The following is a 61,467-nucleotide window of genomic DNA, read 5'->3' as shown; positions in this document are numbered from 1 at the left end:
TCAAACTCAAACTTCTTAAAAAAAAAAAAAAGCCATCTACATCTCCTTATTCACTTTTCAACTCTTTGCAACCTGGCTTCTGACCTTGTCAGTGCAATGAAATTGCCCTCCCCCAAGTTTCCGGTGATGTCTTAGTTGCCAAATCTGACGTCCTTTCCTCAAATGCTTGTTCTCTTTGACCTCTGGACTCCACTTGATAGGCTAACCACTCTCTTCTAGCGCAATCTCTCTTCTTGAGGTTTTTATGAAACTTCTCTCCTCGTTCTCCTATCTGATTACTTTTGAAGTCTCCTTTATTGATTCAAGATCCAAATCCCACCCTCTCCAGTAACTGTACATGCACCTCAAAGTTCTGTCTTTGGCCCTTTTCTCTGTCTCATTTGGTGACCTCATCAATTTCCATGGATTTTTTTTCTCTATGCAAGTAACTCCCAGATAATCCCTGTCTTTCTCCTGAACTCTAGTTGAATATCATGAGACTTTTTCTTCACAGAAGTCAAGTCATTACTAGTTCAAGTCATCACCTTTCACCTGGACTACTGCAAGTCTTACAATCTGTCTCCCTGCCTCCAGCCTCTCCCCTATCTAATCCATCCTCCACACAGCTTCCAAAGTCATTTTTCTAATGGTCTGACCATGTCACTCTTCCTCAACAAACTCCAGGAGTTTCCTGTTGTTTCCTAGGATAAAATGTAAATTATTTGACTTTTAAAGTCCTTCACAACCTAATGCCAAATCTTTTCAGCCTTGCACATTGTTCTCCATACACTCAGCTGTACAGCCACACTGGCCTTGCTGTTTCTTTGTATGGCTTCACACTAGCTGTACCTACCCCACACCCAGAATTCACTTCCTCCTTACCTTCACTTCTTAGAACCTCTTTCTCCCAAGATTCATGCAAATCTTGAACTTGAAGCCTTTTCTTATCCTTCCAGCTGCTGATATTCTCTGACAAAATTACCTGGTATTTATTTTGTAGGCAGCAAAGTGGTATAGTAGATAAAGGCAATGGAGTTGCAGTTAGACCAGAGTTTAAATCCTGCCTCAGACACTTATTAGCTATGGTCCTGACCAGTCATTTAACCTCAGCCTCAGTTTACTCATCTGTAAAATAGAGATACTAGCACCTACATCCCAGGATCAAATGAGGTAACATATAAAGCAAAAGCACTACATAAATGCCAGCTATGACTATACATTCGTAATATTCACATTGCCTCCCTCAATCGAAGGTAAGCTTTTGGGAAGCAGACTGTTTCATTCATTACCCAGTGCCTACCTCCATACCTGAGATAGTAGGTGCTTTAATAAAATACCTGTTATTGACCACAATGCACATGACAGAAAAATGAAAACTTAAACATATTCACACACTCATCATCTGCTGATCTCCCTAGTTTCAACTATATGAAATAAGATGTCCCCTTCTGCCCATAGGACACCAGGTACCGTCAGTCTCCCCACTCCCCTATCCTGACTCCTCTTGTGTTGTCTCCCTCTTTAGATTATAAAATCTTTGAAGGCAGGAACTTTGTTGTTCAGTCACGTCTACCTCTTCATGATCCTATTTAGGGTTTTCTTGGCAAAGATGCTGGAGTTTTTTGCCTTTTACTTCTCCAGCTCATTTGACAGATGAGGAAACTGAGGCAGATAGGGTTAAATGAATTGCCCAAGAACATAGTGTCTTGAGGTCGCATTTGAACTCATGTGTTCCTCACTCCAGGCCTGAGGCTCTATCCAGTATACCATCTAGCTGACCAGAGCAGGGACTACTTATTTTATTTCCAGTGCTTAGTACACTTCCTAGCACATAGTAGGTGCTTTAATAAATGTTTACTGAATAGGATTTTGGAGCTCATGAAGCACTACAGAAATAGGCTATGATTACTACTACTATGTGGAAAAGGAACATGAAGCTTGCAGTATCTTTCCCCTACATACATCCTGCACTTTATAACCCATCATTCTATACTGCTCACATTCTAGCATTTGTGAAAGTCATCTCCCCAAGTGAGTTTAGTAGTTTAGGGCAGAACTGTTTTTTCCCAAGAGAAGTATTAATAGAGGAGAGAAGTATTAATACCTGAGGACTTCACTGTGTCAGGCTCAACATTTAGCTAAATAGCTAAATAGTTCAAGACAAGTCACACTAGGCCCTTCTTTCTCAACAACTCACAAGTGAAAACTCGGCTTCCTCATGTTTGGATCTTGATGATTTATGAACCAGACAAGACAGACAGCAAGAGTTTACCTTCCTTTATTTGTACTTGTACGGAACCAGGTTCTGACTCCCAGTGAAAGGTAAAATGAAAGAAAGTAAAGCAAGCCTTAGGATGGTTCTGTCAGCTTCATGCCTCTACTGGGTTCCTCCTTGCGAACAATCAGATATTCAACTCAAGCTCAAAGAACATCCACTGACATTGAGGTACAAACACAATGTGCCATGGTGCACTTGAGGCATTTCTGTCTCTGTTATTTCTCCCAAAGACACCTCTAACTCTTTCTAAAGAAATAAGAGGCCCAAATGAGCTGAACACTTAGTGGTGGTACAGTGAGGTATAGTGAAAGAGTATGTATGGGCTTTACAAAACACTGAACTTCACCACTGCTTTTGCAGAATTCCATGGGCCCAGATTAGTCAGTGCATCACCAGAAACATCGTACTCTAGAACACAAAATATCGTTTTCTAGAACATAAATTCTAGGAACTTCTTCTTCATTAAAAAAGATAATCCACAGCACAGAACCAGACAGCTCGGAGCCTTTATACAGAAGTGCCTTCTGCTTGGTTCTTGGCATTGTGCTTTGGCGAAAGGAATCTTTTTTCCAAATCTATCATGGGTTCCTCAGTGCTGAGGTTGCCCTGCTTCTGTCGCTCTGCAAAGATCATTGCCCGGAGCAAAGGCGGGTAAGGCACATATCGGACAGTTTCCTCTGACTTAGGGGTGAAGTTCTTAAAGGCTTCTTCCTCATGCTTGGGCACCAGCCTCCAATCATGGTACATGACCTGGTCAATCTCCTTTTCTTGGCTCTCTGTTTTACCTGGGGAAAAATTGAAGCAAATGGGTGCTTACTGCTGGCACAGTCCTGCCACATGAAGTCTATGGGGCTCTCTCTTGTCCTATGAACAAATACAAACACCAATGAGAAAACAGCCTCAGAAATCTGGCCCCCGCCCCCCATTTTCCTTACCTCGAAAGGTCAGGATCCCCCAGGCCTTTCCATGATCCAAATTCTAGAAAGCAAAGACAAGAAGAGGGGGAGGTCAATCCAGTGACATAAAGGCTCTCTTCAAACCTTTTCCACCGCTTGAGGGGAGAGGGAAAAGGGGTGGTCTCATAATTAAGAGAAAGAGAATCATAGAATCTCAGAAGGATGAGACCTCGGATAACACCTAACCTGATACATAAATGAACAGGAATTCCCTGTGGGTCTACCACGTGGTTATCCAGTCTGTGCTTTCAGACCTTCCCTTCCTCCGGAGGCTGCCCATCCCAGTCTGGGGCGGCTCATTGTAGGAAGGTGTTATCTCACAAGGAGCCAAAGCCCGTTTCTCTGCCACTTCTACCCCCAGACCTTGATAAGGAAAACCTACAAGTAAATCGGATACAAACTGGAAGGGAAAGGTAACGGGTAAAACTGGAACTCTTCCTGGCTAGGCACAACAGAGAACGGAGCCCCCTCCTTGCCCCAAATACGCCGGGCGCGTAGACCTCGGCTTTGCGGAGGGGACGCGGAGGCCAGCGTGCTCCCGGGGGCCCAGCCCTGGGCCGGGGCACCCACGCACCGGGGCCGTGTAGTCGGCGCGGACGCGGCTCAGGCGCCAGAAGCAGGGCTCGTCGTGCCGCCACAGCCAGGACTTGCGCGTGACCAGGCGGCCCAGGCCGAAGAGCGGCAGGCGGCTGAGCAGCGGCAGCAGGCGGCTCTCGTGCCGCACGTCCGCCCAGGCCTTCTGCGGGAGGCGGCGGCCGCCGCGCGGCCTCGTCATCGTCTCGTAGTCCAGGGCGAAGCGCTCCGAGTCCCGCGGCCGCGCCTTCAGCTCCCGGTAGGCGCGCACCTTGCGGGCCATCTCCGCGATCAGCCGCGGCCGCACCTTCTGCCGCGCCATCACGCCTGCCCCGACCTCCCGCCTCCGCACCGAGCTGAGGCCGCTCCGAGAAAGCCGGGGCCGCGGCACCGCCCACCACGGCCTGCGCCGGAAGGACCCGGTGTCCCCGGCATGGGGGGCCGGGCGGCGCGCGCCGGAAGCCGAAGAACTCGGGAGGGCGCTTGGGGGAGAGAGGTGGCCTGGGGGACGGCGGAGCCGGGACCGTCACGGCTCGGGGCCGCTGCTTTCAAGCAGGGAAAGGCAGGAGAGGGGAAGATTCGATGGCTGCTGGAGCGGACGAGACGCGGAAAGGGTGCGGGGAGGGGCCGAAGGTGCCCGGGAGGAGGGGCAGGGAGGGACAGTAGTGAGAGACGGACCACGGATCGAGAAGCGAGCTGGAGGGGAGGGCGGGACCAAAGGCGGAAGTCAAGGAGCGGGGCCGCCGAGAGGCGGGGCGCGCCGGGAGGCGGGGGAGGGAAGATTGAAAGCTCTGGCCCCGGGAGGGAAAAGGGAACAGCCTTCGGCCTGCGGTGGGGGGGTCCAAAACTATGGACCCTCGGCGGGCCCGTGGCTGCTCCGGGTGCGAGTCCGGCCTCGGGAAGGGGCGGGGAGAAAGGCGTTGGAGGGGCCGGGCCCTGCTACCGCACAAACCGAGGCCCCCGTGAGGCGGTCGGACCACGTGCCTGCGCCCTGGTGGGCGGGCCCTCCGGAGCTGTCCACTGGTCAGCACGAGGCAGGCTTTAGGGAACGCCCGGGAGCTTTGAGGTTTGGAGAGCTGGGAAGGGCAGTAACGTCCACTGTCTGGAATGGTGGGCTGGAGTCCAAGAGGAGGGTCTTTTTTAATCTTGGGCAGTTGTGAACGTTAGATTGAAATACAAGGCACTAGAGAAAGGAAGACCAATTAGGAGCCTATTTACTGTGATAATCTAGCCCAGAAGTAACCAAGGACTCACCTCGGTTGGGGGCCAGGCAAGTGACAAGAAAGGACCGATGCAAGAGATGTCGTGGAAATAGAACAAGAGGACGACAGAATGAATGGGGTGGGAGTGAGAAGAGAGGACACAATGGTGGATGCTTCTGAAGCGGACTGAAAGGACAGCACCCTCAATCAAAATAGGAGTTTGGAAGAGGGGTGGGTTTAGAGGAAAACCATGATGAGTTCTGTTGTGTACATGATGAATTTGAAATGTCTTTAAGACATTCAAGTAGAAATTCAGGTTGATGCAGAACTGGAGCTCCAGAGACAGAATTAGGTTGGACATGCAAATCTGGGAGTCCTCTGCATAGAGGTCATTAAACTCACGGAAACCAAGTATAAGCCAAAGCCTACAAGGGGACAGAAAATGGATAATAACCCAGCAAAGGAGATTGAAAAGGAATATCTTGAGAGCAGAGCAGCATCACCAAAACCCAGATAGGAGAAGGGTATATACGATGCTACTACAGTAGGCAGTAGTGTCAAATGCTGCAGAAAGGTCAAGAAGGATGAAGACCAATAAAGGACATTGGGTTTGGCAAGTAAAAGATGTTAAGGAGCAGCAGCTTCACTTGAATGGTGAAGTCGGAAGACTGAGTGAAAGAAAAATAATGGAAGCAAAAAGCATACGCATCTATACAGCTTTTAAAATTTGACTCCAAAAGTCAAGGGGGTGGAATGACAATTTGAAGAATTAACTAAGGTTTTTTAAAAGGATGGGAGAGACCTGGGCATTTTCATAGGTAGCAGTTGAGGATCCTGGATAGGGAGAATGATGAAAGAGGGCATAGCCATCTGCCCAGGAAAACAGAGGTGATGGAGATCAGTCTTCATCCATGTAGAACTAATGTTTTTAAACCTATACTATAAAGGAGCAAAGAAAGGAGAGACTTTGAAATGTAGAGTAGCGGAAAGACAAGAGCTCATGACAGAGAGCTCTGCTTTCTCGGAGTCTAGGACCAAGTCCTCTACAAATAAGAATAGGAGAGGGATGATGTGGAAGGCTTGAGGAAAGATGAGGTTTAGAACACTACCTTAGAGAATTTGACAGACCATTAGGGAAGACAATCTGGTGTCCTTGTCACTGTCCTACCCTGCCATTCTAAAGGTCATTTGCATTTCTGTAGCTCTATTTTAGGTCAGCATTCTTCTGGCTTATATTGTGGGGTCTAAAACATTCAGATTCTATACTGACTGCAATCCTTAAACCTTCAAATAGGAAGGAACAGGAGGCAAGAAGGGTCTCTTTTTCACATTAATAACCTTTAATTCAAAGTAAAAATTTCAAGGCGGGGCAGAGCCAAGGTGGCAGAGTAGAAAGATACACACACACTAGGTCTTCCCCACAGGCCATAAAATACCTGTAAAGAAAGACTCTCAACAAATTCTAGAGCAGCAGAAGCCACAGAACAACTGAGTGGAGGAGATTTCCAGCCCAGGGTGACCTGAAAGGCCAGTGGGAAACGTCTGTCCCACCAGACATGGAGCGGAGCCTGGCCCAGCCTTGGCGGAGCAGCACAGCGCAGGGAGGAGGACATGATCGGGTCTCAGGGGCTGAATGGCCAGGTGAAGTAGCAGTGGTTCCCAGATCCCTCAACTCACAGGCACCAAAGTCAGTGAGAGGGTTTTTTCAGCCAGCTGAGAAGAGAGAAGGGCGTTCCCATAGCTCCAGCCTCAGGTGGCAGCAGCAGTTCCCACAGCGGCCCGAATCCATTGTTGGATCGTAAAACCCCTGGGGGCACTGAGCAGCTGATTCTTACCTCAGCCCTGTGTATCTGCCCTGCCCCCACCTAATACTCCTGGGGGATTTGAGCAGCTGATCTTTATCTCACACTGAATGGCAGCCCTGCCCCTGAAGTTTACCTGAATCTCAGCCCCCCAGTGCTGGCTTGGTAGAACTGGAGGACAGATGGCTGTGGAGAGGAAACTCTACTACTCAGATTCTGGGCACAAAAATTTCTGGTTGCTTCCAGACCAGTGTACACGCTTGATTGTGCCACCTTGGAGGAACTGAGATCTTACAGATACCCAGAGTATACCCTACTCTTAACAAAGGACGCAAAAGTCAAGTAACTGGTTGGGAAAATGCCCAAAAAAGGGGGAAAAAAATAAGACTATAAGTTACTTTCTTGGTGAACAGATATCTTTTCCCATCCTTTTGGATGAGGAAGAACAATGCTTACCATCAGGGAAAGACATAAAAGTCAAGGCTTCTGTATCCCAAACATCCAAAATAAATATTCAATGGTCTCAGGCCATGGAAGAGCTCAAAAAGGATTTTGAAAATCAAGAAGTGGAGGAAAAATTGGGAAGAAAAATGAGAGAGATGCAAGAAAATCATGAAAAGCAGTCAACACCTTGCTAAAGGAGACCCAAAAAAATCCTGAAGAAAATGATACCTTTAAAAATAGACTAACTCAACTGGCAAAAGAGGTTCAAAAAGCCAATGAGGAAAAGAAGGCTTTAAAAAGCAGAATTAGACAAATGGAAAAGGAGTTTCAAAAGCTCACTGAATACTTCTTTCAAAATTAGAATGGAACAGATGGAGGCTAATGACTTTATGAAAAACCAAGAAATCACAAAACAAAACCAAAAGAATGAAAAAATGGAAGATAATGTGAAATATCTCATTGGAAAAACAACTGGCCTGGAAAAATAGATGCAGAAGAGACAATTTAAAAATCATGGGACTACCTGAAAGCCATGATCAAAAAAAGAGCCTAGACATCATCTTTCATGAAATTATCAAGGAGAACTGCCCTGATATTCTAGAACCAGAGGGCAAAAATAAATATTGAAAGAATCCACCAATCACTTCCTGAAAGACTCGAAAAGAGAAACTCCTAGGAATATTGTGGCCAAATTTCAGAGTTCCCAGGTCAAGGAGAAAATATTGCAGGCAGCTAGAAAGAAACAATTCAAATATTGTGGAAATACAATCAGGATAACACATGAACTGGCAGCTTCTACATTAAGGGATTGAAGGGCTTGGAATAGGATATTCCAGAAGTCAAAGGAACTGGGATTAAAACCAAGAATCATCTACCCAGCAAAACTTCAAGGGAATAAATGGTCTTTCAATGATATAGAGGATTTTCAAGCATTCATGATGAAAAGTCCAGAACTGAATAGAAAATTTTACTTTCAAACACAAAAATCAAGAGAAGCATGAAAAGGTAAACAGCAAAGAGAAATCATAAGGGACTTACTAAAGTTGAACTGTTTACATTCCTACATGGAAAGACAATATTTGTAACTCTTGAAACTTTTTTCAGTATCTGGGTAGTTGGTGGGATTACATACACACATGTACACACACACAGAGCACAGGGTGAACTGAATAGGATGGGATCATATCTTTAAAAAATGAAATTAAGCAGTGAAAGAGAACTATATTGGGAGAAGACAGGGAGAAATGGAATAGGGCAAATTATCTCTCATAAAAGAGGCAAGAAAAGGACTTCAATGGAGGGAAAAAGTGGGGAGGTGAGAGAAAACGACGCTTACTCATCACATTTGACTCAAGGAAGGAATAAAATGCACACTCATTTTGGTATGAAAACCTATCTTACGATACACTAAAGTGGGGGAGAAGGGGATAAGCAGGATAAGGGGGATGATGGGAGAGCAACTGGAGGAGGGAGCAATTAGAAGTCAACACTCTTTGGAAGGGACAAGGTCAAAAGAGAGAGCAGAAGAAATGGGGGGGCAGGATAGGATGGAGGGAAATATAGTTGTCTTACACAACTATTATGGAAATCATTTGCAAAACTATATGGCTTATACTGAATTGCTTGCCTTCCCAATGGGGATGGGTGGGGAGGAAGGAAGGAGGAGAAGTTGGAACTCAAAAGTTTCAGGAACAGCTGCTGAGTATTGTTCTTGCATACAACTAGGAAAAAAGAAATACAGGTAATGGAGTATAGAAATTTATCTTGCCCTACAGGACAAAAGAGAAGATAGGGATAAGGGAAGGGAGGGATGTTAGAAGGGAGGGCAGATTGGTGATAGGGGTAATTACAATGCTTGGTGTTTTGTGGTGGAGAAGGGGGAGAGATGGGGAGAAAATTTGGAACTCAAAATTTTGTGGAAATGAATGAAAACAAATTTTTTTTTAAATGTCCAAAAAGAAAAAAAAAAGTAAAAATTTCCACAGAATGGTCAAAATTTATGTACCAGAACTGGGATTGATGGCTGGAAAACGCTGTCATAGATAAAAGCCCTTCCCCATCCCTTGCTTCTTCCATTAAGCCATTTGTCAGCAACACCAGTAGTATTGAGTGGGAGTAGGGTAGGGCAGAATGACTGCCCAAATTTTACCGAAAAATCCAGATTTGGATTGTCAAAAGGCTGCACTTAAAAGATTTAGAAAGCCAGATTCCCCACTTCTGGATTAGCTGGTGTCTTGTTTCTTCCACAGCTATAAACTGGGGGTTTTTAACCCTCCCCTGCTCAGGAATCTCCTTTTCAGTGAATAGCTCCCACAAAAGCCATTCATTTGGGCACCTAATTCTCCCAGGGGTGAAAACAAGACTGGTGTCTCTTTTCTATTAGAAAAAATGAAGTCACAGGTGAGCCTGGAGAAAAGGTAGGGGGGATGGGCCTGGAATACAATTTCAGCAGTAAAGGCAGCCTCTGGAGAGTAGATGTTAAACTGGAAAGGGCCCTGAAGAATTGAACAGGGATTGTTGGCAGCATATTCCACTTCAGGAGCTTGGAGGTGAAGGGGAGAGGACAGTGGTTAAGCTGTCTGGGCTGGAGGCTTCCATACAGCATCTGTCACTTCAGGGACCACATTCTGTATGAGGCCACAAATGACTACACTAAGGTTTATCAGTAAGAAATGTCAAGTTCATTGACAGACATTGACTTTATTGAAGGCAAATAGTTTGAAGAAAAAATTAAGACTTGACAAACAAGACCCCAATTTTCTCATTGTTCTTCCTCACTTTAGGTCCTACCACAACATGCTAGCTCAAGTTGCTTTAGGTTGCAGTCATCCCGTTGCTCGCTGTTCCTTGGATTGTACCTGAGATTACTGCTGGTCAGACTCACTGCCACCTGCCTGTCATCGGACTTGACAATTATCAGTGGTTGTTTTTGCCTCTCCCGTTCCATAGGTCAAGGGGATGCAATAATTTAGCAGTCTTCGTGGGATGAGATTCCCAGACTATCCACTGGCCACAAAGGATCCTACACCAAGAGTAGTGGCAGTTTTCTCAGAAGGGTGGATGGGGGGGACGAAGAATGGATGGCCCAGAAAGACAAATAATTTTTGCCCAGGTTTTCCTGGTCTGGTGTCAAGGGAATTCTGCAGAAGTGGCATCCAGCTCAAAGGTGGCTGTGACCCAACAGGAAGTAAAAGAGGTGAAGACCTGGCTACTAAAGGCTAAAGGCCATGGAGCTCGGTTTCTGGCTCTAAGCAGCCTTGAGAGGGGCTTTTTCCCCTGAGGGATAGCCTTTAGTTCTAGGCAGGGAGGGCACACTTTCTAATAATGGGGACACTGAACATCACCCACAAGGGAACAAATTGTCCTGTTTGCAGTTGCTTCAAGTCTGTGATTCTGTTATTAAGCTGCTTGGTTGTTATGGCCCTACCCCCTTTCTCAGCCTTAAGTTTTGTCCCTCTTATCTTCTCCTCCTCCACAGGCCTTAGTGCTACAGCAACTGCAGAAGAACCGGGCTGTGCTGCTGGTGCACACATGGCAGGAGCTGTGTCAGCATGTGTACCCATTGACAAAGGCTGTTCAGTGCCTCAATGCCAGGGCTGGGTGGCCCCAGGGGAGATCACTGACAAATTAGCAGTTGTAGTAGGGTCCATTTGATCAGAACTTTGGGTATTCTCAGAATTCTAGAAACATCATGTTGTGTTTGTCTGCAGCCAATCTCCGATCTACAAATAAGTAGGGCCAGAGCTGAGTTCTTATCTCCTTTCAGTTAAGACTCTTCCCGTCTGTCTCTCCCCACCGCAACCCCCAGGCAAGAGGGCTAAAAAGCTGGTGTCAGGGTACTGGATAAGGGAAGGGAAGGTGTAGACATTACCAATTTGTATGTAGTCTCTGGGCCCTTTTAGGCACATGCATGTTGTACCATAGAGCAGGAACACCCGTCTCTGCTTAGTGACACTGTGGTGGAGAAAGAGGATAGGCTTCAGGTCCCACAGGGTCGACTCCTAACATCAACTAATCCTGACCTTTTGCTAGATTTGAGCATGTAACTATGGGACTGAAGGGGTGAGCTACAGATCCCTTTTAAGCTTACTCTTTGGGGTCTGAAGCTAGCTAGACCCATTGGAAGAGACCTTGGAAATGAAAGGGGAGAACTTTATATAGTTCTGGACCCTGGGGGGAGGGAGGAGCTGTGAAAGAGATAGCAGCCAACAACCTCAGAGACCTGGGCTAGCATGCCACATTCCTAGTGATAAACTAACAAGTGGCAAGACCTATACAGGTAAAAGAAACAAAAACCTCCTCCTCTTCCAGCTTTTAGGGAGCGTTAACACAGCCACTGGCTTTTTCTCAATACTGTAACTGGTAGGTATTAATGTGGATATAAAGGAGCCAGTCAGGAGAACAAAGCCATGGGAAGCAAGGTGAAGGGTGTTCTGTGCACAAACTGTGGATGGCAAACATAAAAGGGGCACCCAAGCAAAGGAATTTAATTACAGAACCAAGTGGGAAGTATCAGCAACACTGAACCAAGGAGAGTTAAAGGGCTAGATGACAACTATACCAGATAATAAGAACTGGTGGCCACTCTGCTGTGCTCAAATTTTTTTTTTTAAATGGAGAGTTATCTAAAGATGGGAGAACTCGAATTTTCCAATTTCCAGCCTGGATAGGACACACCTACAATTTAAATAAGCAGGGAATTCGAGAATCTGGCAATTCCCTCATCTTGGCAAGGTCTTATACCCCTCGGAAGACCCCTCAGGCACAAGGCCACAATTCTGGTCTTGGCTCTGCCACTAAAAATCACTTCCTTCAAGCTTAAGTTTTATCAGTAACATGTATTGCAGGGTAATGGTGGTACTTTTCAGGGTAAACTGATGCTTGGACCACCCCTCAGCCTTTAAACACTGCACAACCACCCAACTCCTAAACATGGGCCCATTTACTTCTGTAGCATCTGTGATCAATATAAACTATTTTGACTTTATTACAGTGATTTGATACAGTCTCTGATACAGGAGCAGAAGAAAACATGCAAAAGCAGGTTTTTAAAAAAAAAATTCTAGATCCTAGATCTGAAGCCCCAAGGAATGGAGGGGAACACAGACACATACCTCAATATTAACCAGGCCTTTCTCCTCACCCCTCTCAGCTGAACATTTGAGAACAGCTGAGGCTAGGCTGCAGCATTCTCCTCCCCTCCCAAGGCAGGAGTGATCACACACTGTCCCCAGAGAGAGCCAGTAGCACTGCAGTCTCCACCACCCTAAAGAGGGCCTGGAGGTACCCTTGGGTGGGCTCAAGGAGCCTTAGCCTGATGCTCTTGGGTTCAGGGCAGTCTTCCAATCCAGGTGAGGAGCAGGTGCCATGACCTAAACTAGTTCCTGATTGAGAGGAATATCTTGGCAAATTCAAACCAGTGGCACTGGCCCCGAGGATAGAGATGGCAACCTCCCCTCCCAACCTTCCCTCTTGTCCCAAGAGTGTGTGGAGGAAAGGTAAAAGAAAGAGAAGCCACCCCAAGCCCAACAAGGCAGTTTTCATTGGAAAATAAGTTAAGTCCGTCGACACCTCTTCCTTTGACATGGCTTGGCCTCTGGGCTGCCTGAGCATGCTGCCACCTTGGGTGATGGCGATGGCAGGGGGTTACAGTTCATGCTCAGGACCCAGCCGAGTTTGTTGTGCAACACCTGCTTGAGGCCAGGTGGCAGAGGCAATCCTTCCAGTGTGTCCCCAGAGTCAGGCAGCAGTTGGCGCAGGCGGTAGCAACACAGATACTGCAGGGAGGTGAGACTGGCACAGGAACGGATCACCTTCATGCTGCTCTTGGCAGCAGTGGAGCAAACCATAGGGTAGAATTTCTTGTTCTGCAATTTGGTGGCGGCAACTCCTGGCAGGAGACATGATGTGAATGGAGGTGTCAGGGGAGTCTGACCTCTGGCCTCTATGTGAGTGGTACAAACTCAAGAGTACCCAGGCCTAATCTACACAGCCCGTGGTGAAAGAGACCAGGACCCAAGCTCCTAAAAGGAGTGGAGATAGAAGACCAGACAGTAACTCAGGAAGACCCTCCCTTTTCTTTTCCCTGGGATGGTCTTTTTCACTACCAAAGCTGAGTACAGATCCAAAACTGTAGATTCTTCTGATTACTAGAGTTAGCCAGGCCCTTTCTAAGGGCTCCAAAGTCAACAGCTTATTCTTGATAGGTGCCTTCAGGCCATCCACACATAGCTCGCTAGCTATACTCCCATTAAAGACATTCGATTTTGTAGCTCGGGCCTTCAGCTCCCACCCTTACCTATGCATTTCCTGTTTTTGAAGAATGTCAGTGTCCCATGCCAAGTGTCTAGGTGAACTCCGATGATGGAGCCCTGGCCAAACCGTGATGAGAAGCTCATCTTGTCACCCTTGTGATGGAGAAGTCCTGAAACAGCAGCCCCAAAGCAGGGAAAACTAGATTTGGTGGATCTTGTAGTTCAGTGTAAGATAGGCTCCACTTCTAATATAATCCCCTTTTTCTAGCCCTGCCCTGTTGACTGCTAGAGGGATGCAGCATAATCTCGCCTACAATCTTATCCCTTTCTCCCCATACTTACCCCAGTCTACCTACCCTGAGATTTTAGTCATCTACAGACATAAAATCTCCAACCCCAACCAGTCTCCCCTCCCTGAGCCTTAGCAACAAGCACCTTTTTCTTTATATTCTCATCATTCCTCCTATGCTCACCTGTGTAAGAGAGGCCCCAGCTGTCTTCATCCTTGCCCAGCAAGCTGCAGAACGTGTGGCGGTACTTGTCCAGATTTACATCTGACGTCCCAATGCCAACCATCTACCAAAAACAGTGGGAGAAGGGAAGGAGAACAGCAGTTAGCCATGAGAAGTGGTCTGTGGCTACACTACCCCTAGGGCCCCCCTAAATATACCATATCAGTGCCGTAGACTGGAGAAGTCATCTTAATCTCCCAAAAGTGCTGCCCTTCACATAGTTCCTTGTTCCCTCGTATGGCTGCTGTGCCACAGCTATATTCCATGTGAAAATTGACTTTGCGGTTGTCACAACTTAGCAGGGTGGCTGTTGATTTGTTCAGATCATCCCAAACCCAATCAAAATCTGTGTTGAAGGAAGAAGAGGCTGTAATTTGGGACAGGCAGGAGGGAGCCAACCCCACGACACGGCCAACTCCAAATCTAACACTTCTCTGTCACTGCCACAATCAGCTGATGAGCCTGATGCTAACAGGGAAAGGAGGAGAAAGGCCCAGTAAAACAGGAAAAAGCAGGCTTATGCTCAGTGCAGAGAATGAGAACCACTCCTGGGGCCCAACCCAGGATCCCCACCCTCATCCCCAAGAGCTTTGCTTGCCCTAGTCCAGCTACACCATATCTTAGTCCAGTAAAGAATTGTGTCCTGTTACGCTAGTGATGTGTTCTCTCAGCTCCCTTTCATTTGAAACAAAACAAAACCAAAAACTCCCCAGGCCTATGGACAAACTAGATGACCACAAACTAAAAGAGGCAGTTGGTATAACCTGCATGTGATAAAGCTAACTGTCCCCATCCCTATCCTGCCCTGGAGCATCTTCCCAGGGTTGTCCAATACCAGGGAAAAAGACAGGTGGAGGGGCCTTTACAAAACCAGCTAATTCCCAAATGATCCCCCCTGGCCTGAAAACCAAGTGCCTGAGCTCAGGAGCCTGCTGACTCTGGAGCCCTTGGAAACAACCAACAGCCAAGACAATTATGGGTGACAGCTAATGAGTTTCAGTCGCTGCCCATCCCCTCAGGAAGCGTGGGGGCCCCTTACAGTCGTCTTCCTCGCCACACCGGCAGTCCCTGCTTCGATGACTGGCATGAAGGCTGGCACAGTACGGAGTTTCACTTTGGCTCTCACAGTCACAGTAGGATTCCCCAGTCACAGGCACAGCACTTGGGATGGATGGTGGCAGGGAAGGGAACTCTGCCTCTGAGTCTGAGTCACTGTGCTGTCAAACAAAAAACCAGGGCTAGATTAGCCTGTCCAAAATCCAGGCAGTGATGGCACAAGCGGGGGTAAAGTGTGAGAAAAGGAGCACAAAAGATAACAACGCCATTGTGAGGATCCCTCCCCACTCTTCTAACTAGATAAGAGGTCTTTGCAGTAGAGGAGGCAGCTTTGGAAGTATGCTATTGGAGCAAAGAACACCATACTTTCTCTCCTTGTGGAGAAGACTCTTGGGGCACTTGGACAGGACAGCCCCACACAGGTACACACACCACATGCTGCTTCAATGTCCCCTCTTTGTGTAAAATATACATTTGAGTACCTACATTTTGTGACATATATTCCAGAAAAGCCCATCTCCTAAGGGCTTATCTGACTCATCATAAATACTAATAAACAAGCTCTGTGACCTTACACTTTCATACAGTCTCTAGGCTGCTGGATCAACCTCCAAACTCAGCAACTTCCAGCTTTCATTCCATTCACTGCCTTCACTTTATAGTTCCGAATTGATTGTAAATGACTAGAGTGAGCTCAAAGTAGATAAGCACCAGTTTAATAAAGGAACTGCCCTGTGACTGAAGGTCCTCAAAGTGAGAACTCTGCTCTAGGGCTTTGTCACAGTCCACAGACAGTTCCTGAATATTCAGAAACACGGTAATTATAACTGAGGTGCTATAGGGAATTTCAGGCAATATTTATTGAGTAATCATTACACACAGCGCAAGCCATCTGCCTATTCTGGAAACTGCTGAGGGCTCCACTTGTCACAAGTGTATTATTATCAGTGACTGCAGAATCAGAGGTGTCTGATGACCAAAATTCCATGGCTGCAAATCCTAGGAGTCAATCCCATGACTCATCAAAACTTGAGAAATATTACCTACTTATCATTCAGTGACAAGGCCAGTACAAATGAGAAGTTCTCTTGAGTGGGCAAAGCCAGGGGACTATACAGTTCCAGCAACACCACCAACTTCCTCCCTACCAGTCATTTTCAAGAGCAACATGGTAGCCCAATCAAAGTCCCTACATTAGAGATCAGGATAAAGTTCTCTGAGCAAGGAAAGTTACAGGGAAAAAGATAAGTCTTGTAAAAATAAAGACATAAGTAAAACATTTTAATACAGGGTGCAAGGTAAATTAATTTATAACTAGGCAGCTGGCTGAGGGGCTGGAGGGAAGTCACAATGACCCAACAGACTTGAAATCAGAGATATTCCATGAAAAGAGCTGCACACGACAGAGCTCTATAATCCCTTCAAACTCCAGGTCTTATAACCTTACCACTGAACTAAAGGCTATGAGAAAGAACATGGGGGTGTGCTGAGGAGGAAGACGTGAGTGCCAACTGAGCCACAAGCCACAAATGGTGAACGCCGGGAACACAGAACATGGAGAGCCACAACAGTGGAGTGAAAGTATCAATACTCAAGTCTGGAAATGATCTAGATCAACCACAAGGTCTGATAATCAGTGTTCCTGAGAAGGTCTCACAAGTCCTCATCCAGACATTTACTGGAGTACGTACTACATGTTAGACATCTTCTACAATACCTTCTCACTGAAACCTATCCCAGCAGAACACTAGCTCTGTCACATCCCGCCTAGCTGAAAAGGTTTTAGGTACAACTCTCCTTTGCAGACCAACCTAGTTAAGTGTGGATTAGGGGTACAAAATGATAAATGCTAATAAATGATACCGCCATAGCACAGACGGTACTACGGTCTACATCAGGGAAGATTAGAAATTCTGAAATACTCAAAGTCTGGGAAAGTAGAGGCCACAGGGGAGCAACAGCTCCTGTCAGACAGAATTTACTTGTCCCTACCCACCCAGCTACCAGTACTCCCCAACATGTATCCCCTTCCTTTGGAAGTCTCTATTCTCACCTTGCCCCTTGGAATTCTAATGGCCCCATCACCCAGGTGCCTTATGGGACTTGTCACCTACCCTTGGTGCTTGACCACCTGCCACAGAAATGGGGAGAAGGTTGCAGACTGTGAAGGGCAGCTCTGACAGCTCTTACAACCAGAGAAAGCGAGAAAACTTCAGACAACATGTGGCTCAGGACTTGCTTTGGGAAAGGTTCCAGTTGAGGTTATAATAAAAGAGAGACTGAGAACAGCTAGAAGCACTGGACCAACAGCCCAAATCAATGCCAGAAGATTCAAGAAGGGTGTTGGATATCAATGCTGGAAATAAAGAGGTCAAGATGCTGCCTCGCCCATCACAGTAGAAAACTTCTAGTAAGCACCAAGTTATCTAGTCCCTACGAAAGAAGGGACAATCTAAGATTCAGCGAATATATTTGTCTCAGGATTGACCTAGAGCCAGAAGAGATCTCCAAGAATGTCAAGTTCATCCCAACCTGAGGAAAGAAGCTGCTCATCAAGAGGTAAATTTAATGCGAAATTCAACCTTTACCCCAAATGTGTTTCAGAAAAATGGGTTCAGACGTTTTACTCAAACGTCTCCCAATAGTTTCCTTCCCAGTAATTACATATTTACATAGCACTGCAGTGCTTCTAAACCTCCTTCATACTGATCCTATCAGATAGCAGTGCAAGTATCTTCCCTGAAAAGGATCGTCCCCACCTTAGAGAGGAAGAAACTGAAGCTCAGAAAGATTTCATGTAACTTGTGCATAGACTGGTCACATGGCTAGTGAATGAGGAGCCAAGATTATTCTGTCTCCTGATACTGACAAACTGGAGTGTGTCTGTGTCCAGCTCTATTATTGTAAAAGAATGAGCACCACGGTTGGGATGTTGTGTTTCTTAAAATTTTTTTATATCACATTTCCAAACATGCCCTGACACTCCCCACTAAGAACCTAAACATTTTTTGTCATTCCTTCTGACAAAACGTTTGAGACAAGAATGAGTCCATCAAATACAATCAACCCATCAACTGTATCTGACAGCATGTAATATTACACACCCAAAAAGGTCTCAAGATGCTATCATATGAAGCCTGGTCAGAGGAACTAGGAATGCCTGGCCAGGAGAAAAGATTTAGAGAAACGATGGCTGATGGCTGTATTCTGAAAGGCTGGTATGTGAAAGAGGGATCTGGCTCATTCTTTCTGAGCCCTGAGGGCAGAATTAACAGCAAAAGGTTTAAGCTGCAAGTCAATAAGCGTTTATAAAATGCCTATTATTCTGTACCAGGAATGGAGATACAAGAATAGGAGCTCATATTCTGATAGGACAGACCTGAATTCAAAGACATTTACAAGCTGTGGGATCCTGGGTAAGACATTTAACTTGCGTGCCTCAGTTTCCTCAACTGTAAAATAGAAATAATAATAGTACCTAACCTCCCAGGTCTGTGGTTGGGATCAACTAAGATAAGAGTTGTGAGGTGCTTCAGATATCTCATTTCTTATTTACCTAGCTGCACTCATTTTGGAATTCTTTGATTACACTACCACATCAACACCCAGGTACAAGTGGGACCAAAATGAGCCTCAAAGACATACAGACCTACGCCTTTCCCTGAAGTCAGAGGTCCACTATCTTTCCATGGATTTCTGTTCTTGACTATTGTCTAGAACAAGAGAGCAAAGTTCTCAATCCCTTCTTTGCAGAGATGGGGGCTGGGCTGTATGTATGGGACACTACATAAGCTATCAAGACTCAACCTAATATGTTGGTTAGTTTTGCTGAATTGTGGTTTGGGTTTTTGTTTTTTAAATTTGCTATGGAGGATGGCTCACTGAAATGGAAATTAGAGAAACTTAACTTCCCTCACTGGAGAGAAGTTAGAGATATTTAAAAGACCCTGTAAGCTAGGAGCTTCAGAACCAACATGGAGCATTCTCAAGGAAGGCCGCCATGTTTAAGTGGAACTCTTGTCCAGGAGTTTCTAGTATTATTATTTCTAATAATTTGGAGCCTGGAGAGAGGCATTTTCCCAGCCACCCAGCCCAATTCTAATGCCCTAGTAAAATCATGTGCTAGTCTACAACATATCAAGATCTCCACAAGGGCGAAGTGCCAAGGAGAACGGCTAGATCCTGATCGGAACATATCCAGACTAGGCTCTTGGAGATTCTCCAAGACAGGAGGCAAGGAAGGGGTGTGTTTTGCATCAGCTCCTGCAGGCATGGTACAAAAAGGATGCAGACCATTAGATGACAGGTTAAAACAGCATGCTGAGCGTATGTGCTAACAACTGCAACAAACACCATAAATTTCTAAGCCACACTGTCAACAAACATAACCCACGCTCCCCTGATGCAACACTGGATAATGAGCCCCAGTTCCTATGATGAAACATATTGGAGTGAATTCTCAAGGCCACTGGCCAATGGAAGGTGGAGGTGGTACAGGAATGTAGGTCAGGCCACACGATGGACAAAACAAAGACATAAGAACAACATACAGTGACTACAACATAAAATAAAGGTCCCTACAGGGAAGTCAGACACAAGGCAAATGGAAAACTAATGAAAACCCCAAAGAACAGGTAATTAAATATTCTCCCTTTTTTCTGTATAACCAGATGTGGTCGATGTTATTAAATATTTTGGCTTAAGTGCTACTCTTTGTCACTAGAGAGGATTCAGTCTGGTGTGAGGGTGTTTTATTACCCCATTATCCCCAGAAACTGTAACAATGCATCAACATGAAAAGTTTTCTTAAAGAATTGGAAGGAAACTGAACCTGAGGAATAAAACCTGTTCAGATTCACTGTTGCTATGATTCAGAAGTAGCGAGTTATGGGAAGGCTTCAGACTAGGGTGGTCTTGCCCCACCCTCTACCCCCCCACAGCACAAAAGAACATTCATTCCCATTCTAACCAGTCTCTTTATGGCACCTCAAAGTTGTGTAAGCTTTTGACAAGGGCCTCCAGTACCAGTCATTTTAGACTTGATGTTTCCCCTAAACCTTAGTGGTTATCTTCCTCAGAGACCAATCAGCTTCCCTACCCCATAATTCCAATGCCATCTGTTCTGTCCACATTATCCCAGGTGAAGAATGCAACTTCCATTCTTTGCTTTAGTTACATTTTACATATCACAAAAAGTTTTCCTTCTCTAGAAGTCAAACCTGAAAACTGGGCACAGAACTCTGGCCATGTTCTCACCAGTAACGTGATGAGAGCAAGGATAATGGCCTGCTGACCTAATACAACACTCAGAATGTAGGTGGTCCATCCTGCCACCAGCCTGCAGCCCTGTAAACTCATGTTCAACTAAGAATATTAATAAACTTCATTCAACAATGCTACAAAACAGAATGTAATTCAAGAATGCTCTTGAATATAAACCTACCTCATTAGCTCAACAATATATTCCTTTCCTCCCATCATTTCAGAATCTCATGGACTCACTTCTCTCTGCCCTCAGACACATCCTGAGTATATCTATTAGGCCTATGGGGGGTGGGGGATCCCTAGACCACCAGGGTTCCCTCCCATTTCTCATTCATTTTCCCAACAAAAGAAGAGAAAAATAGTACTTGTATTTCCTTTCTGAACCAGCATCCTAAGCTGTTTAATTGACCAGAAGAGTCAGGTGTAGCTTGCTCTTTTCATACTTTAGAGCTAAGAAAGTTTTACATTTTTTAAAATAGAAAACACTTTACTTAGGCCAGCTTTTGCCAACTCCTGATGTAGATAATTAACATCTGAAGCATAAGAGAACCTGGTCCTGTGCTCTCTCTTACCCACCACCCCATGTAGAGAGCTAAGCCTGAAGATGATTTCCTTAGATACTTCCTTCTGAACACGCTCCAGCCAGAGCTAAAAATACTCTAATAACTCTTCCTGTGAAGGAAGCAGAGACCCACCTGTCCATCGGAATCATAGCCCCAGTTGGTAGTGCCAGACGCCAAAGCCACTGCTCGGGCATCTGCCTCCCGGCGCGCCCCGCTCAGAACAAAATGCCAGGCCCGGCTGCTGCGGGTGCGTCGGGCCATGGCGGAGAAGATCTGAAATAAAAGGGAAACAAACAGAGGGTAAGACGAAGCCTGTGATGTGGGAAGCTCCCTCAGACCACAATCTCCAGCAATTAAAACTTCCCCATGTCTGTCCCAGGAGTTCCTCAACAGGACAGTAGTTCATAGCAGATGACCCAATGGCCAGAGTGACCCAAAGGCATGGTTTCAATAAAACCCTGTAGTTCCTGGGTCTAGGCAATATGTTTTTCAAAGCACAGGGCTATCTTCTTTGACATCTAACTACTTTGCGATCCTCAAGAAACTACCAAGGGTCACAACCAAGCCAAAACCCCTGCTCCCTGCCTTTGTCAGTACTCACTCATTCTAGGGACCAATACAGGCAGCAGCTGCAGACTCTTCCTATGTAGCATGAGCACCACACCCTTAGGCATGCCTTCAGCACACAAGATCACCAGTGATTTATTTTCCCACTCCCATCCTACCCAATGAGCCTGTCAGACACGGCTATGTCCCAACACCCTATAATTCTCCATGTCATGCATCATCAAGAATGTAATTAAAAACCACTGAATTTGGAGTCAGAAGAACTAGGTTTAAATCCCGGCCTCTGTCACTTACTACCTGTGTGACAGAAAGCTCAGGTCATTTCCTTTCTCTTAGCCTCACTGTCCTCATAGATGATTTTAATGTCCCTTCTACTTCTAAAACTCATGATTTTCATGTTTCTAATCATAGGTAGCTCTAGGGCCCTTGAAACTTTGGGAGCCACCTTCAGTTGTACTCCAGCACATAGCCAGCACATGCAGCTAATATGCTCTAATCTGAATGCTGACCACCTGTTTCCCACCTCCTCAGTACTGTAAAATGGGGATAACAATTCCTGTCGTACACCAAGGTGTTGGGAATGTTACCCATGGAGGAAGCTAACTGGACTTGAACCCCACAATCAAAACTTATTTATCATGTGAACATGGGCAAATCATCAGCTTCTCTGAGATTGTTTCCTCATTTGTAAAATGGGGTGGTTATGAAGCTGAAATGAGATGATACACAGCTTCAAGGTGCTATAGAACTATCAGGTATTATTATAGTTCTTGAGACATCCCTTAGAGATTTTATGTGCAACTATGTTTTAATCCTTATTACGATATTAACATACTTTCTACCCTCCATTAGGGCAAGGACTACATTTTATCATCTTTGCATCTCACCCAATATCTAGCACAGTACAACACAAGGCAGGCACTTTTAGAGGGCCTGGTCTTAACTCTAGGCTCTGATAATTTTTTACTTGTGACCTAAGGCAAAGACTTGAGAATTTGTTCGCCTCTAGCAGGAGTGACTGAAGGGCAGAGAACAGAAACTGAAAATGGCCTCCCAACTGCTGGCTAAAGTGCAGCTGTTTTCACCTACTACTTTCAGGGTTGCCTGGAACCAACATGATAATGAAAATAATATTTCCCATCTACAGCAAAACAGCTCTTCTCTACACACTCCTCAGATCAACCATAGACAACCCCACCCACCCACCCAAGTTCCCACTCTGAACTGAAAAGTCCAACCAAGAGCTTACTTAAACCTCACTGCCACAGATTCAGTGGGATGGTTTCTAGAAGCTATAGTAGAAGCCTGACCCATAAGCAACTGGCCTCTATGAATACAGCCCCTATCTAGCAACAGCCTCCTTGATAAACTCAATTTCCTACAACCTGGTCAGCAAGCACTGACATGGCTCCTAAAGCAAGGACAATAAAAGGCAGTGCCATTTTCTTTCCCAGTCCCAGGCTAGAGTAAAGCTGTCACATACATAAACAGGGAAGTATTCTGGCCACAGCCTTGTAAATTACAAATTCAAACAGAGGTTATGTCAGCTGTTATGCTAATTGTTGAACCAGATGCAACAAAGAGTCATGAGTGTATCATCACAGAGTCTTGAAACATCAGGTAATGCAAGGAATTTCTGCCCTGACCTTCCACCATCCTGACACAGTACTTGTTCAGATCCAGAGGGTGGACCACATGGGCAGGTGAGTTTTGTATGCTACTGTTTCGAAACTGCCAAGGATGACATAATACCCAAACTTGCATTCACCCTCCCCTCAGCCTGTCCATTCCAACACCACTGCATCTCAAGGTGTAATAGCTTTAAAGGTCACTAATCCTTAAAAGTGAGAAAGGCAGTATAAAAGAAAGCATGAAGAGAGAAGTTCCATTACTTGTCTAGGTTACACATCCAAAAATAGGGAGAAAAAGAATCCTAACTTCAACCCCACTGGGCAGCTTCCTAAAAAACAAAGCATGTTGGGAGAAACCATATGCTATGGAGACAGGGGCAATCATAAGCACAAACACTTCTAAACAGCCAGAACCAACACAAAGACAGAATCAGAGTATCGGAGTTGGGAGGGCTATGGAGATCAACACAAATCAAAGATAGTACTGTAAAGGAAGACTGGGATGAGGGAAGTGAAGGTACTTCCTACTTCATTTATGTTATGTTAGAAAAAGAATCAGGTGAGACCTGTGTTCAAATCCTGGCTTTAATCACTAACTAAACTTCATGACCATGAGCAATCTATTTTGCCATGGCATAGTGTCACCTGGAAAGGAGACCAGATTTAGAGTTAGAGGGCATAGGTTTCAAAATACTAGGTTTGTCAATTACTAGAAGTGATTTTAGACAAGCTACTCAACCTTCACAGCTCCCAGGGCTCCCTATTACCTCCAGGTTCAAATATAAAATTCTCTGGATACATCTGTCAGTCAACTAGCATTTATAAAGCACCTACTGTGTTCCAGACACTGCGCTAAGTAATCTTCATAACCAGGCCTCTTCCTGCCTTTCTAGTTTCTTTTTTATACCTGACTCACTTCTTACATACACTATGATTCAGTGAAATTCTCTCCTTCCTCATCTGTTTCCAGGTTTCAAATCCCAACTAAAATCTCATCTTCTGCAAGAAGCCTTTCCCAATCCCCCTTCAATATCAGAGCTTTCCCTCTAAGATCATCTCCAACTTAGCCTATACATCCCAGGTTTGTACAGATGTTTGCATATGCTAGACCAAGAATTCCTGGAAGGTGTAAGGACTGACTGGGGAGGGGCAGGAAGAGAGGTAGGAGGGGTCAACCTTTTTCAGAGTGTAACACAATGCTTGCAGAGTAGGCACTTGAAGGCTTGTTAACAGAACTGCTCCATCAAGAGAAAAATCTAAAATGAAACTGACATAAGATAAACTGTGATCTAATTAAATTCATCATAGGGTATGCAAGCTTTTAATGGCTGACAAGGAAATTGGCCAGAAATATTCAGCATGACTAGTGCCAATTCTTTACACAGAAAGATCCCTAAAATGCACAGCAATTCATCTGGTTCAGCTATATTAAAATATTATTTAAGACCATATAAACAACTTCTATTATTTTTTATCAATTCTCTTGCTAGGCAGTCTTTTGACTTTAAATTGATCTCAAGGCCTAATCACTAACAGGTTTGTGAAGCCTTACTGGGTAATAAAAGCAGCCAGCAATTACATAGTGCTTTAAGGTAAAAGCGCTTTATAAAAGTTCTTTGATCCTCTCAACAATGCTGGGAGGTAGGTCCTATTGTTATTCCCATTTTACAGATGAAGAAACAGGTGGATAGTTTAAGAGACTTGCCCAAAGTCACACAGCTTCTAAGTCTGAGGCAGTGGGAGCGGATCCAACCATTCTGGAGAGCAATTTGGAACTATGCCCAAAGAGCTACAAAAATGTGCATACCTTTGACCCCCGCAACAGCGCTCCTGGAACTCTATCCCAAAGAGATCATAGAAATGGGAAAGGGTCCCACATGTACAAAAATATTTATAGCAGCTCTCTTTGTGGTGGCCAAGAACTGGAAATCAAGGGGATGGATGCCCATCAATTGGGAAATGGCTGAACAAGTCATGGTATATGAATGTAATGGAATACTATTATGCTATGAGAAATGATGAACAGAAAGACTTCAGAGAGGCCTGGAAAAACTTATATGAACTGATGCTGAGTGGAAGAAGCAGAACCAAGAGAACTTTGTACACAGCATCAACCACAGCGTGCAAGGAATTTTTCTGATAGACTTAGTACTTCATTGAAATGCATGGACTTAAAAAATTTCCAATGGACTCGAGGCAAAACACCTTCCACATGCAGAGAAAGATCTATGGAATTGGATCACGGACAGAAACAGACCATTTTCTTTTGTATTTTGTTTTATAGTTTCCCCCATTCATTTTAATTCTTCTATGCAACATGCATTTAACAGGAATGTATGTACTGAACGTATACGAACGAATACAAGATTGTACGTTGTCTCAAGGGAGGAAGATGCGGGAGGGAGTGGAAAAAAATGTAAGACATATGGAAATGATTGTAGAACACTGAAAACAAATAAAATAATTAAATTTTAAAAAAAGTCTGAGGCAGTATTTAAACTTCAATCTGACTCCAGGTTCAGCACTCTTTAAACAGTGCCCCCAGCTGCCTTAAGGTAAGATTTGTTGGTTAGTTGTCCTTCCTTCTCCAAGAGGTTCTCCCCCCAAAAAAGAGGCCCATCACCGTGTTGGAGTCAAGAAACGTACATGGTGTGTCTAACTGTGGCTGATCAGACCAACAGTAGCTTAGAAGGTTCTACCAGAGATCAGATACAAAAAATCCATATGAACGTAAGATTTACATGAATGAAGGTAAAGCAAACAAAGTAGAGCCAGAAAAATCAACGTTCAGCTTGACCTCAATAATGTGAGCCCCCAAACAATACTAAAACATATCTATACTTTTTTTTCCTGGACTGGCTTTCCCTCCCATCTCAACCAGGACAACACACAGGTCACTCACCATGGAAACTTCTTACTTGCTCTGTTCTGACCTGGGCTAGTTTGCCTACCCCCCATTTTGGGGGGAAGAGAAGGTTGTAGGTGCTCACTACATGGTGCCAGACTTAACGTGGACATCTGACCACCAACTGCCCACGAAGAAAATTCCACCTCAGGGGTTTATGTTAGCTGTTTGACCCCTGGGGCAAGTCACTTAACCTCTTAGCCTGCATGCTTGGGGTCTGAGTCACCAGCCAAGGAACTCTCAGCAGGGCGCTTTGACTCTCAGACTGATGGACTGAACTATATTAAGTGAGATGACCAATTCTGGTCCCAGAGAACAGATGGTAAAAACATACTTCCTATGGGTAGTAGTGGAAAACGCTGAATAACTTGTGCAAATTAAAATACAAGTTTCCTGTAACTTGTTTTGCTCTGCTCCAAGGGAGGATTGCAATAGAAAATGAAAAAAAAAAACAACCACAAAACACTTTTCTACAAAAGGACAATAAATTGTCATACTCCATCAGTTCTCCTAACGATCTGGTCACTGAACACAGATGGCTCTGGAGGAGAAAGTGAGGCTAGTGACCGTCCTCACTCAAATCGAAGTCAACTGCACGTCATGTCATCATTTCCCTGATGTCATGCTCCTCTTGGAAAACTCAGGACAAACACAAATCCCTCACAGCCTGCTTACCATCGGTTAACCAATAAAAATTATGTTCATGATCATGCAACACTGATATCATCTTTAACTTCAAAGAAAACACCTCAGACTTTCTGTCCACTATAGTGTTTTAAGCTTTACAAAGTGCATTCTTCAACTTTGTGAGGGAGGTAGTGTAAATATAGCCCCATTTTACAAATAAAGCAAGGCTGAGAAGTAAAGTAGGCACGTGGCCAGACTTCAAATTCCTGGCATTCTTAATACTACCATTTATATAATGGCTTTTTGCATATATTATTGCACTTGATCCTAACAAGAGGGGTGGAGAAGGATCTTTATTATCACCCTAACTTTTGAGGATGAAACCGAGGTTGAACGAGATTACGTGACTACTCAGGATAGTTAATCAGATAACAAATGCTGGAAGAACTCGAACTCAAATTTTGAACTCTACCGACTCCCAAGTCTAGCACCTTCCCACCAACCTTACCTCGAATCACAGATAGCAACCTTAAGCAAAGTCAAGGAGACAAATTCAAAGCAACAAGTGACAAGAACACTGAGAATTCACCCTCCTGAAAGAAGGTAAGCTAAGTAACATCAAGTGATCTAACAATTCTCCCAGATGTCAACGACGCTTAGGACAGAAAAAGGAAGGACTCTCCAGACTGTAAAACTAGACGACGCCAGAACTCCCCACCTCTACACCTGGCACAGCTTTCAGACCTTCCTTCCAAGCAGACCTGATTCGGTTGTCCCTTCGCTCAGGGTCTCTCCTCCCGGGTGACCTTCAGAAGCTGGGGCCACCCTTCTCCATCTCTACTTCACTTTTTCCTTCCCTTCCACTTCCATGCCTGTTCCCACTGTTGGCAGATGCTTCTAAATGCCCTCTACTCTACTCCCTCTGTAGAATTCCTACCCACCTTTGAAGCACAACTGCAACACCCCCTTTACCAAGCCCGCCGGAGTTCTCCAGATCCCCCGCTGGCACCCCCAGGACCTCCGGGATGCACCGACCACACACCAGGGATGCGTGTCTAGGAGCCACCTCCTCACCCCCGGACTTAACCTCCCTTAACCTTTGGTCTCTTCTGGCCACTTTCTGAACCCACGCGGGGGGAGGCTGCGATGGCTCCCGGGACCACACCCACTAACACCACGTCGAGAACCAGCAGAAACCGGCGGTCTCAGCCCCCGGCCGGGGGGCCCCGAAAGTGGGAACAACGGAAGGCAGGGACTCCCGCCCGGTCCCCGCCAGCCCATCCTCACTGGAACAGGGAAGAACGGAACGGGAGGAAGGGCCTGGTTGGCCGCGGCCGTGCAGACCTCCCCCCCCTCCCCCCCGGCCCCGACACGTGCACACGCCGAGGGCAAGCCAGCGGCCCCGCCTCCCCCCGCCCGAGGCCGGGCCAACGCAGCCCGGCCCTGCCCCGCCTGGCCCGGCCCACGGAGCTTCTCCCTTCAAGTTCCCAGGCTTCGGAGCGGACCACGAGGCTCCCCTTCCCCGGCAGGTCGGCTGCCGCTCGGCCGGGACCATTGGGGTCCCTCTACACATCGCATCGGGTCGGACTGGCTTCCCCGCCCCCTCCGCATTCTCCCTTCGCCCTCCCCCCGCCCCGCGGGAGCCCGGCGCTTCCAGGGCCCGGCCTCCGCCCCGCCCCCCCCCCGGGCCCTCCCGCACCAACCACTGGCACCCCCTCCCATTGGGCGGTGCAAGCCGTTCGGTCCGCTCCCGAGAGAAGGCGCCAAAAGCTGAGCGAAGACGAACGAGATCGGGAAAGGGAGGCCTGAAGGGCCGACGGGGCAGGAAGCGCAAAAGGAACCCGCGCGGAGGGGTCACGGAACGGGGGAGGCGCGGGGACCGAGCCTTCGGGGGCCCCACCCCGGGACGCGCCGCTCTCACCTCAGGCGCCGCCACCGCCGCGCTCCGCTCCGCTCCAGCCCCGCGCTCTGACCTACTTTCCCCTCCCGAGCGAGACGTAAACAATCTCCTCCCCGAGTCCCGCCCCCACCACCCCATTGGTCCCTCGCCCGGGAGAAGGAAAGTCAGGCCTGGATCGCCGTCTCGGTTGGATGAGCCACCCTCCGGGAATGGGAGAAGGGAGGGACTCGCGGGGCCAGTGGCTAAACAGTCTGTCAATCCTCAACCCGCGTCCCCATAGGAGGAACAGGGGCAAGTCAGAGCCAAGTCTACCGCGCACACTGGCCCGAAGGCCAGAAATTGAGGGAGTAGCCAATTTTTCGGATTTAGAAGAAAGCCCACCTCCATTTCCCAGGAGTCGCGGGGCCGGGTGGCAGGCACGCCTTCGGAGATTTGATTGGTTAAGAAAAGAGGACACGAGCAAAGAGGCGGGAGAAGGGGAGAGATGTTGCTTCGGATTGGCTGAAACGTCCCTCACTCCAGGCGGAAGAAGGGAAGGGGTGTGTGTACGCAGATGGAGGCGGAAGTTGTGACGTGAGGTGGCGCCCGGCAGAATGGAGGCCGCACAGGGTGAGTGAGTTCAGGAGGAGCTCCTCCGAGAGCCTCTCCCGAGACAGTCGCCGTCCCAAGCCTCTTACCTTGAAAGGTGGAAACCACCTGCGTGGTCCGGAGTCGGGGCGGGTCTGCGGGAGCCAGGTGAACGAGGCGCCCCCAGGAAGTCGGCGGCTCGCTCTGCTCGAGTAGCTGAGCATGCGCGAGGAGTCTCCCTCCCGCGGGAGATGAGGGTTCTCCCCCTCCCCGCCCAGGGGTGGAGTCGGGGCCGCCCCTGAATTGAAGGTCTCGGGGGAGCTGAGGCGGAGGGGGCGGGAGTCTGAACTTAGCGCCGGCGTGACTGGGCCGGGCGAGGGCGGGTGGAGGCGCCCCGGAACCCGACTCCCGACGCCTCAGCCGGCCCTGTCCGGCTCGGCGCGTCCTGTCCGGGCTAGTTCCCCCACGTGACCCCGCTCCGTCTGCCCTCCCCCCGTCAGCGGACCCTTCCCCTCCTCGCTCCAGTTCTGGTGTCCACCCCCCCCATTCCCCCGAGGAGCTCACTAGGCGGCGGTCCGTCCAGGCTCCCTTGCTTGGAAGAAGGCAGGTTCGTACACACCCGGTGCGGCTCTTCATGGCCCACGCCGGCCCCTCCTCTTTGCCCCGCCATCTGCCTTCCAGGGTGACCCATGTCAGTCCGGTTCCCACCCTCGGTCCAGTCCCCCTCTCCACCCCAGGCTCCTGTCCCTCCAGCGCCCCCTACGGTGACTCCCCTTCCAGCAGTCATGAGCTGCTTAGGGTTCCCCTACCCCAACTCCTGTCAATCCAGTCCTTTCTCTTCCCTTGTCTCCCCCAGTCTGGCTTGGGGGGAGGATGACGCCCCCACTGGGGTTTAGAATACCTGACGGTTTACCGGAGGTGCTGGCTCACATTGGTCAGGAACTTTCCTCACCCATGCCTGTCTACGCAGTGAAAAGAGTTTTGGGGAAAAATTATTGGAAGATTATTTCTTTTTACATTTCCAGAGAAAAAGATTTTGCTTCCTGTGGCCTTTTCCTTTGATTCTTGATCCAGATCTTGCATCATTTTCCTTCTCTCATCCGAACCAATCTCAGTGATACCGAGACTATCTCGCCTCATACACTAGAATAACTTCTGTGGTGAGAATTTCTAGGGTCCCTGAGTAAACCAGCCCAGAGTAAAAATACAGGTAAACTGCAATCAGTTTCGCCAAGATCTGGACACCCAAGATCAGCAGGTGGTACACAGATAAAGGGAGAAAATCATTCGCCCAATTAACATATAAATGTGCTGTATGTAATATATATATTGTCCATTTTATATGTGTGTGTACCTGGGTCTTTGTATATAGAGACAGAGAGAGAGATAGGTGGATAAATATTTTTTGCTCCCATCCAAAGCTATTTGAGCCAAAGTAGTAAAAAAAAATAGCTTTCACAAATTAGTTTTGTTCTGCTCTGGTACTTGGAAAAGGAGAGGATGATTAAATTCTTACTTAGCAAAGAATGTATCCTTCTTAGCTGAGGTTATACCTCATACCTGTCTTGGCAAAGATGACAAAAAAGGAAAATGACAGTTTTGGAGAGGATTTAGGAACACAATATGGAAATATATTAAACCTTTTCCAGACTTTTTTCTTTAGGGAAGTATGTAAGAGGTGAAGAACAAAAGCTAAACTGCTGGAAGTATCCCCAGTCTAGCTAGATCTTTGCCCTTCCCTTTAGCCTAGGGTGACCGAACTTCTTTCCAAAGGATTAAGAAGTTGGTTGTTGATTCTTGAGGGGAGTGGTCCTGGAAGGAATTTAGCAATTCTAGTAGATGATTGTTATTATTTTACTGGAATGTTAACTCAAAATCTTTCATTACTCAATATGCCTATAAATGTTGCTTTAAATTGTCTTGGGGTAGAGAAATATTTGTGGGCATCGGTGGGGACTGTGCCAGCTTGGACAGTTATCTAAGCTAGAAATGTTTGGACTTAGGAAAATATTAAATTAATAAAAATATTTCTGAAAGATTTTTATCTAAAACAGAAGAGTATTAATTTTCTTCTTTGAAAAGAGGTACTCTGTGCTGTGAATTGGTACAGCCTTCCTCAAAAGCAGTATTGGAGCTACAACCAAGTCGTTAAACTTTGCCTTACTGTGCCTATGCCCCAAAGAAACTAAAGAAAAAGAAAAGAACCTGTATGTACAAAAATATTTATAGCAGCTCTTTTTGTTTTAGCATATAACTGGAAACTCTATCAATTAGGGAATGAATTACTGAAGAAATTATATGTGTGTGTATATATGTATATATATGTATACATATATGTGTAATAGAACATTATTGTAAGAAATGATAAAAGGAATGGTTTCTGAGACTCCTGGGAAAATTTTTATGAAGTGATGCAAAGTGAAATGAACATAAAGCAATGCTTACCCGAACGACCACCTTGTAATGGACAGTTTTGAAGGACTTAAGAATTATGATCAGAGATGTGCCAGGGTACTGGTGATGGGCTGTGGTCTCCTGACAGAGAATTGATGAACTCAAGGTGTAGAAGAAGACTTAGAGTTTTTGTTATGACAGTTATGCAAATTTGTTTCATTTGATTGTAAATTTGTTATGAAGTTTTTGTTTTCTCTTGGGGAGAAGGGGTGAAAAGAAAGGGAGTTTGTTGATAAGGCTGACTACAAAAAAATAGAAAAGGAGGGCAAAGAGTCATTTATGCTTTTTTAAAAATTCCTATGTCAAGTCCTAAAATAAAGCTATGAGCTGAGGAATAAAGCATCTTTAATTCAGATAACATGGTATCAAACCTGCCACCTTAGGGGATGTTCTGTGAGTTCAGAGCACAATGGATTTCCCAACCAAGAGACCCAAGGAAGGTTCTTTATACCTTTAGGAGAGAGCAGGGCCTGGTCATGAGATCCTAATCACTCTCAGTAATCCAAGCAAGGACAACCACTTCATTCTGGCTGTTTTGTCCTTTGTGCCATAAATCTCAGTAGAAGGGGACAAGGACTTTGGAGGCCAAGATCCTGCTTAAACTAGGTTCCTTTACTAGGTAAAATGTCCAGGTTGGGGGCGGGGATCAACTTAGGGTGTGGTTCAGCTCAACCTAACTGAGAGTAAATATCAAAAGAGTTGGAATGTAAAGTGACCTTACTAGGATCATTAAGGGAGAGGCAAGTGACACTTGGTAGTAACAATTTCCTGTCACCTAGTAGAGAACAGAAGGATGCCAGAAGGAAACACAGGTGAATAGAACAGCTTTGAAAGATAGATGTTGAATCTATTATATAATTTTTTTTAAAGGAAGCTAAACTTAATAGATATTTTCCATTTTGTGTACAATCCTATTTCCATTCTGCTTTATGTAGGGAAGCATTAATTTTATTTAATGTTTAAGTGCAGAATTTTTAAAAAATTAAGTTGACTTTGAGCGGGGCCAGCAGGGATTCTAAGTAGAGGAAATGCTATGATTGAAGAAAGGCATGAAAATGGGAAAGGGCAAATCATGTTTCAGAGAATGGCAATTTAGACCATTTGGGCCAAAATACAAGGTATGAACAGGGATGTAATGTGCCAGAAGGAAGGTTAATGACACCTTGTGAATGGCCTTGAATGCTCAGCTAAACACTCTGAGCCTTAATTGATAGGCATAAAGTCATTGAAATTGTTTGAGCATCGATCAGACCTAAGCACCAGGAAGACCAATCTGATAGTGCTATGAATATGAAGGCTGCAGTTAAAGAGAGGACTGACTAGATGCAGAGCAACTTGTTTAAAAGGTAGATCAGAAGTCAGCTCTATGGATTAGGCATGTCCAAGCTTGGCCCCAGAAAAGAAATATAAGGATACATCTCCTTCCCTTTGCAGAAGTAGAGGAATACAGGTGTGGAACCTTTAGTTTCTGACTGCTTTGATATTGACATATTAATTGGGGGGGGATTAAGTTATTTTTAAAAATATTTTTTATTATTTGTTATAAAGAGTGGCTCCCTAGGAGGGATTGTACAGCAGGGTATATTAGGAAATATAAACAAAGATTCTCATAAATGTTTTTGTGAGGCTCTTTGTGATAGGAATAGATTAAAGCCTGAAACTACATGCATTTAAGTGCTGGTCCCCATTTCACTCACAAGAAATTATGTTGCTTTATCATCTTAAGAGACAGGAAATCTGACTGGCATCAGACAGATCATCTTGGTCCTTTCTGGAAAAGGAGGGGTAGGGAAAAGTACCATTTCTACAGAGCTAGCCCTGGCCCTCCGGCATTCGGGCAAGAAGGTAAGTACTGCCACTCTGCCTAGTCCAGTGGTAATTTTGTAGACTTTGTGCTAAGTTCATTGTCTTTCTTTTGCAACAATTGAACTCTTCATTAGGTAAAATGAAGTCTTATCTCTTTTCTCATAATAGGTAATGTGCCTGAGCACATTAGTCCTAAGGGACTTAATAGCAGCTTTTTTTGACCTGTGAGTGGCTGTATTGAACTTTCTGAGCCCCTGCTGCTGCCACCTTGTGGGATGTTGTTAATCTTGCCTCAACAGTCTCACACTCTACTGGGCCAAATACCTCTACACTGTTTTAAAGAAGTCTTTAGACGTAAAGTCACCATTAACTCCCAGTTCTCATGGCTGACTTCTCCAGTGACATGGCAGTAGTTTATGCTATAACATTGTAGTGATGGATTAATCTCTCTGTGTTTCACCTTAGTTTTGTTTGTTTGTATCAACCACTAAAACAAACATTGTTCTATGAAGACTTTCAGACACTACTGGAACTTGCTTGAACTGGTCTCCATGTCTTATCACAGGTTGGGATTCTGGATGTGGATCTCTGCGGTCCTAGCATTCCCCGAATGCTAAAAGTACAAGACAAAGCTGTGCACCAGTGTGACAATGGCTGGGTTCCTGTGTTTGTGGACCAAGAGCAAACCATCTCCCTCATGTCCGTGGGTTTTCTACTGGAGAAACCAGATGAGGCTGTAGTGTGGAGAGGCCCCAAAAAAAATGGTATGGCTGTGATTGGGCTGTGGCAGCAGTTCTAGCTGCTTCCTAGCTGGGTATTTTGTAGAACTCCACACTAAATCCTTCCCAAAGGAGAGAATCCAGAGTTTTAAAGCTAGAAAATACGTTTGAATCCATCTGATCCATCCAGCCTCCCTCCCGATGCCAGAGTATTCCTTTGTCTCTAAGATATTATAGGTGTCTAGTCTTTGTGTATAGGAGGGAGAGAATTGGAAAGAATGAATGTTCAGGAATATTTAGAATACAAACCAGCAGTTTCACTTTATGCCTTCTTTAAAAGGATTACTGTTTGCTTTTTTTTTTCTATTCTAAAAGGCCAAGTATGTGCATTTCATGATTTCTTTTTACTATTTAAGAGTCTGGTTATCTTCTCAAAGCCAGAAAGTTCAAGTTTTGACCCAGCCCATATGAATAAAAAATGAGCCCAAAATGCTTTGAACTAAAGGGATTGGGGAGATCAGAGGGATAATAGAAGCTAATGATTGGCTTTAATCCCTATCTCCTAGGACTAGTAGACAAGATAGAAGCTCCCTCCTCAGTGGCAGTACCACAGACCTCCAAGGAGCAGGACCACTGTCACAAGTAGGTAGCTGCTCACTGGCCCTCTGAATATGAGATTCAGGGCTCATATCTTAAGCTGTTATCAGCTAGGTGCCTTGTGTACATTCCTTCTGAGCAGTATCCTGCAGGATTACAACAGTAAAGGATTATAGAAGAGTTAAGCAAACAGGGCAGATATCACAGTTTTGGTGAAAGTTGGTCCTGTAGAAGACAGGGTACTCACTTCCTGTTGGCCCAGACTTTGCTATCCTGGTTGTAGAGAGTTGTAAGTTTTGGAGTCAGAGTCAAAAACTCTCTGAGTAGTAGCATTATGGACTCTAGTAATCTAAGTTTTCATGTTTTCTGGGCAGGGACAAAAAACTTACACTGTGCTGAGGTAGAATGTTCTGCAGGCTGGGTTTGGACTGTCTCATATTATAAAATGACATCCCTAATAGCAGGAGTTTGACAGCTTTTAGAGCAGTTTTAGGACAATACTTTAAGAGAAAGATGCTTAATCTTATTTACTTAAATCCAATTAAAGTAGTAGTTCCCAGCCTTTTTGAGGATGAACAAATCTTTCCATTCCCTAGACTTCCATGTAGTGGCCACTTGTATTACTAGTATCCGTTCCCTGAAAAAATACATTAGGAAAGAATGTAGTAACCCTTTTAAAATGGGTTTGTATTTTTAGTAATCACAACAGGATCTGCAAACATTTGAAAAATAGTAATATATAAGAAGTAATCTTCAGTCTAAAGAAGCTTTTTTTGTTGTTTATGAGTATGTAGACCCACAGCAAAAACTCCTTGGGGCCTGCAAGTTGGGTGGTGACCACTGATTTAGAAGATAACCTGTAGTGGAGAGAATCTGAGCTCCCCTAAAGAGACTTGTGACACCACCTTCTTTTGCCTTGTCAGCATTGATAAAACAGTTTGTCTCTGATGTGGCCTGGGGTGACCTGGATTATCTCATTGTGGATACACCACCAGGGACTTCTGATGAGCACATTTCTGCTGTGGAAGCTCTTCGCCCTTATAAGCCTCTGGGTGCTATTTTGGTTACTACACCCCAGGTATGCTATGTTCCCAAGGGTCTCTTTGCCTGGCTCTTTGAAGCATCTGGGCAACTAGGTGGCACAGTGGTTAGAGCACAGACATGGAGTAAGGAGGCCTGAGTTCAAATCAAGCTTCAGACACTTATTAGCTATGTGACCTTGAGCAAATCACTTAACCCTGTTTGCCTTAGTTTCCTCATCTGTAAAATGATCTGAAAAAGGAATTGGTAAAACCACTCCACTGTCTTTACCAAAAAACCCTGAGCGGTATCAGAGGAGTCGGACATGACTGGACAACAGTAATGTGAATCATCTAGTCCCAGGGCCCTTAACTATGTTTGCGTCATGGACCCCTTAGGATCTCTGATAGGACCTCTGGATCCTTTTTCAGAAGAATGTTTTTAAATGAGTAAAATAAAACACATAGGATTGCAAAGGAAACCAGTTATATTGAAATTATTATCAAAATGTTAAAAAAAATAACAAGGTCTCTACTCCAGGTTAAGTTAGTGCTTCTTTCCATATCTAGTTGAGAAGAATGTACTGGTCTCATTTTCTTTGGTGCTGTATGGAAAGTCATTTTTGCCTAAATGGTTGTTTGTTGTACTTGCTGATCTTTTTTTCCTTCTGTTTATTCTGATTTTAGCAAACCATTTAATCACTTTGGTAAAGTGTCTGTGAGAATAATAGACTAAAAAGCAAGGTCCTCTTTATAATATATTTACTTTATAATCTGTTTCTCTTCTGTAAACACACCACCCACTTATGATAGACTCTTTCCCTGGATCTACAGGCAATATCTGTGGGTGATGTCAGGAGAGAGCTCACTTTTTGCAAGAAGACAGGGTTGCGAGTGATTGGAATTGTGGAGAATATGAGTGGTTTCGTCTGTCCACATTGTTCGGTGAGCCCTGGGGAAGTTTCCTAAGTTTTTTCCTGTTTTATCACCAGGCAATTCATTATCCTAGCAGACTAACGTGGTTCAGTGGGACTCAAAAGAAGCTATATCTTGTTCCATCTTTGTTTTCTTAGCACCTAGGATGGTGCATCACATATAATGTGTTTAATAACAACCTTTGTTGAATAAAAATCTCATTCCTTCTGATGTATTCAGCTCAGGGAAGCTTGTTCTGACTCAGGACTAGGCCACCAATCTCAAAAGAAATAAACATAGGTACATGAGATGGAACTGAACCTGTTATCTTCCAGATGACATATGAAGTCTGTCCTCAGTGTCTTCTCTTCCTTTTGCACTAGATTTTGCACTTAACTATTTTCACCTAAAACAGTGACTGGCAAACCAGGGTCAAAGGGCCAAATTCAGTCTTCTGCTTGTTTCTGAACAACCCAGGAGCTAAGAATGTTTATTTTTTAAATGTAAATAAATTAAATCATTTTAGTTCTTTGAATAAATTAAGTGATTTTTAATGATTTTGATAAGTTTTTAAAAATTATTTTAAAATGTAAAAACCATTCTTACCTTGTGGACCCTACAAAAACAGGTGACAGACTGGTTTGGGCCTCTGGCCCTAGTTTACTAACCCCTAATCTGTACTCTAAGAGCCCCTTATCTTATTATCCTGCCCTTACCCCTCTCTAGTCTGGAAAATGTCATCTGTGAGAAAGCTTCTAATCAAGTAGGTGTGTGGTCATAGCCAACTTTTTGTTTCCTCTGATTCTAGGAGTGCACTAATCTTTTCTCTAAGGGAGGTGGGGAAGAACTGGCCAGGCATGCAAAAGTCCCCTTCTTAGGTGAGTGGTAATTGAAATTTAGGAACATGTATGGGGTCACTTTTTCTGGTTTTCTGAGTCCTTTGAAAATATTTTCTGTGTAATCATCCTATTTGATTGTAGAAGCAGGACAGGCAGAAGAGAAGGGTAATTCTCTCTCATTATCAACTTACATTATGTGAAAGTTGTATAATTTTCATCTTCATGGGATCTCCTAAGAGAGTTTGCAACCTAAGTGACTTAATAGATAAGTCGTAGGGAGTTACTTAAGCTACGCTTAAGCTACTCGGAGCTTAATTGCCCAGGATCAAACTACTAGTTAGAGTCAGAGATGGATTTAAACCCAGTTAACTCCAGCTCCATGATTCTGTCCACAATGCCAGCCTCCTTCAGTTTAGATTAGATTAGATTAGATTATGGCTTGAATATCAGATTCATTCTTTGTACCTGTAAAGTCTGCCTCATTTTCAATAATAAAATTAGTAGAGTGACATAGATTCCCCAATGCTAAGCTTATTATTAATTGTAATGACTTGATAGAAAAGAATATGGATTGGAAGATTCTTATAAAAGATAAGAGAATTGCTTCTTGTTCTACTTCATAATATAGAATGGGCAAATTGTAGTCATAGATGTAGGCCTGGAAGGGACCTCAGAAACTGTCTAGTTCAACCTCCCCCGACCTTATTAATTATGAGAAAATGAAAGTCCAAGAAAAGTGATTTTCCTGGGGTCACATAGGTAGTAAGTTTCAGAGGTAGAATTTGAACTGAGATCTCTGACTTCAGTCAGTCACCCATTGCTTCTTAAATTTATACTGTTTGCAAAGTGTCAAAGTGAAAGTGACTTAAACCTTGTTTAAATATTGCTGTTTCCCATATGCTTTACCCTTCCTATTGTAGGCTTGCTGTCGTCTAACCAAGCATCCCCTTCTGCTTTCCCCTTTTTCTTTCTATATAGGCTGTGTACCCCTGGATCCTCAACTCACAAAGAGTTTAGAGGAAGGCCAAGACTTCATCCAAGAATTTCCTAAAAGCCCTGCTTTCCCTGCATTCATTTCTATCACTCAGCAGATCTTGGATGGGACGTTGGCTCAGACCTCCTAATTAAGGCTTCTCAGGCTCTTGCCTACTGTGATTCCCCTTTTGTCGATTTTGGATACAGCCCTTTGTTTAAAAGATTTGTAACCAGAAGACTGTCACAGAGAAAAAGGCCTCTGAAGAAACTTCCTGGATCATTCAGAAGCCCTCGGTGCAAAGAAGCCAGTGCCATGTCTGCAATTTCACTACTATTAAAATAGGCTTCCTAAAGACCAGGTAGCTGTTGCCTCTGGGGAATTTGCTTTGTTTTTCTACCACCTCTAGCAGCATGTCGAGCTCAGGCATGCTTCCGTTCAGAGTGGGCTTATGTGCATCCACAGTGGTTTAATGGTACTGAATTTTTACTGCTTCCTACAAGACAGGATCATGAAGATCATGTTGACTTTAACCACGATGTAGCTAACTATAGAGACATGCCAACATAAGGACATTGGCATTTCCCTCTCTGCCTCTGGTACTAAGACTATTAAGTACACTCTGGACATCCTTGCTTGGCTCTGGATGCAGGGTTCCCACTACTAAGTGCTCTAATTGGAGTATTTCCCTTTTCAGATGTGTAAGTACCATCTGGCCATGAAGTCCATATGATAACTTGGAAACCTATGTAGTCTGAATTCTAGCCCCTTCCATACCATAACCCTAATGTCACCTGATGATTTCCTTGTTGTTAAACATGCCTCAGGAATGCTTTGTAACTTTAAAGGAGCCCACAATTAAAGGAATTCCCTCTGACTTTGCATCTTTGTGGTCATTCATCCATGATCTCCTTTGGTGTCTTTTTAAAAAATATGTTCTCATGAGTTCTTCCTCCTTGCCTCTTATTCTTTCTAATTTGTTGTGCTGATCTTAGTTCAATTCAGTAAACATTTATCTAGTGCTTACCATTAAGTGCAAGGTACTATGCTAGTTTCCTTTATTTAACTTCTGGTAACAAGTGGGATCTGGGTCTAGACAGATGGAAGGGTCACACAGTGAAAGTGATTTTGGATCCAGGCTAACCTAGGTACTAGAGAAAAGTTATGTGATAATTAGCAGAACGTAAATGTGACTGCTTAGAGTAACCACTTGACATTGTAAATATAAAATTAGGCATCCAGCGTCAAATAAACCAGGCTATCTTCCTGTCACAGAACAAGGCAGATGTGTCACCTAGGTGAGAGTGATTTGTTTAGAATCTGGTAGAGTGTTGGTTTTTTAAGTGATATCCGTCTTCATAATTTTTTGTTCAAGTTGAGAGAATCAGTATGTATGGGGGTCTACTTTTTCCTTTGTAGGAATTTACTACCACTTTGCTGCTGAGGAATAATGTTAGAAAGCAATGGACTGAGAAGATTTAGGTGGTGGAAACAACCCCACAGATTGGAATATCCATTTTAGCAGTATTCTTCTACATCTGTGTGTATATATGTGGGTTGGAGGGGAGGATGTGGGATGTGCTCATGTTTCATGACATCCCTCTACTACCCAGTATTACTGAAGGATGGAGTGTCAGGGAAGCATATGAAATGGGACACAAAGAAAAACCCTCAATCTGGCATAATCCCTGTGTGTTCACTTGATCATATGACATGTAGTATCCTTAGGTATTATGCCTTAACCAACTTGCCTGTTATGCTGGGGAGAGGGTTTGAGATTCCAGTAGTCCCTGATTACTGATTTTTAGAAGAAAATTCTGCTGGGACTTCTGTGCCTAAGACCATAACTAAATCTATTAATATGCTGATTGCGAAGGCACATAGTTCAGTGTTCATGTTCAGGTATATTCAGGAATATATCTGTTTAGCTAGCCCCATTTTCATGACTTTCTAACAGTTTTTCATCAAATAGCTTCAGTTTCCCTATTGATCATTTGAACTTTACAATAAATATTTCTGTTTAGCAAACAAGGTAGATTTGTTAAATTCTCAAATCCATTGAGCTTGTTTAAGACAATAGCTGTCTGAGGCTCTCTAGTCTCTAGCTTTCTTAGACTAGGTAAATTCAGGGTGCTGTTTGAAGTATCCCTCCTTGAACCATGTGAGGTTGAGGTACCAAGGCAACCAGGTTACCAAAGCGTGTGCTCGCATGTCTGCGTCTCTGTGTGTGTAGAGTGACAGAATTCTTTAAATTTGATCTGATTCAGGCTTGCCTTTACTCAGGAACCATGTGAAATGCTGTGCCTCATAACCTCAGGAGTGTGGACTGTTTGGAAAAGTTTAAATTGTTTAAATGGTTCTGTTGTTAAGGGGTTAAAAAGTGAAACATAATAAAGTGAAAGAAATTGAAATGATAGAAGCTAGAAAAGGAAAGCGTGAGTGATTGACTACCAGTCTACAAATGTATGAAGGAATCCCAGCAGAAGAATGCTGACCAGTTCTGACCGACTGCCTTCTAAAAGAACCACACAAAGGAAATAGATTTGAAACAGCAACAACAAAGAGGTGAGATGTGAGAAACAACAGTCTGAATGTCAGCGCTCTGAGGTAGTTAGCAGGGTATATAAATACTGGAAAAGATTTTAGAAAAATAAGGGACACTGATTGATGCTTGGTAACTGAAGGGATGGGGAATTGGGTGGCCTCTGTGTATTCCTTTCTACTTGAGGACTCTAAGATCGGCCAAGATGAATGACCTGGGCTAATTTACCCTTTTACGTTGTCTCTCTATTTGATTTGAGGAGTGTAACATGGTATGCTTTTTTTGTGAAATTGCTTTTAATTGATAATGAGCATCTTATTGGATAGGAGTAGAAAAGGCTTTATCCACCCCCTTTCCCCATTGTGATTTTCTCTTCTCTCTGGTCACAGAACTTTTGGGGACTAGGCCAGTGACCATCTGTTCCAAACCCACAGAAGACCAACTTGAATGGCAAAGTTCAAAGAACTTGTTTGTACCCTGGCCACCCAAAGGCCAAGGCACCCTACTGGAGTTGAGAGAAAGAGCTAGGGAAGTATGAAAAAAAGGGAGTTGAACTATAAAGTCATCCCTTTGCTCTGGTCTCACATGGAGGCCTGAGGAGCACCATATAGCCCACTGAAGTGTTCAAACACCACTTGCTTGAACACCAAGAGACTGGCTTATCATTTTTTCTTGACTGGAAAAGGAAGGGATACCCTGGAGGAATGAATGAAGTTGATTCCACAGCATAACCATTGCAAACTCCTGCTTCCACGCAGGGGATGTTGGCTCTGGGGTTAACAGTGAGCAAAGTGGTCTTCTCCAATGTCACGAAGGTCAAGGCCGGCCACTTCTAGGGGACTCTGACAGGTGAGGTTATTGTAGGTATACACAGGAGTCTGGCAGTCATCCCTCTCTTGAATGTTTCGGACAAAGCGGGGCACCACACTGGGCTTCTGTAGGGAGAAATCCCTCAACTCCTTTAGGGAACAGCTACAGTTCCATTTGTTTCCTTCCAGCCAGAGCTGCTCCAGGGCTGGGAGCTGAGTGGAGAAGGCCCTTAGAGAGTTGTTCTTGAGGCTGAGATACCTGAGGTTCCCCAAAGGGGCAAACAGGCCATCAGCTATGGCTTCTATGTGGTTGTGGGAAAGGTCAAGCCAAAACAAATGCTGGAGGGAACTGAAGGTGTCTGGGGAGAGATCTGCCAGCTGGTTGTGGGAAAGAAGCAGGTACTCCAGGCTCTTGAGACCCTGGAAGAGCCTGCTGGAGAGGAGCGACAGCGTATTGGATGTGAGGTCCAGTTCCAATAATTCATGCAGCTCCATCAGACTCTGGTCCTCGATCTCAGAGATGCTGTTATGCTTCAAGAAGAGTCTCCTTAAACCAGGAAGGCCAGAGAACGTGTGCCGCTGAACCCTATTAAGGCAGCTGCCCTCAAGGTGGAGGCTGTGCAGTTTGCTGAGCCCTTTGAAGACCTGCTCAGGAAGGCTTTTGATGCAGTTGCTGGACAAGTTCATCACAGCCACATTGAAGAGACCAGGGAATGCCCCAACCTTGATGTCTTGGATCTGATTGTGGTTAAGGGTGAGGACTTCCAGCTGGCCCAGACCCTCAAATGTCCTCTCCGCAAGGCTCTTGATCTTGTTGTGCCCAAGTTGCAGCTCCTCCAGGATTTGTAGGTCTTTGAAGGTCCTGGGCCGGAGGCTGCTGATGGCATTGTTGGAAAGGCGCAAGACGTGCAGACTGAGGAGGCCCAGGAAGGTCTCCTCAAAAAGGATGCTGATGCGGTTGTGAGACAGGTCCAACCAGCGCAAGGACCTGAGGCCCAGAAAAGCCCGGGGTGCAATGGTGCTGATGAGATTGTGGCTCAGGTAGAGCTTCTGCAGCTTCTGCAGCTTGATGAAGACATTGGCCTTGATGCTCCGCAGAGCGTTTCCACTCAAATCCAGCTCTCGGAGCTCAGTGAGGCTGCAGAAGAGCTGGGGCTGCAAGTAAGCCAGCTTGTTACCAGCCATGATGAGCTCCCGGAGGTTGGGCAGGTCATGGAACAGTGTGTCTGGGAGAACCACCAGCGAGTTCCAGCCAAGATTCAGATCCCAGAGGTTGGAGAGCCCAGCAAAGAGGCCTTCTTCCACCTTGCTGAAGTAATTGTTGTTGAGGCTCAGGGAGACCAGGTTCTGGGTGTGCAGGAAGGTGTTGGGAGCAAGGTATTTCAGTCGGTTTCGTTCCAGGTGTAGGTGATAAAGGGCCCTGAGTCCATGGAAGGCATGCGGCTCCAGGCTGCCCACCTGGCTGCTCTGTAGGTTGAGGAAATCCAGGCCAGAGAGGTTTTTGAAGGCACCTGTGGGGAGAGTGGTGAAGTTGTTCCCATCCAGCCACAGAGCCTTGGTGGTGCCAGGCAGGTCATTAGGGAGCTGAGTGAGGTTTTTGGAACTACAGTATACGTTGAGCTCTTCACTGTAGTCATCATAGCTACAGGCACAAACACCAGGGCATTTTAGGAGCTCAGGATCATTGGGCTCTGCTCCCTCTGGGCTCAAGGAGCACCTTGCTCCAGGGCATACTATTGCCCATGGAAGCAGCAGCAGCTGCACTGCCAGTGGAACGGCTCCTACAGGTGAGGAATAAAGCCAGAGTTAGATATGGCACCAGGACCAACAACTACCACTATTGATAAAGCACTCATTTGAGGGCAGAGGCAAGATGGCAGAGTCAGAGCAACTACTCACTTAAGCTCTTAGACAAACTCCTTAAGAGTTTGTCTCTAAACTCTAAAAAGAGAATCTGACCAGATTTTGGAGGGGCAGAATCCAATAGGAGACAGACTGTGGCAGATTCACAGCACAGGGCAGACTGGAAGGTCAACTGGAAGGATCTGTTCCATGGGGCTGGAGGATCTGTTCCACACAGGCTGTACCAGTGCATCCCCCATCCCCTGTGGTGGCAGGTCCAAGCAGGAAGCTTTGGGTGGTCTGAGGCAGCAGCTGCACTGCAGAATCTCGGGCATATGAGCCCAGGACAGGAGTCCAATGGAACCCAGCAAGTGAGAGCCACAGAACCCAAGTATCTGCAGCGGGTGCTCCTGAGACTATCAGCCCGCAGATCAAATGTCTGTAAGTCACCTACTTGAACTTTTGGGAGCCATAATGGCAGAGTTATCAGTAAATGCTCTCCCCCTGCCCTTGTTGACCTTGAAAGAACCATAAAATATTTCCCCAGAAAAATACTGGAAAAAGTATTTTCAGCAAAAGGGGCAAACAGTCTCTTAGCACATGAGGCTAGGAAAATTGCTAAGGAGGGTCCCTCTTGCTGTGGCTGAAGGGGACAATGCAGGACCAGAGCTGTCCCAGACAACCTCACCTCAGCAAACCAGGAAGACATCCAGAACCCCAGCGGTTGGATCCCTGCAACCACCAACACCAGGACCCCAGGTGTGCCTCAGCACTCCAGGGGAAATGGGAAGATACTAGGGCAGCCAGGATCACCAACCACTGAGCTTGCCTCAGCAGAGGAGACCTCTGGTGGCCAGACCACCCCTCCCCAACACTTAACAAGCTAGCTCCAGGGTAAATCCAGGGAAACACAAAAAGACTTCACCTGGCCTCTGCTTTCTCATACCAGGCAGTTCAGCACCAGGTAAGCTGCAGCACTTTAGCTTCTAGCTGAAACAACTAGAGGCCACAACACACAAAGCCTCAAGTTCAAGACACAAGAACTGTGGGACAGAGCCCCTTGTGCCCTAGAAGCAGAGATCTACTTTAAAAGTCAGGAAAAAGGGTGATTATCATCATCATGAGTAAGAAGCAAAGCAGGAAAGAAAGGCCCATAGAATCTTTCTAGGGGGACAAGGACTACAACATAAATACTAAAGAGGTCAGCATTGAGACTGTACTTGTATCTGAAACTTCAGAAGGGGCTATGAACTGGTTGCAAGCACAAAGAGCACTCTTGGAAGAGCTGAAGAAGGATTTTAAAAGCCAAATTAGAGAAATAGAAGAAAAATGGCGAATGGTTTTAAAAGTATGAAAAAAGAATTCACTGAAGAGAACAGCTCCTTAAAAAGGAAGATTGGATAAATGGAAAAGTAAGTACAAAAACTAACTGGAGAAAATAACTCCTTAAAAGGAGATGCAAAAGTTAACTGAATTAATACATTATGATCAGGTAGGATTCATACCAGGATTACAGGGCTGGTTCAATATTAGGAAAACTATTAGCATTATCGATCACATCAACAACAAAGCTAACAAAAACCACATGATTATCTCAATAGATGCAGAAAAAGCTTTTGACAAAATACAATACCCATTCCTACTAAAAACACTGGAGAATGTAGGAATAAAGGGAACTTTCCATAAAATAATAAGCAGTGTCTATCTAAAACCTTCAGCAAGCATTATATGCAATGGGGATAAGCTAGATGCATTCCCAATAAGATCAGGGGTGAAACAAGGATGTCCATTATCACCACTATTATTCAATATGGTACTAGAAATGTTAACTGTAGCAATTAGACAAGATAAAGATATTGAAGGAATAAGAATAGCCAAAGAAGAAACTAAGTTATCACTCTTTGCATATGATATGATGATTTACTTAGAGAATCCCAGAGATTCAAGTAAAAAATTACTTGAAATAATAAACAACTTTGGCAAAGTTGCAGGTTACAAAATAAACCCACACAAATCTTCTGCATTCCTATATATTAGCAAAAAAGTCCAACAGCAAGAGATAGAAAGAGAAATCCCATTTAAAGCTAGGGTAGACAGTATAAAATATGCTGGGGATGGAAGCTCATTTCCATGTGGACAGTCTCGGGCGGGTAAAGGTGGGAACTTCTAAATCTTAGAGTTCTCACGAGGCCCCCCCAGGAAATGACTGGGAATCGAGGTGAACCGAGCTATCTCGTGTATTTCCGCCTCTTCCCTTGAGAAACGTGATGGGAGAGAGCTCTCCCCGCCCTCGAGATTGTCCCGGATCTGGGCACACCTAACAGCACGGTATTCAGATGCAAACTATGTGGCTGGAGAGCTTAAGTAGGATCAGGAAAGCCTGAAAGCTCTCTTGGGCGGAGGGGCCACGGGTGAGGACAACAAGGCTCCGCTTTTCCTCTCTCCTCTCTCCCCTCCCCCTCTCTCCCCACTTATACTTCTACTTCCAATCTCTTATTGTAAGATCTTTGCCTCCTTGGGAGATTCTTCGCTCCCTCCTAAGGAAGAATTCCCCTGCACTTGTAACTAGACCCTGAAATAAAGCTCAACCCTTGTTCGACTCTGGAACGTCCTTTCTCTCATACGAGCATCCGGTTTGGCCAGCCGAAGACCTCTGATAGAGGTAAGGGAAGACTCGGGTAGCCCACAGGCCTCTAGGCCTGGCAAAAATACTTAGGAGTTTACCTGCCAAAACAAACCCAGGGATTATATGAACACAATTACAAGACACTTTTGGCACAAATAAAGTCAGATTTAAGTAAGTGGAAAAACATTAGTTGCTCATGGGTAGGCCATGCTAATATAATAAAAATGACAATTCTACCTAAATTAATTTACTTATTTAGTGCCATACCAATTAAACTATCAGACAATTATTTTCTAGAGCTGGATAAAATAATATCAAAATTCATTTGGAAAAACAAAACGTCCAGAATATCAAAGGGACTAATGAAAAGAAATGCTTGGGAAGGTGGCCTAGCGCTACCAGACCTCAAACTGTACTATAAAGCAGCAATTATCAAAACCACTTGGTATTGGCTAAGAAACAGAGAGGTAGACAAGTGGAATAGACTTGGCACTCAAGATGCAGTAGGCAAGGAATATAGCAACCTTCTGTTTGATAAACCCAAGGACCCCAGCTTCTGGGATCAGAATTCACTGTTTGACAAAAATTGCTGGGAAAACTGGATAACAGTGTGGCAGAAATTAGGCATAGACCCATACCTGACGCCGTACACAAGAATAAAGTCCAAATGGGTACATGATTTAGGTATAAAGATTGATACCATGAATAAACTGGAGAAGCAAGGAATAGTGTATTTATCAGATTTATGGAGAAGGGAAGAATTTTTTACTAAAGAAGAGATAGAAAGCATTATGAAATGCAAAATGGATAATTTTGATTACATTAAACTGAGAAGTTTTTGCACAACCAAACCCAATGCAACCAAAATCCGGAGGGATGTAGTAAATTGGGAAAGAATTTTTACAGCTAAGTTTGGGGATAAAGGCCTCATTTCTAGAATATATAGAGAACTGACTCAAATGTATAATCATACAAGTCATTCCCCAATTGATAAATGGTCAAAGGATATGAACAGGCAATTTTCAGAGGAAGAAATTAAAGATATCTATAATCATATGAAAAAATGCTCTAAATCACTTTGGATTAGAGAGATGCAAATCAAAACAACTCTGAGGTACCACATCACACCTATAAGATTGGCAAACATGACAGAAGAAGAAAATGATAAATACTGGAGAGGATGTAGGAGAGTTGGAACACTAATTCATTGTTGGTGAAGCTGCGAGCACATCCAACCATTCTGGAGAGCAATTTGGAACTATGCCCAAAGGGCTACAAAAATGTGCATACCCTTTGACCCAGCAATATCACTACTAGGACTGTATCCCCAAGAGATCATAAAAATGGGAAAGGGTCCCACATGTACAAAAATATTTATAGCAGCACTCTTTGTAGTTGCCAAAAACTGGAAGTCAAGGGGATGTCCATCAATTGGGGAATGGCTGAATAAATTATGGTATATGAATGTAATGGAGTACTATTGTGCCATAAGAAATGATGAACAAGACTTCAGAGAGGCCTAGAAGGACTTATATGACCTGATGCTGAGTGAAAGGAGCAGAACCAGGAGATCTTTGTGCACAGCAACGACCACAGTGTGCGAGAGTTTTTTCTAGTAGACTTGGAATTTTGTAATAACGCAAGAACTTCTTAAAAAAATAAAATAAAATCCCAGTGGTGGTTCTCTAAGGCAAAATGCCTTCCACACTCAGAGAAAGAAATATGAAGTCATTCGCAGAATGTAGCAGATCATATTTGTGTATGTATATGTTTTTGTGTATCATGTTTTGATTTGTTATATGATTTCTTCCATTTATTTTAGTCTGACTACATAGCATGACTATAGTGAAAATGTACTCAATAGGAAAGTATATGTAGAACCTATACAGAACTGTATGCAGTCATGGGGAGGGAGGGGGGTAGTGGGAGGTAGGTGTGGGGGGGATAAAATCTCAATTGTATGGCAGTGATTGTTAAACATTAAAAAATAATTTAAAAAAAAGTTAACTGAAGAAAACAATTTGATAAAAATTAGAATTGGGCAAGGAGACGCTAATGACTCTATGAGATATCAAGAATCAGTCAAACAAAATCTAAAGAACAGAAAGATAGAAGAAAATGTAAAATATCTAACTGGATAAAGCACTTGTTATCTTATTCAAATAAATAAATGGTAAAATAGTCATCTTCTCTGTAGAAGGAAGCACGACTCTAGGGGAATCCCCTCCCACCCAACTCTACCACTCAGTGTGATTTCTGGTGAACTGGTTCTTCCTGGGCCTCCGTTTCCCAAAACCTCTAAAATGAAAGGGTTGGATCTATTAAAATCCTTAAAATGTTTCTGGTTCTTCTATGGCACTGTAATCCCTAAAATCTTTCCCTTGTGAGTGATTTCCTTATACCTTCCCCTCCTATCATTTTACTGGGAGAAAAACAGAAGCTCATAGATGGTGAACCATCCATTGTCACACATGTTCTGAGTGTGTCTTGTTTTGATGAGCACAGATTTGTCCTTCTGTGCATGAGCTCTACTACAGAGCCGAATCTCCACCTCAGAGCCACCTGGTATCTGCTTCACAATCAGCCCCTCGTTCCACTCCCACTCCCATCTCATACCCTAGAGTGAAGAAGCCTACATCCCTCTTTAGTATAGGTTTTATAATATCCCTGTTGGAGTGCCCTACCCCCATTCCTTAACCAGGGCTTTCCTATTCCCTCTGCAACACTTGTGGGAACACTGGTCCCAAGAAGGCTCAGGCCCCAAGTTTCAGCATACGTGGACTGAGAGGGTTCTTTGAGTATGACTTTCCAGCCAATGCCCTGTCTCAGCTCTAGCCTGAGCCCCTGACATTTGGGAGCCTTTGTAGAAGCTCAAGATGGGAGAGGACAGAGAGAGCCAAAAGGGAGATACAGAGCATTGCTGCGCTTTGGATGCTGCATTTAGCAGTGGAAGGTGGAAAGGGACGTTGTACTATTACATATTTTAACCCTCCATGTTAAACTGAGGCTTACTCCCCTGCCTCAGGGGCAGTTTTTATCCCCAGCTCACTCTCCATTTCCATGCCTGGTGAAGTCAAGGAGGGAAGGAGCCAATTCTTAGTTATTTTCCTCTCTGTGTGCCTAGCATGTAGTTAGTTCTTAATAGTACTGAATATTACAATAGTAACTGACTCTGCAAACCCAGAGTGGCCAACCTGTGGCCTCAAGGTCATGAAAGAATCTTTCTTCTATGAAGTTTGGATTCAGTCAAAGGGCCACACTTGAGGACCTAAAGGGCTGTATACAGCCTCGAGGCCACAGGTTCCCCACCCCTGGTCTAGTCTAATACTCATTTTACAAAGGAGGAAACTGAGGTCCATTGAGGGGACAGAACCTGTCCAAACTCAAGCAGCAGCAATTATTAGAGCACATTTATTACAGACATATCAAAGAGGCCATATTGAATAGGAAGTAAGTGGTCAGACTGGAATTTGAACCCTTATTGAATCTTATTTAAAATCTAACTCCCTTTCCACCACACCAAAGGCACCTAATTTGTTCTAGTCACAAGGGATTGTTGGATGCCCTCAGACCCCTAAGAACTTTGGCCAGGGGCCATACAAAGAACCAGAGGCTTTAGGGGCAATAGGCTCTGACAGTGGAATCATTTCATCATGTAATGTGATGAAGGCAAGGTGGTTCTGAGACCTTTTATTGATCGTGACAACACATTCATAGAGGGCTTTAAAATTTACATAAGGCCTTTTCCCCACAACAGCCCTGGAAAGTGTACAAGTATTCTCATCCATCATTTTAGATGGGGAAACTGAGGTTCACAGAGATTCAGTGATTTACCAATAGTAGCCCAGCTAAATATCAGAACCTTGATCTTTCGCCTCAGAGTCCAGTGCTATTTCTGTTAAATTAGAAGGGGTCCTTCTCCCCTGAGACAAGAGAGACTAATTGTAAGCATACGTCCCAGGGACTCTGGGTTTCCAGAGATGGGTGAGTGTCAGCACCAGCTCCCAGCACTGCTAAAGGAAGGCTAGCCAGAAAGGACTGGAGCCCCCTTGGGGAACCCTGGATTGTCCAAATAGATACAGGTATGACTTATCCTCTGAGTATGTCCACTCTTGCTGCTTGGGGTTAGGGAAGTTCCTGTCCCCTCCCTTAGCCTGCTCTTATTCCAACTGAGGGGTCAAGGTAGCAGGGAAAGGGACCTCCTCAAAGCATTATGGTCAGAGGGGTGAGGGAACATATCAAGGGGCAAATTGACAGGGACAGGAAAGCGCCTAATTTTCTCTGAATAGGAATTTCATCCTCTTGAGATGGTGGCAAAGACCTGAGCTTGCCCTCTGCTCCTGGATAAGCCCCCATTGCTTCTAACTCACTTCTGCTCCTTTAAGAACATGTGTGTGTCTGAGGTGGGAAGGAGGGGAGAGCCCAGGCAGCAGCACAGAGACCCTCCAGGGGCCCTTCATACCAGGCATTACCCGGTCTTCTGGGCCCCCCACAGGCACATTCCTGACCCCACACACTGCCATCACTTCAGCTGAGAGGCTGATCCTGACTACCTGGGAACGTTCTTATCCTTCCCCTTTTGCGTTTGCCAATACTTGGAGGGGTCTGTTGCCAGAACACTAGCATCTATCCCCACCCCACCCCAGGCATAGGAATCTAGCCACCTTTGAGCTGGAGGCTGCTCCCAGGTTCCTGGATAGACTGTTCAGGGTGTGGGGTCCCTGGAAAGATGGAGCTGGATACAGGGAACCTTTGTTTCCCAGGAAGGGAAGAAAACCTGAACACCTAACCTATGCTTCTGATTTCAACTTTGGAGTAGAAAGAAGTCGGGGTTAGGGGGTGAGGAAGGTGTCTGTCTCTGCAGGAGTCTCCCTAGAAGCCAGTTTGGTCTGCTCAGCACCCAGGGCATGGGGTTCTTTGTATCCCCACCTTACCTTTCCTTTGGGTCATCCTAGTGGAGGCCAGGCTAGGCAGGAGGGTCCCGTATTAGCAGTGCAGCTCCTGCTCTCTGGATTTCCCCACTGCTAGTAGTGCAGCAACCACCCTGACACCCAGCCAGCACAGCCCAGCTTGGCCCAGGTTCCTTTAACCCTCCAGGTGCCAGTTTGGACTGGAGGGAGGCTGTGTGTCTGGGCGGGTGAGGGGCACCTAGGAGAGGGGCCTTCTCTCATCTCTAATTCTTTCCCGCTGAGTCAGAGGTGCTTGGAGCAGCATCTCTAACTGAAAACAGATGCCCAGAGCAGCTCAACAGAGCTGGCGGGTGGGGTGGGGGGCTTCTAAGTTGGGGACCGTGAAAGGATTCAATTAGCTGCCTCTGAGGCTCATGCAGATACCTGGCAGGTGTGGGGGAGGGCAGGTTGAGAAGCTGGCACTGTGGGCTCCCAGGAAGAGTTCATCTCTCTTGGGCTACTCTTCTGGGAAGTGAAAGGTTGCCCATTTGGAAAGTTACCCCTCTACCTTTGTTAACACAAACTCCCAAGGATCTCGAACCCCCAGAAACGCAAGTACACCCTGTGATTCAGGGGCAGCTAGATTCCTCAAGTTGGATCAGAGGAGATGCTGGGCCTTGGACAAACAGCCCTTCAAGGGGATTTGGGGGCAATTGGGGAAAACAGGGATTTCTCAGCTCCCTCAGAGGCCCCTCCTCCCAACTCTAAATGGGCAGGCTATGCCAGGGGTCAAGAAGCTGCCACCATGTTTCACCATGAGTCTGGCTTTCTGGTCTGGATCGATGAACAACCTGCCCTCAGACTGAAGTTCTCTAAGTTTCTGTTGGTGTCAGCTGTGTTGGCTTTCAAGAATTCCTGGGGGGGTTAGAGAAGGGAGCTGTCTGGCTAACAGTGCCCTGTTCTCAGGCTCTGCCCCTGCCCCTTTGGGTGACCTCACTGTAACCCCAGGGCCTCAGTCTCCTCCCCTCCTGGCTGGGCTGGATTGAGCTCAGCACAGTGGCTGTCCAGGCTCTGACCCCGGTGCCACAGGCAGCCCTCTCTTCTAGGAAAGCCTGGCAGGGTTATTCACTAACCCATGTTTGTTTTCCCCAGTGGCTGTTCTCTTACACTGGGGGTGCAGAGCTATCAAGAGGGGTAGGCAAACGAGGTGATAATTTTTTCCCATTAGCAGACCAAGCAGATGATCATTTCAGGTGCCCTGACCTTGAAGTGAGTCACACTCTGGAAGTTACAAGTGCTGGCTCTCTCCTGAGTCTACATACTATCTTCTCAGCTTCCCCTGCCTGCCCAAGTATAAAACAAGGTCTTTGAAAAAAAAGTTTTGGGGCAGAGGTTTCAACCTCTTCCCATAGCCAGTGGATGTTCCTCATCTCCAGGAATTCTTAAACTCCCATTGGAGCAGCTAGCTTACCAGATCTAGGAATCCGGGCTGGTGGAAGGGTTTTCAGCCTGTTCTTAAGCTCAGGGAACATTTGTTCGCACTAATGAGGGCAGGCCAGCACTACAACTGCTGCTGTTTCTATTACTGGAGGAAGAGATGGGGAGGGGAGTAAGTGGAGGAATCCTGACTCTAAATCTTTTGTGTGTTAACCTTGGGCAAATGCTTTAACTTTTCTGAACCTCAGTTTCCTCACGTGTAAAATGGGCATAATACCTATAGTACCTACCTCCCAGAGGCAGTTTGAGGATCTAATAAGATAATCTAAAACATAAAGAGTTTCACAAACTTCAAATTTTCCACGTCAGCTCTCCACAGAAATCAGTGTGTTCTGCGTTTCTGTCTCTCTCACAAAGTCCTTTTCAGGCCTTGCCCGCTAGGCCTCTGGCTTAGTTCTCCATATCTAGGACTCATTCAGAGGGAGAGGGGAGAGCACAGGGAGTGTTGACTCCACAAGTAACCGAGACACATGACCACTTGGTGCTGGCCTCTGTTCCACTCTGTGCCAGGAATTCCCTCTGTGGAACCCCCTCTGCCACTACACACAGGCAGGTAAGCACCTGGAGAGCAAGGACTGTCTTTTGCCTTTTTTTTTTGTATCCCTAGAGATTAGTGTCTACACAGTAGGTGTCTACACAGGGTCTACAAAGTAGGTGCTTAATCATCGTTCAGTGATTAATTAAAGAGATGCCTAAAAGCTTTGAGGTTAAATGACTTGCCCAAGGCCAAACACCTAATATAATGTCCTGTGCAAGTTTTCCTCACTTCCAAACTGTTCTCTCTTGGCTACTCCAAAGTACTGTACAAGTCATTATGATAATAAAATTTAAAAACCTTAAATTTGCATAGAACTTTATATGCAGGGTTTCCCAAAGTCTTGGTCTAGGTGGTCAAGTAGCAGATCTAAATTCAAATCAGACCTCAGACACTTAATAGCTATGTAACTCAGCAAGTCACTTAACTGGTTTGCCTCGATTTCCTTCTCTGTAAAATGGGCACTACCTCCCAGGGTTATTGTTAAGGAGTAAATGAGATAAAGCTTAGCTCAATGTCCAGCATACAATAAACACTGTGTAAATGTTAGAATTATTGTTATTAATATCATTACCATATTTGATCCTAGAGCTCTCTGAGATATATTGTATAAATGTGGTTTTCCTTGTTATACACAAGTGAAGTGACATTCCTAAGGTCGCACAATAGGGTAGAAACGTGAGATAAGATTAGAGGTCAGTTCCGAGATTCTGAGAACAAGGCGCTTAACATTTTGTTCCATTCTCTTGTTAATTTGTGATCTTTACCCATTATTTAAATGCCTTTTTCAAGGACTGTCCCCGGGTTGGAACACCCTAGTCCATGGAGCTCCTGGTTTCCCTTTTCTCATGAAAGCCTTCACTCTCTCCAAGTTTCTGACATACCCCCAAGGATACCAATGCCACTTCCTTCAGTGCTCTTTTATGATCTGGCTCAGTTTGGACCTGCCGATTATCTGCTTGTTGTTGCCCACCAGGGCTCCCTTCCCCTCTCAGGGCCCCTTCACTCAAAATAAATCAGTCCCTGTACTCAGTTGAGTATCCTAAGTTGACCAGGACCTCTGAGTCTGGGAAAACCATGGGTGTGTTTGTGGCAAATGAACACCCAAGTTCTCTTAATTTTTTTGAACTATGGATGCTAAAGGAGTTAGGGGAAGATAGGGCCATGATTTGGGAGGTGCATTGGTAAGTGTTCAGGGATCATCATAAACTCCAGGGGACCCCAAGATTTTTAGGACCTTTTTCTGCAGTTAATATAGAAGATGGTGCACGCGTGCGTGCGTGTGTGTGTGTGTGTGTGTGTTTGTAAAACTGAAAGAATGAGATCGTGTGAATGTAATGGCTTTAGCAAAGAGATGATGAGTGTGGGGATACAGACTCTCTGGCTTTGCTTTTTACTTCACTAAGAATGGGGCTAGGACCCATAGCGTAAACCTCTGGGAGGGCCTAGGGGCTTAGACCAGTTCAACAAAGCCATCTAGAACTAGGGGGCTGCCTGCTGATTCCCCTTTAGGTCTAGGCACTTCCTCCATTAAACCTGTCTGAGCCAGGTGGAGAACATAGCCTGGTTTCCAGAAAGAGGACACAGCCTAACTGTTGGCCCCCCATGTTGCTTTGTTTTTCCTCTTGCTATCAATCATGTTGAGCTTAGAAAGACAGGGAAAGACGCTCCAGACCTGGGAAGGCCTCCTATGTCTCCCATTACTTCCCCCTTCCTATGACTCTTGGTAGAACTACTCGGTCTCTCTGGTGTCCCATGCCCAAACCCCAGCCAGGCCTGGTTCCCACTCTCCCACCTACACAACGCTCAGTGGCAATCAGCTTTATCTCTTGTCCCTTTATTGAGCTTTGATTCTCTTCCAGATCATTTCTCAGCTTCCATTCTGAGAAATTATAGATCCGCAGGGAGAAAGTCCACACCCAGAAAGGCCTGAGGACAAGTTTACACAGCAGAAAGTGCAGATTCAGCAGGGATTCTGGGGCCAGGAATACTGGAACGAAGGACTCCTGAGGATTCAGAAACTCTGCTCGAGAAAGTTCTCCAACCACTGACCTTTCCTGTCTGGTTTAAAGGCCTAATCAGGCTGAGAAGTCAGCATCTCAGGGAACGCTGAAGCCTGGGCCCTATAGTATAATCAACAAAGGAAACCCTAAATTTCCTTTCTAAGCCCTTGGATTAACCCAACCCTGGGTCCATCCTAGAATACTTGTAGCTCATGAGCCCCATCAAAGGAGGATAAAGCCTTCTCTTCTTTTCCTTAGGACTCCTTCAGCTTCTCTCTGGGGTGGAATCCCTATTCCCAAGAAGCCCTTATCACTAGCTTTTCAGGACATTGTCATTAGACCAGGCCATTTGTCACATCTGGGTTGAATGTTTGGCGTGAGAGGAGAGAAAAATCCACCTATGTTTTTTTGAAGAGGTGGAGGGAGAGGACAGAAAGGAGCTTGGTATGCACTTGTGTGTGTGTATGTATGTCTCAGTCTGCACTCTGAGACAATGACCTCACTATTTAGAGACTGATGGTGTGTCTCATTCATCACAAGTCTTCTGGAATTGTGGCTGATCTGGAAATGTCGACCAGAGTTCCAGAGTTCTTTCTCTTTACAATATCCTTCTTGTTTTCGTGGTACCTCTCATTTCACTTTGCATCAATTCATACAGTCTTCCCAGGTTTCTCTGAAACCATCCCCTTCATTATATTTTACAACACAATAGTGTTCCATCTCATTCATATACCATAACTTATTCAGACAATTGATGCCACCCTCTCAGTTTCCAATTATTCATCACAAAATGAGCTGCTATATTTTTATGCATGTGTTCTTTTCCTCTTTTTTGATCTCTTTGGATGTAGAAACCCACTGGGAGTACTGATGGGTTGAAGGGTATGCAAAGTTCAGCAGCTTTTTGGACATAGTTCCAAATTGCTTTCCGGGGTGGCTGGACCATCCACAGTTCCACTTGAGGCTGGCACTTCAGAGCTGTTTTAATTCGTATTTCTCTGTTATTATCCAGGTGGTACCTCGGATAGCACTGGGCCTGGAGTCAGGTAGACCCGAGTTCAGATCTGGCCTTACACGCTTCATAGCTGTGTGACCCAAGACAAGTCACTGAAGCCCTAACCCTAACTCTAACCTCTGCCTGCCTCAGTTTCTCAGCTGTAACAGGTGAGTAATAACGACACAACTCCCAGGATTGTTGTGAGGATCAAATGAGAGAATATTTGTAAAGCACATTGTGCCCAGGCTCACAGCAGGCATCTAATAAATGTTTTTGGCTTTTTTTGAAATGTAGAGGATTTAAAATATTTTTAATGTGGGACACTCGGGTGGTACAATGGATAGAGTACCAGGCCTGGAGTCAGGAAGATTTCTTTTCCTAAGTTCAAATCTGGCCTCAGACACTTTGGCTGTGTGACCCTAGGTAAGTCACTTAACCCTGTTTGCCTTAGTTCCTCATTTATAAAATGAGCTGGAGAAGAAAATGGCAAACCACTTCAGTATCTGTTAAGACACACTAATTTCTGCAACTTGGAAGAAAAGGCCAATCTTAATGTTACATTCATTTTAAAGTAAAGGAACTCAGATGATTTAAAATCAGAGATGTCAAGCTCTTTTAGCCAGCAAAACTCTGAAGTACTGTCAGTTGGTCCCAAAGAGTAGGACACTATTGAAAGAAATAAACTGATGAACCACTGAGTGACTTGGCTGCTAGGTGGCTCAATGGATAAAGCACTGCTGACATTCAGGAAGACCTGAGTTCAAATCCAGTTTCAGACACTCACTAGCTCCATGACCCTGGGTAAGTCACTTTTCCTCTGTTTGTTTAACCCACTGGAGAAATAAATAGCAAACTACGCCAGTATCTTTGCCAAGAAAACCCCATACAGAGTCACAAAGAGTTGTATCTAACTGAACAACCATTTTTAATATGGTTGATAGTTTGGATTTCCTCATCTGAAAATGACCTTCTCATATCCTTTGACCATTTATCAGTTAGAGAAAGGCTTTTATTCTTCTTATAAATTTGAATCACTTCCATATGTATAGCTCTGGCAGGTAAACTTCTTCCATGTTCCTTTAACTTATGATCTCATCTATTATGTGTAAGTCAGTTACCCATCTGGAGTTTGTGTTGTGGTAAATGTGATATTGTTCTATTCCTAATTTCTGCCTGACAGCTTTTCAGTTTTCACAATAATTTCACAATACGTCATTCCCCAATTGAAAAATGGTCAAAGGATATGACCAAGCAGTTTTTAGAGGAAGAAGTTAAAGCTATCTATGGTTAAATGAAAACAATGCTCTAAATCACTATTGATAAGAGAAATGCAAATCAAAACAACTCTTATGTACCACATAATGCCTATTAGATTGGCTAACGTGACAAAACAGGAAAATCATAAATAATGGAGAAGATGTGGGAAAATTGGAACACCAATTCATTGTTGGTGGAGTTGCGAACTAATCCAACCACTCTGGAGAGCAATTTGAAATTATGTCCAAATGGCTATCAAACTGTGCAAACCCTTTGACCCAGCAATACCACTTCTAGGGCTGTATCCCAAAGAAAGCATAAAAATGGGAAAGGGTCCCACATGTACAAAAATATTTATAGCAGCTCTTTTCATGGTGGCCAAGAACTGGAAATTGAAGGGATGCCCATCAATTGGGGAATGGCTGAACAAGTTATGATATAAGAAAAGACAAACAGGTGGACTTCAGAAAAACCTGGAAAGACTTATATGAACTGATGCTGAATGAGTGAGCAGAACCAGGAGAACATTGTACACAGTAACAGACATACTGTGTGATGACTGACTTTTTGATAGACTTAGCTCTTTTCAGCAATGCAAGGACTTAAAATAATTCCAAAAGACTCATGATGGAAAATGCCATCCACATCCAGAGAAAGAAATATGGAGTCTGAATGCAGATCAAAGCAGACTATTGGCTCTGTTTTTTTATTTGCTTTGCTTTTTTCTTTCTCATGGTTCCTCCCATTCATTCTAATTCTGTTTAATAAGAATGCATATGGGGGGGCAGAGCCAAGATGGAGGACTAGAAAGACACACTTACACAGGGTCCTCCCCACAGCCCACAAAATACCTGTGCAGAGGGACTCTCAACAAATTTTGGAGCAGCAGAAGTGGAGAACAACAGAGTGGAGGAGATTTCCAGCCCATGGTGACCTGAAAGGCCCACGGAAATGTCGGTTGTGCCAGATGCGGAGCCGAGCACAGAGCCCAGCCTAGCCTTGGCCTAGCAGCATGGCACTACGAGACTCTGGGAGGAGGACACCTCGGGGGCAGAATCTCCAGTCGCAGTAGTGGGTCCTCAGATCCCTCGGCCCACAGGCGCCAAAGGTCAGTGAGGGGGTTTTATCAGCTGGTCAGGAAGGGAGAAGAGTCTTCCCATAGCTCCAGCAGCAGGCAGCGGCCACAGAGCCTGCACAGCAGCCCTTACAGAAGCTCCATTGTTGGAGCGTAAAAACCCCTGGGGGCACTGAAGAGCTGAGTCTTACCTCAGCCCTGGGTGGAGAACCTGGCTGAGCTGGTCTTTGTCTCACACTGAATGGCGGCCCTGCCCATCCAGCTTATCTGAAAATCAGCCCCCAGTGCTGACTTGGGAACTGGAGGCCAGGTGGCTGTGGGGAGGTAACTGCTAAAATTCTGGGCATAAAATTCCCTCTCTGTGTCCAGACCAGTACACACTTGATTGTGCCACCTTGGAGGAACTGAGATCTCACAGATTCCCAGAGTATACCCTACTCTTGACAAAGGACCCAAAAGTCAAGTAACTGGTTGGGAAAATGCCCCAAAAAGGGGAAAAAAATAAGACCACAGAAGGTTACTTTCTTGGTGAACAGATATCTCCTCCCATCCTTTTGGATGAGGAAGAACAATGCTTACCATCAGGGAAAGACACAGAAGTCAAGGCTTCTGTATCCCAAACATCCAAAATAAATATTCAATGGACTCAGGCCATGGAAGAGCTCAAAAAGGATTTTGAAAATCAAGGTAGAGAGGTGGAGGAAAAGCTGGGAAGAGAAAGGAGAGAGAGGCAAGAAAAGCATGAAAAGCAGGTCAACACCTTGCTAAAAGGAGACCCAAAAAAATGCTGAAGAAAATAACACCTTAAAAAATAGGCTAACTCAATTGGCAAAAGAGGGTCAAAAAGTCAATGAGGAGAAGAATCCTTTATAAAGCAGAATTAGCCAAATGGAAAAGGAGGTTCAAAAGCTCACTGAAGAAAATAGTTCTTTCAAAATTAGAATGGAACAGATGGAGGCTAATGACTTTATGAGAAACCAAGAAATCATAAAACAAAACCAAAAGAATGAAAAAATGGAAGATAATGTGAAATATCTCATTGGAAAAACAACTGACCTGGAAAATAGATCCAGGAGAGACAATTTAAAAATTATGGGACTACCTGAAAGCCATGATCAAAAAAAGAGCCTCAACATCATCTTTCATGAAATTATCAAGGAAAACTGCCCTGAGATTCTAGAACCAGAGGGCAAAATAAATATTGAAACAATCCACAGATCACCACCTGAAAGAGATCCAAAAAGAGAAACTCCTAGGAACATTGTGGCCAAATTCCAGAGTTTCCAGGTCAAGGAGAAAATATTGCAAGCAGCTAGAAAGAAAGAATTCAAGTATTGTGGAAATACAATCAGGATAACACAAGATCTAGCAGCTTGTACATTAAGGAATCAAAGGGTGTGGAATATGATATTCCAGAAGTCAAAGGAACTAGGACTAAAACCAAGAATCACCTACCCAGCAAAACTGAGTATAATACTTCAGGGGAAAAAATGGTCTTTCAATGAAATAGAGGACCTTCAAGCATTCTTGATGAAAAGACCAGAGCTGAAAAGAAAATCTGACCTTCAAACACAAGAATCAAGAGAAGCATGAAAAGGTAAACAGCAAAGAGAAGTTATAAGGGACTTACTAAACTTGAACTGTTTACATTCCTACATGGAAAGACAATATCTGTAACTCTTGAAACTGGGTAGTTGGTGGGATTATACACACACACACACACACACACACACACACACACACACACAGCACAGAGTGAGTTGAATAGGATGGGACCATATCTTAAGAAAATGAAATTAAGTAGTGAGAGAGAAATTTATTGGGAGGAGAAAGGGAGAAATGGAATGCGGCAGGTTATCTCTCATAAAAGAGGAAAGCAAAAGACTTTTCAGTGGAGGGAAAAAGAGGGGAGGTGAGAGAAAAACATGAAGCTTACTCTCATCACATTCGACTAAAGGAAGAAATAAAATGCACAATCATTTTGGTATGAAAACCTATCTTACAATACAGGAAAGTGGGGGAGAAGGAGATAAGCAGGGTGGGGGAGATGATGGAAGGGAGGGCAGTGGGAGGAGGGTGCAATTTGAGGTCAACACTCTTGGGGAGGGGCAGGATCCAAAGAGAGAACAGAAGCAATGGGGGGCAGGATAGGATGGAGGGAAATATAGTTAGTCTTACACAGCACAACTACTATGGAAGTCATTTGCAAAACTACACAGATATGGCCTATATTGAATTGCTTGCATTCCAAAGGGAACGGGTGGGGAGGGAGGAATGAAGAGAAGCTGGAATTCAAAGTATTAGGAACAACTGTCAAGTACTGTTCTTGCTGCTAGGAAATAAGAAATACAGGTAAAGGGGTATAGAAAGTTATTTGGCCCTACAGGACAAAAGAGAAGATGGAGATAAGGGAAGGGAGGGATGTTAGAAGAGAGAGCAGATTGGTGATAGGGGCAATTAGAATGCTTTGCGTTTTGGGGTGGGAGGAGGGGAGAAATGGGGAGAAAATTTGGTACCCAAAATTTTGTGAAAATGAATGTTAAAAGTTAAATAAATTAATTTAAAAAAAAAAAGAATGCATATGTAAAGCCTATATCAGATCACATGCCGTCTTGGAGAGGGGAGAGAGGAAAGAGGCAGAGAAAATTTAAAACTTCTGGAAGTGAATATTGAAAACCAAAAATAAATTTTTAAAAAATAATAATTTCTATAATATATTGAGTTCTTACCCTAAAAGCTGGGATCTTTGGTTTATCAAACAGAAAGCTGCCATTCTCATTTACTTCTCTGTATTGTGTACCTAATCTTTTCCAACGATCAGTCTCTCTTTTCCTTTTGTTACTGTTCAGTCATCCAGTCACATCTGACTCTTTGTAACCCCATGGACCTTACTGTTCATGGGGTTTTCCTGACAAAGATTCTGGAGTGGTTTCCTTCTCTAGTTCTTTTTCCTATCCATTGCTAAATTGTTTTGATGATTACAGTTTAGTAA

At 44.7% G+C, this 61,467-nt stretch overlaps 4 protein-coding genes across 16 annotated transcripts; 1 reads left to right on the top strand and 3 right to left on the bottom strand.

Annotated features, from left to right (window-relative positions):
* Positions 1-2,241: 2,241 nt before the first annotated feature.
* MRPS34 (mitochondrial ribosomal protein S34) lies at positions 2,242-4,408 on the bottom strand. The gene is made up of 3 exons (XM_072599938.1): positions 3,788-4,408; positions 3,193-3,235; positions 2,242-3,042 (listed from the first exon to the last, which is right to left on the bottom strand). Exons 1-3 carry the CDS (start codon positions 4,106-4,108, stop codon positions 2,765-2,767), a joined length of 642 nt encoding a protein of 213 aa, XP_072456039.1. The 5' UTR covers positions 4,109-4,408; the 3' UTR covers positions 2,242-2,764.
* A 7,789-nt stretch (positions 4,409-12,197) lies between these two features.
* SPSB3 (splA/ryanodine receptor domain and SOCS box containing 3) lies at positions 12,198-29,402 on the bottom strand. 9 transcript variants are annotated; one of them, XM_072599857.1, is made up of 7 exons: positions 29,192-29,402; positions 21,017-21,157; positions 15,040-15,217; positions 14,159-14,346; positions 13,962-14,064; positions 13,533-13,658; positions 12,198-13,124 (listed from the first exon to the last, which is right to left on the bottom strand). In XM_072599857.1, exons 1-7 carry the CDS (start codon positions 29,303-29,305, stop codon positions 12,790-12,792), a joined length of 1,185 nt encoding a protein of 394 aa, XP_072455958.1. In that variant the 5' UTR covers positions 29,306-29,402; the 3' UTR covers positions 12,198-12,789. The 9 variants fall into 9 exon arrangements, with proteins under 9 accessions (XP_072455958.1, XP_072455907.1, XP_072455900.1 ...); XM_072599806.1 differs by lacking the exon at positions 29,192-29,402 and adding an exon at positions 28,896-28,973; XM_072599799.1 differs by lacking the exon at positions 29,192-29,402 and adding an exon at positions 28,536-28,675.
* NUBP2 (NUBP iron-sulfur cluster assembly factor 2, cytosolic) lies at positions 28,996-39,280 on the top strand. Of its 5 annotated transcripts, XM_072599913.1 has the most exons (9): positions 29,094-29,123; positions 29,582-29,688; positions 30,107-30,291; positions 33,262-33,380; positions 33,907-34,105; positions 35,581-35,735; positions 36,511-36,621; positions 37,400-37,469; positions 38,409-39,280. In XM_072599913.1, exons 5-9 carry the CDS (start codon positions 33,952-33,954, stop codon positions 38,552-38,554), a joined length of 636 nt encoding a protein of 211 aa, XP_072456014.1. In that variant the 5' UTR covers positions 29,094-29,123; positions 29,582-29,688; positions 30,107-30,291; positions 33,262-33,380; positions 33,907-33,951; the 3' UTR covers positions 38,555-39,280. The 5 variants fall into 5 exon arrangements, with proteins under 5 accessions (XP_072455983.1, XP_072456007.1, XP_072456014.1 ...); XM_072599906.1 differs by lacking the exon at positions 30,107-30,291 and having other exon boundaries at positions 29,071-29,123; XM_072599898.1 differs by lacking the exon at positions 29,094-29,123 and having other exon boundaries at positions 29,492-29,688; positions 30,107-30,241.
* A 1,943-nt stretch (positions 39,281-41,223) lies between these two features.
* On the bottom strand, positions 41,224-51,345 carry IGFALS (insulin like growth factor binding protein acid labile subunit). Its single transcript, XM_072599789.1, has 2 exons — positions 51,157-51,345; positions 41,224-43,535 (listed from the first exon to the last, which is right to left on the bottom strand). The coding sequence occupies exons 1-2, from the start codon at positions 51,170-51,172 to the stop codon at positions 41,722-41,724; spliced, it is 1,830 nt and encodes a 609-aa protein (XP_072455890.1). The 5' UTR covers positions 51,173-51,345; the 3' UTR covers positions 41,224-41,721.
* Positions 51,346-61,467: the final 10,122 nt, after the last annotated feature.

This window comes from Notamacropus eugenii, chromosome 1, assembly GCF_028372415.1.
Source record: "Notamacropus eugenii isolate mMacEug1 chromosome 1, mMacEug1.pri_v2, whole genome shotgun sequence".
Classification (NCBI taxonomy): domain Eukaryota; kingdom Metazoa; phylum Chordata; class Mammalia; order Diprotodontia; family Macropodidae; genus Notamacropus; species Notamacropus eugenii.
Note: the sequence above shows the minus strand (reverse complement) of the source record. Positions and strands in the feature narration are given on the sequence as shown.

Excerpts from the sequence above, each read along its gene's own strand:
- SPSB3 (XM_072599799.1), bottom strand. The coding sequence starts at position 28,652 with ATGGGGTGGTGGGGGCGGGACTCGGGGAGGAGATTGTTTACGTCTCGC. Across the intron at positions 21,158-28,535 it reads CGGCGGTGGCGGCGCCTGAG|ATCTTCTCCGCCATGGCCCG; the intron begins GTGAGAGCGGCG and ends CTTTTATTTCAG. Across the intron at positions 13,125-13,532 it reads CAAAAACAGGAAATGCATAG|GAGTTGCCGCCACCAAATTG; the intron begins GTAAGGGTGGGA and ends GTCTCCTGCCAG.
- NUBP2 (XM_072599882.1), top strand. Across the intron at positions 34,106-35,580 it reads GAGAGGCCCCAAAAAAAATG|CATTGATAAAACAGTTTGTC; the intron begins GTATGGCTGTGA and ends TTGCCTTGTCAG. Across the intron at positions 36,622-37,399 it reads TCGTCTGTCCACATTGTTCG|GAGTGCACTAATCTTTTCTC; the intron begins GTGAGCCCTGGG and ends CTCTGATTCTAG.
- MRPS34 (XM_072599938.1), bottom strand. The coding sequence starts at position 4,108 with ATGGCGCGGCAGAAGGTGCGGCCGCGGCTGATCGCGGAGATGGCCCGC. Across the intron at positions 3,236-3,787 it reads GCGCCGACTACACGGCCCCG|AATTTGGATCATGGAAAGGC; the intron begins GTGCGTGGGTGC and ends TTTGCTTTCTAG. Across the intron at positions 3,043-3,192 it reads GGGGATCCTGACCTTTCGAG|GTAAAACAGAGAGCCAAGAA; the intron begins GTAAGGAAAATG and ends ATTTTTCCCCAG.